We start from the raw sequence: 71582 nt of genomic DNA on the forward strand, positions 1-71582 counted from the left end.
TATTACTAGCAATGATACCTATTGCTCAACTAAATCTTTAAAGTGAATAGACTACAGCAAATATTTTGATGATTTGTGTATCGCTACTCTTTCCTCTTTTAATTCCTTATATATTTCTACAATTTATTTATTTATTTACAAATCTCAATTTAATCATTCTATTAGTTTGAGCCCTATCTATTATTAATTTCTATTAATCCAATATCTATATAACTATATAATATATATGTCGGGTTATCGTTAGGTTCAAGGGCGTGTACGAATCGTCATTCCGACTAGCCATCGTTGTTGTACAACAGAGGTTATATTTGCTGGTAAATATGGTTTTTACAGAGCTTGACAAATAACAGTGGTGATTAGACATCCGATATTTTAATGATAATGGTAACTCCTTGTTAAACGTAGAATATATTTTGAAGCACAAAGTAACGTTTGCTGTGACAGTCGGTATATACCGCACATAAAGACGATGTGAGAACTCTCCAAGATGATAGCAAGAATAAAAGACTGATGGAAATTTTGCTCTCCTTATGATCGATCCTTGATTGAGGTACAGAGTAATTGCATAGCTCTCCTTAAAAGATATAGTTGTAGTGGCACTCGACAATAAACATTCCAACGCTTTCTGTCTCGTGGTTCGCCACACACAGACCCTATCCTTCGAATAAGATGATTGCCAGATGTCGATACTTTTTCACAGTATATTTCCAGATAGCCTAAGCACCCGCTATAAATCTTAGGATTTAATTAGCTGAGGTTCTTCAAACGGACAAATAGTCATTGTTCTATCAGTCCCTAAATTTATCACCTACTACGGGAAGATACGGGAAATCTGCTTTTCTCACGAACGACGCCTCGCGCTAGTAACTTTCTCTCAAGGGCGACTAGCATCCTTCTTCAACCACCAACATGGAAATTGACCAATTAGCAGCAACATCCATTTCACTTTCCGAACGGAGGCTTTCCTCGATGAATCCGATGATCTCGCATTCTTAGACACACCCCATCATGGTTTTCCTCTGCAGTATCATCTTCACAGAAAGTCAGTCGTTACACTTTTTTTCACCCTACACGATCTAAGCCTACATTGCGAAACCAAATTATGTTCTATCAATTTATCTACTATTCTTTAGTTTGTTCATACAGGTAATAATATATTGGGTTGGTAACTAAGTGATTGCGGATTTTGTCATTACCACCTAATGAAAACACCCACAATCACTTAGTTGTCAATTTAATAATTTAAAGAAATATGTAAGAGATTTGTGATTTGAATTTATAATTATAAAATGCTGTGTACAAGTTCTAATACAAAAATAATAATTGCAAATATTGCATTATGATAGCGGTTAATGAAAAATGTGTTAATAAGTTCGGATAGTAAGGGATCTCATAAATATTTGACGACAATAAATGTTAGTCTTAACGCGAAAACGCTATTACGTTCCTTTCATCTTATCGCGTCTCTCGAATTCATAATTCATAAATGTACATATATATATGTCGGAGATGGAAAAACACCGGAACCTCTCCTTGGATTCTCGGGAATACCGTAATATCGGTCGTAATATCACGTCTAGTGTCAATAGGGATTCGTTTACGCCCTTAACCCTAACTCTAATCGTAACGCCAACCCGACATATATATATGCATATGATTTGAATTGCAGCCTGTTTGAATTATAGATGAGTGGAATAATCACAATTGTCTCAGTGTACTAAGATCTTCACGGTTGATGTGTCAACTTGGTCATTGTTGGTAGTTATCATCGACCACTCTGAAAGTTCACACGTAATACCCCAATAGCCGTGATCGTCTAATGGTTAGGACACTACGTTGTGGCCGTAGTAACCCAGGTTCGAATCCTGGTCACGGCAATGTGCCAATGTACATTGTCACGGTGGAGGTTTATTTTTTTTTGTTTATTTAATTTTCTCAAAAGTTTTCTTGGCTAAGTATTAATAAAAATAAAGACCTGCGATTGAATCAGGATTCTCTTTGTTACGTCTCGTGAAAAGGTCCGCGCGACGTCCTTCTTTGTCTGACCGTCAAGGTCCAAATACCGTTAGAGAAACCCTCAGTAAGCCCAAGGACCCACCATAAACTTTAATCTCTAAAGTCATTGTTCGCACATACGGGTTAAGTCAATCTGTTTTCCCAGAAAGACTTTTTAATTCTGCAAGTATTTTCGGTTTATAGCTGGTACATAAAACAGACCTTAGGTCTATTGTACATTCTTACAAATTACGGAGAAAGCAGGTAGTCACCTAATGGGAAAAACCAAATAGTAGTCTAACGGAAAAGCTGGTTTTTCCCATAAACAATGTCGCCCATGAACCACGTTGGTAGGAGGCTTCTTCCTCCTATCTTCAATGCCAACATTGGTCATAACCAATCGGCATCGCGGATCATTGCCCTCAGTTTCCTAACTAAAAATATGAGCAAGGAATCAGCGTTCTTCGTTCAAAGGGCACACCCATACCGAGCTTTCCTCCGTAATCACATCAGAACTACCTTCAGAGTTCATCCGGCTCTCACAGGCCATACAGTTCCGACAATTCCTACGGCTCTTACGGTTCCTACTGTTCCGAATGCTCAGACTGCTCCTACCTCTTCTACTGCTTCTACGCCATCAGGACGGTCAACTCTACTGGTTCTCATAAGCAACGAACAGTCAAAGTCAAAGACTAGTCATTCGGTTGAGTCGAAGTCTGGTCTGTTCAGTTGCTACTTCTATTACAACACAAGGGCCTTCATCTATGACTCTCGTCTACGCCCTTTATATCATACGTAACGGTGTAACTCATTGGGGTAATAAGTGTTGGAAATATACATTTTTATAACCGTGTTAATCGCAGTGTTATACTACAACAAGCATCTACATCATCCTAACCGAAATAAGAGGGTCGAACTATTCGTGGTGTCAATTTTTACAGTCGTAACGGGAATTTACTACTCCCGTTGACGCAGTTCTCTGCAGTGAATCCTCCTGATATTCCGTCACGTTAGTCCGAGCTCCCAATAACTTAACCTTCTTGTCGTCAAAGTTTTTAAAATACATCTCCAGCATTATGTCCTACGTCGAATACCTAAAATGCCCCCTATTACTAGGCATAACCAAGCCTCTAAATTCATGTAGCACGTAACTGTGATCCGAGACGCTATAGTTTCCAAGGACTACAAAGTCTTTATACTTCTGAAAGAGTCTGCCACTAACGCTCGTAATTTTTACGAAACTTCTCCTAATACCCTAATAGGAACAAGGTCGTTCCTATCCAGAACAACTAAAGACATCCTTTTCTTTCTGTCAGTCTTGGTGACACCCAATGCGTTATATTTTGTATTGAAGTCTCCTGAGGTGATAACTTCCTTGCATCTCCTCACGGCTGCCCCAATATATATGTCGAGTCTCTTCGCGTACTCGACAAAGATGTTCAGGCTGAAGTTGGGCGAGCAGTAGTCACTCACGCGGTACGCTTCCCCTTTCTTGATCCCGACATATACCTCCTCTTCAGCCAACGTATCTTCGCTGGAGTAGAAGCATTAAATCTCGTTGCCCGGATGGACGGTATCCCCCTTCGTATCAATATACCAGCAGGGGAACAGTCGATTAGGTTCTGTGATGAATACAACGTCGACACGGCGCGTCCAGGCAAACTGCTGCATCAGGTCCTGCGCAGGCTTACTCTTATTGAGCTTGATTTGCAGAACATTCAGGGTGCCTGTCTTGTGACTGTCCCTTTTCTAATCAGTATATACTATACTTGGGGCAAGCTGACGACCCTATAACGTATATAGACTGTACCTCGGACCCCTAACTACACAACGTACACCTAGGAGCGTTACTACAGTTTACCATCGAATGATCCATTGCGCTGCATTTACGACAACGTTCCTTGCCTGGGCAGATCGTGCACTTCTCAGACATGTGCCCAATCTCATGGCACCTATAGCATCTAACTACCTCACGGAGGACCCGCATTGTGTCTATAATGAGGCCCTTAACGATTTAACCTCGACCTCGCTGGCATCCTTGATCATCAGCCTTCTAACGATGCTCTGTTTCAGGTTCTCCGTACTTTCCAGTGGGTCGATGTCCCTAATCTCTACCAATACCTGTAGGAGGGAAACAAGGACACTGTCCACTATTACTCCCTTATCCTAAGGGCAATGTCACCTCCTTTCATTCCCGCTTTCAGTTCCACGAGGATATCCCCTCATCTCGTCCGTCTGACGCCTATGCTTTCACACAGAGCCTCGCGAACATATGCTCCTTAAATGTCCGGAGCCATTTTCCACCCTCCCGGAATTTGATCAAGAGAGCCTCCGGTCTGTTTCGAGTTCTAGGCAATCTTTCCCTCTGGCCTTCGTTAGCAGGTGGCCTCCTTTCCACGTTCTAACTCCTCTCTCTCTCCCGTCTTCTTTCCTTCCTACTCGTCTGGACAATCCATTTGTGTTCAGAGTCGCATGTTTCTCTATCCTTACGGTCATCTTCGCCTCTTTTCCACTCCTTTCAAACCCCCGCGTACGAGATACCTCCTCTCTTCGCCCTCATCATTCTTTCAACATTCCCATCCTCGAGAGATGACACGGTTTTTCTTTTATTTTCTGTTCAACAGGCCCCTTCAGTCCCTGTACTTTTCGCAAACCTCGACCAGTGGAGGGGAAGTTTGCGTGGAAACATTAACTTCCACGGGCCTTCCCACCTACCCCACCCTACACCGAAAGGGCCTGGGCGTTCCAAACCCCCCTGCGCGGCAATTCTTTCGTCTGTTATAAACTTATCCATATTTGTTTAAATAAAAAGCATAGTTTAGAAAAAATGCTAGTCGTAATCTATAAGTAAAGCCATTCGTCACAACAAGAGCTATCAACCTATGTATAATAACAACCCTCACATACCCCATAAATCATCAATTACTTTATAAGTAAACCGCAACTTTTGCAACTGTGTTGGCAGAAGAAGCGTGGATACATAAAAGTCTCTAAGTTCACATTTGTATATCCCTCTGTCGCATATACTTCCGTTAGAAGTATTTTGTTTACTTTTAATTAATTTTAAATTTACTCTTACTCGGCTCGTCAGGCACATGTTCGCAGATCCATTATATTTAACAAATATAAATATTAAATTTATACGACATAAATCACCCAAAATTGGGAGCTTGCTTCTACCCGAATACACCGTGGTCAGCAGCCAAGGTGGCGACGTCTGGCCAAGAAGACGCGAACTATATTATCATGCACGTCACTCGGGACCATCGCTTGCGCAATAGATTCCATATCTCGCATGATAGATCTAATATCGTACGTAACGTGGCGCCGGGCTGCCAGGCATAATACTTTTCGTTATTATTTTCGCAACTTGAATTGGATAAGGTACCAAAATCGCAAGGCGGTCGAGCAAGATGTGTAAGTGTAAACCATATTACACTCGCGAGTATCGTCCATTGCCATAACATCATGCGTGTTTTATCCAGAAAAACGTGCAATCGTATAATATCTACCTTAGCCTGCAACGTAATTCTAACTGACAACCTCGATTGAATTTACGTGTTAGTGCAAGTGCATTTTATGCTGTTTATCAATAATTAGCCATTAGCTCCACTCGATTACCTCTATCCGTACTATACAACTCTCATGTTGCAATATAGTGATCATCCACTCCCTATAATAATATTAATCAATCCCATTATTTAAATCTACAAATTTAAAGTCATCGCAGTATAATACCCATCCACTAGGTTAACAAAACAAAATAATGCACCTGCCAAGCACGAACGCTCGCTACATTGTTATCATCTGTGCCATTCGTGCTTTATAGATCAAAAACTCATTCGTTAGTTATTTAATCCTTAAATTCAAATTCTCAACTGAATTTCAGCCACAGTCTAGTAAATATTGCTCGCAAGCGAGCTATCATTTCTTAAATCAAATATAAGAATTGTTTGTTTTATAAATTATGTTGTGTGTCTAGACACAGCCTACTCGAACATTATATAGACCGCGTGACATTGATTGTCAACAAGTCCTATAAACTAAGATCTTTCAAATTTCTTTTGTTTTTGATAAACACAACCACCCGCTAGCCGATGAGTCATGCTGTTATATAAGGCTCGTTCTTAGTTATTATGCAATTATTGCCATTTTTTACGACCGACCTCCTTTCTCCTAGTGACTCGACACTATGCTATATTTTATCAAAACTCTATCTATCAGTTTATCTATATTTTATCAAAACTCTATCTATATTTTACTATAACTCTATCTAAACTTTCTATCAGTACAATATATAACCCAAAATTTAAACGTCCTGTTTGAGGGCATCATATCCAGTGAATTAACGGCGCCTGGACAATTACATCTCCTTAAAATTAACTAGTAAATCTATAACATATGCAACAACATTATTATCTAATTTCAATCTAGTACCCAAAAACTGTTCAACTTAAATTCACTATGCTCAAAATGCATCCCTTAACAAATGATATCGATATTTACGATATTTATTTGATATATTAATATTGTACTATTTGTTATACGTTCAGACTATCGACCTTGGCAGGACTATTATGATTCGCCTTCATCATGGCCATAACGAGCATAATATTTGTTGAAGTGATCGCCACTTCTACGAAAACTCTACATCTGGTCTTTTTAGTTTTCTCAAGCACTGAAGCCATCGACAGCATATAGAAAATGACTAGCATGAAGGCAGACCATAAACAATAGACAGGCGACATTGGCGTCGGGGTTTTTCAGTTATAAGGTAACACTGCTAGCGTGCGGATATGGACCAGCACAAATTGTATTCCTACTTATTATTACACTTCTCAATTAAATTAAATATATGTCGGGAGCACGTCAGGATTGAGGGTGGGGGTGTTCGGTGAATCTTCGTTGAAATTAGCCGTAGGTGCGGTGTAACAATAGTTGAGTTTATTGACACAAATTAGGGAGATTACAGCGTCGACAGATAATCGCAAAGTTTCGATATTCGCGGCACTATGACAATGGTCTCGGTCCGGCAACGTTTCTGCGGTCAACAGATGCTGAACTTTATCCCTCGTTATCGTCTAAGTTACACTGTATGTTAGAGCAAGGGGCAATTATTACGTGTACGAAAGACAGGTCGATTACTGATGAGATAGCACTAGAGAGTGATTCTCCGTCGCGGTGACGCTGTCGAAGAAAACTATGATGGGTATGCCTAAGGGCACGAGATCATCGGATTCGCGGAGGAAAGTCTTCGTTCGAAGGGTGAGGGAAATTGACGTTGCTGTTAATTGGTCAATTTCCATGTTGGTGGTTAGAGAATGATATTAGCTATCTTTGGGAAAAGTTGGTAGCGGGGAGCGTCGTTCGTGGAAGGATAGATTTCTCTTATCTTCCCGTAGTTGGGGCACAGGCCATTTGTCTATTTGAGAGACTTTGTGTAATTGAAATTTAATATTCGTAGCGGGTCCTCACCCAGCTAAACATATACTGTGAGGATGCGTTGGCATCTGGCAATCATCTCACCCGAAGGACAAAGTCTGCGTGTGGCGAGCCACGGGACAGAAATCGTTGAAATGTTTACCGTCGTGCCCCGTCCCAAGTATTTCTTTTAACGAAAGCTATAGAGTTACTTCATACCTTTGTTACATAAAACGTTCATCCCTTGACCGCGACTACGTTCGGCGATCGGTTGTCGCCTCGAGCCCGAGCTCATTATCATAAATTTCGAATAAGTACAGTCGGATCGAATTACAACAGTTTCTTAGTGCGGCTATGATGAAATCTGGATTACAGCACTAAGGGGGTCCTCCCACCACTCCAAAGGGGAGGCTCCGGTGTTCTTTCATCTACGACATATATATATTTTATATCATACACTTTATCCACGTGTTTTCTCTCTCTATACATATAATAACATCAACAATATTAACTACGATAAAAAACTAAAATTAATAATTTGACTCTAACTACCGCCACTATAATACGGCTCGCCTGTATGCATAATAAATAGTTTATAATAAATAACTTGTTTATAAATACACCTTGTCATATTTATCTACACTATGCTTTGTCGAACGACATATACCCACCTAGGCCTACAAATCATCGTTATTCCTTTATATGTTTCACAAACCGCAATATTTCCAAACCTTATTATTTTTAGTTATGAAATTTTATAATTGAACTTTCGGGCAGCCGACTATATCAGGTCAACTGTCTCGGAGTTCAAAGTAATTTCCCCTGCTCCCATGTTTTTTTACGCGACGTGGCAAGTAGATAGCTGCCACTATACGATACTATATAAAATAAATTATAACCGCGAGAAAATTTCGGAAATCCCCAAAAAACATCTCCAAAGTATCAGCTCAATTGCGGTGGAACTTGCTTAGAGCAGACGCTGTTTATGTCAACAATTTCAATCACACAACCAAACGAGTGGCCGTGGGAGAGGAACGTCTTTCTTGCTGAGCATCCACGCGACCTCACGCCTACAATAGATGGTCAACTTCCGCAAGGATACATCTTACACATCATACGAGACACTCACGGTGACGAGCAACATTTAAACTCACAAGTACAAGGTAAGCTCGTTCAGTATATTATCTTTACAATCCGCTATACCAATGGAGGACATCCTTTCCTTGCATCGGAAGCGAGGCTTTCAAATCGGCCGATTTACTCTCTTATTGAAATGGCTCGATGAATATGAACAATCCAACCAACCGAATAAGAAGGCCTCTTTAACGTTCCACAAGACACTACTCGATGACACGTGGAAACAGTACAGACGATTCCGAGAAGAACTCTAAGATTTAGGCGAGGAGGACGACGCGCGCGTTTTCGAAATAACAAACACATATTACGACCTGGTAATACGAATACACACCCTCACGAATGATGCACCAGCATCATCGTCTAAATCTCCAAACTGCGATTCAGCTAATGTCGCCGAGCCGACATCAATTGAATTACCAGAAATCGATTTACTTACTTTCGACGGTACTATCGAGAATTGGCATGCATTTTACGACTCCTTTTCGTCCACTATAGATCAAAACGAACGACTTACACCCGTACAAAAATTTCATTATCTCCGATCATTCTTGACCGGAAGGGCCGCGAGAAGCATCCAATCGTTAGACATCACAGAGATAAATTGTTCTATCGCTATTGACATTCTTAAAGAAAAATTTGACTGCCACCGTCAAGTCTGCATGCGCCACTGGCACTTGATCTGCGACTATCCTCAAATAACGACGGAAACACCCGAAGCTGTAGAAGATTTTCTCGAAACGATCAAGGTAAATCTCCGAGCGTTGGAAAAATTAGGCAAACCTGTCACATCAAATGTCGTCCTCATCAAACTGCTCACATCAACGTTACCTTCGTCCACCATTCGCGAATGGCAGCACACCTTACCCAACAAAAGAATGCCCTACCATACAACTTGATAGACTTTCTTACAACACGGGCGAATGGTGATCAAAACAGTTTCACTTCAAAGGAGACAAAAGGGACGTTCTACCAACGTCCCTGTCAACGACCACGAGCGCCATGAGCACACGTATTTATCACATCCCAGGCGCCGTCAACCTGTCCCAGTTGCCAAGGATCACATTCTATCCGGATGTGTGATAGCTTCAAATCAATATCCCTTCGCGAGCGCCTTCGAGAGGTCAAACGAGCGTCCTTATGCATCAACTGCCTCCGGAAGGGTCATACAGTGGGAGATTGCCACACCGGGTCATGTCGTGCGTGCGGAGAACGCCATCATACGATGTTACATACGGTAAACAACACTCAGGGTCTCGTTCCAGCACGTCCAGTCCAAAATCCTCTCCATCAAACAGTCGATCCACAACACCTTCTTTGCCATCCCCTTCATCACCCACTCGCCACAGACGACACAGGACAGACCACAGATCGGAGAAACCGCGAACAGCCTCGCCTCCAAGCCCATCTTCCACTGACAGACGAGCATATAATCAATGACGCCGACAATTGACGAATCCGTTGACGACTGAACTAGACCAGCAGCATCCAAATCATTATCCAATGATATAATCATAACTGCACAAGTCAACGTTTTGAATGATAAACATCAATACGATAAAATTCAACCATCCAGCATGAGTTTCATTACAGAACAATAGGCAAAATCGCTTGAAATAAAGCAAAACAGATGTTCGGTCCCAATTGGAGCTCTAGACGCCTTGACGACGACTTCTACGCGATACATGACGGCCACGATCACTTCCACTGACGGCGCGTACGAACGAACATTTACGTTCCTTGTTATTACGACCATTTTAACCTTAATTCCAAGTGAACCAATCGATCGTTCAACACTTGTGATTCCTAGAAATCTCAAATTGGCCGATCCACGATTTTATTTACCAGTCCCAATTGATGTCCTACTAAGCTCAGGTTCAACAATCGCCTCGATATATGTTGGACAAATCAACCTAACTCAGCTAGACGAGCCTGAACTGCGTCTGCAAAAAACGCGATTCGGTTGGATAATCGGCGGGAGTCCAACTTCCCAAACCGCAACAAACACATTTAACGCACCCACGACGGCTCTATAAGCAGACCTTGCGTGGTTTTGGGAAATAGACGAAAAACTCTCGATCAAACACATCTCAGAGACAGATTGACGATGCGAGGAACACTTCCAAGCCCACATCCGACGCACCAGCGAAGGACGATACAACTGGTATTGTCTTTTGGTAACGGGTGCTTACCTCGGATATAATTCCACACAGTACCCGGGCGCCCTAGGACCATAGGGTTTGAGATAACACCCAACCATCGCACAAGGCACCCAGTACCTTGTTCCCTGGATTAGCTAAGCCTGCAGGTGCTGTTGCTCGTTTCAGGTCGAACGCGGCACATTCTATGCTCTCCCGTCTCACCAAGACGGTTCCGGAGCACGTGGGACGCTGCTCACCCGCCGAAGGTCATTCGGTGGAGCCATCACCTTAAATCGGCCCTCTTGCTAGCGTTTTGGCCATCAACCGCTGCCACCACTAGTCCATACCCATTATTTGAACGAGCAGAGGGGTCGCTACTCCCTCCGGTCTGTAACTCGACCGCCCGTGGTAAGAACCTTAGTCGTTGGTGGGACTATCGTATGGATGTACGGCCACCTCAGTGCCTGCCGGCGACCTGTTAACCGAGCTCGGCAGTATCAGGTACTGAGCTGAGCTCAAGGTACTTTTGTATCCGGGAACTTATCCCGACGGTCCCATCCTTGGCATCAGGATCGTGGGTGCGCTATAACCCAAGGCCACGTAGAGAAAATGTAACCGTAATTAAACGCCTTACACTCCCCCGAACTTCCCTGCGGAGTACGTAATTATTCACGTAAGCGGGACGCTTGTCCCGACGAGCGAAGCCTTCATCGCCGCTCTTCGTAGATTTATCGCTCGACGAGGGTTTTGCTCCACCATCCATTCCGATAATGGCACCAACTTCATTGGCGCAAACAACGAATTACGAGAGCTTCATGATCTATTACAATCGGACGACCACAACGTAAAAGTAAACGGGTTCCTAGCTAATAAGCAAATCGAATGGCGCTTTATCCCCCCCCCCCTCATTCCCCGCATTTCGGTGGGCTATGGGAAGCAGCGGTGAATTCATTCAAACGCCACGTTAAACGCGTTATCGGTAACGAATTACTCACATTTGAACAGTTTAATACACTCATCATAGAAATGGAATGTATTCTCAACTCGCGATCATTAACTCCAATATCCACCGACCCAAACGATCTCTTAGTCCTCACTCCCGGACATTCCCTCATTGGCGATTCACTAATGAGATTGCGTGAACGAAATTTCTGAGACATTTCATCCAACCGACTCTCCAAATGGCAGCATATCCAGCAACTCAAACAGCATTTTTGAACCTCTGGCATAAAAAGTATCTGAACGAGCTGATCACCCGCAACAAATGGACCAAGGGTGGACACAGTATCCAGGAAGGCAGAATCGTCATCCTCAGAGAGGACAACGTGCCATCAATGCAATGGCCTCTGGGCCGAGTTATCAAGGTCCATCCAGGTGCATCCGATGGTGTCATCCGGACAGCTACAGTTCAGACAGCAACGAGCATTTTGGATCGGGGCGTCAAAAAGCTTGTCCTATTGCCAATTCAATTCGATCTCGAGAAACCTGAACAACCAGCGATCGAAACGAAATAGGATAGGAACCTCAAACAATACCACACCTTGATAATTTTGATCGGTACCCTCTCAACGGGGGGAGGATGTTACGGTTTGCTAATCATCTCTCTAATCAAGTGTTCAAGGAAACTTTAATTTGTGACGGAAATTTCCAACGGCTTCGCGGTATAAAGAGCTATGCCGTCAAAGCGCAATACCGACATGCCCAATGTACCATTGATATCTCTACGTTTCTTTCGCCGAATTCTCGGTAGAACGCATACGCGGCGACCTCCGCGGTACACCTAATAAACGCATGCGTAGTAGGGATATCGAAGGAAAACAAAGGAAAGAATCCGTGATTCCGAACGAAAGAATCAATCATTCTATCTCAAGCTGCGAAGCACGATAGGTCTCGTCATAAGCATACCCGTTCACAAAACATTAATTGTTTTATTTTCGTCTTACTGGTTAATCGTTGATCGTTGACTAAAATTGTTGCTTCTTAACTTATTATTGAAGTTTTTGTTAAGAAATCAAGTGTAGTTTCTCGTATACACTCATTCCAACCACCTCTATTCTCATAATAGAAATAGGGGATCAATAAGTTCGTGGCGTCGACTGTTCAATCGTAACGATAATTTACGACTCTCGTTGACGCGTTATCTCGCGATCGCGTCTCTCCGCGAACGGTTGAAACAACATCTCTGCAAACCCGTCTCTATAAAACTACGTAGTTAGTCAATTAAAAAAATTAAAAATTCTTCTTATAAACATTCAACAAAGTCGGAAGATTCATACGATAGTACGTTCTTAGACTGATTTGTGCAAAGCTATAGTGATTGCAAATGTTCCATAGCGGTGTTTAGACATCGTGATATCAGTAAATTTTCTGAAGAAAATATACGAATCAAAATGTTCCCAACGAATCAATTCTGAGAAAAGATTACTTAGAAGATTCGTATAAAACACTTATTTAAAGTATACGAAATGACATTGACGAAAAAAATGTGCATTTCGATTCGTGAAGCGAGAGATAAAATTGGCCGTTATACGGCAAACATGCCACATTATGTGTGAGAACCTTCAATGCTTCAGTTACTTGCCTGTAACGAATAGGGAAAAAATAGATCGCGCTAATATTGCATGACTAGTGAATACATTATCGAAAACAATATTGTAGCGCAATGGCGACTCTGTGTCATTGCTCAGATATATGTTTTAAAATAAATATTTCTCCGTTTCGTAGCATTGAACAAGTGCAGGTGGAAGATGTTCTCCATTTATAACAGCTTGCTTAGTCTAAAAGCACCGTGACTCAATACCAGAGTTGCTTTGAGTCTACGCAGCAAATAGTGATCGAAAATATTGAAACTTAACCGCACGATTAATCTTATTTAATTTTCCGCCATAGGTAGTGACGCTTGCATACAAAATATGTAAATTTTCGTCAATATTGTACCTCAGTCCTTGAATATTGATCACATACGATCAATAGTATTGTCAATACGTGGCGTTTAGTATCATCATCAGTGAGGATGAAAAATGAAATAAGTATATCGGGTACATAATCAAGAATCTGTATCCAAATTATTTGTTTCTCATAGCCCGATGCAACGACGCCTGTCATCTATTGTGCGTGGATAATCTTACAGATGAAAGATATATCAAATAATACACATACATACATATATATTTAAAAGGTACATCAGGTAGGGTAGGACAGCCGAGTAGGGGATGATTCTATAAGTAAATATAACTTAGTTCTATGAAGTATTTTCGTATAACAATAACGAAGAAGTGTAGATGATTCCACTTAGATGTATTCATTACCAGTATGTAAGAATTGACAAGAAATATTGTCTAGGATCAAATTATGCGATAAAATTGTTCAGAAATGAACAAAATATATAAATAATTGTTGAAAATGTCAACGTGATGTTCGTGCTCGCCCTCCACATGCGGATGCGTTAGTTACAAAAGGTAGTAACTAGAAGATTGTTCCAGATGCAATCGATAGACTCGATCGATATTTTTAGATGCTCATTTTTTTCCCGAGTCTATGTAAGCTTGTGCGATAACGGTTTTTTCGTACATATTGCTGATACAATACAATCAGGATATCTCTTAAGCCAAATCTTCCACAAAGTCATCTATTATCGACTATACGTGTTACTAAATATTAAATTGTTCATCACTAAAATATCTTAAATGATAAACATAAATTTATTACACATTTGAATTCGACAAACAAAAATACAACTAAAATCACATAACGAAAAGTACATTACAAAGAATTCTTTTTAGAATTTTTTGTAAATCCTTTTCTCTAATTAACGTATTCCCTAAAAATATTTCAAAGATACGCGTAACGAAATTTCACTTATGATTTTCCATTTATTCTCACTTCTTCACAAACAGCATTTTTGAAAACTTCCATATCCCATACTTTAACATCAAAAACACTAAGTGTTTTAGAATAAATAAATTCCTTATCACTGGCATTATGTCACAACCAATTTCTATCGTTTTGAACTAATACAGAGTTCTAAAATACGTTATAAGTGTTTTCATGAGACGTTACCAGAAAGCATTTATAGATAAAGATTTCAAAGTATATATGTAGTAACTGAGGTGCGTTATATGTTGTTGTAGTTGCTGGGCCTCGTCCAGAGTAATTGCCGCTAAGGGGCTGTATATATGTGGAAGCACACTGAGATACCGATATAGTTTCTACGTACGGGTGTAGATGTCGCTGCTGGGATACTGCTGATTTTTCCTCCGCTTTTGGTGCATGGAAGAAAAATCGGACTCCGGTCGCCGGGATTCGAACCCGAGTTCTGAACGTTCGTAACCTAAGGCGCTAACCACTGCACTGCCGTCGTCCGACCCTAGTTAGTGTCGAGTGGTAGTATTTGGTGTGTTGAGTGCCGCCACATAACTTAATGGGTCTTAGAGGAAGAACAAGTAAAGATGCTTTATTTGTTAAAAAGTTGGTATAGTTTGTGTATTTAATAACGATGAATATAATGATAAAGAGTGACAGATTATTCAATGATAAACAATGTCAACGTGTTCGTTCGGGTTAGCGGCTTTATACATCCGTCCTCTCGACGTGTGCTCTTAGAATCTTCAACAAGGACTACACTTCTTAGATCATTTCTTGGTCTTCTCGGTGAGCCTCGAGTCTTCTCGACCCCCACTACGCACGGATCACGCCACCGTTCGCGCCTATGATCACATATGCCGCATTCCTTTGAAACTAACGGCCGAAATCGACGTTTCTGGAAGTCGCTTCTTGGATGTGCTCGTCGATACATTGTATGTCCCTCGTAGGACGGACAAGACGATCCGCTTGCGACATTGCAGGACAACGAGCGACGACCAGAAACGCGACCTATACTAAAACGTCGCAGCGTAACAAAACGTACACCTCTCTCTTTTATGATATTACATATATATGTCGGGTTCACATTATGATTAGCGTGGGGTCGTGTAACGAACTTTCATTTGGATTAGACATTGTGGTTATGCAATAGAGAAGATATTTACTAGTACAAATATGGTTATTAGTACAAGTGTGGATGTTGCAGAATTGTCAGGTAAGCGCGGTGATTAGACACAAATGACAATGATCTTAGGGTCGATAACGAATCCGTGGTCAACGGGACGACGAATGTATTATTTTCGTCAAGACTTAAGTTGGAATATATATTGAAGCGTGAAATATTCACAGATCGTAGAGACGTTACTTAACTCGCCGATGCTATCGTACGCAAGAGAGTGACTCTTCGTCACGGTGACGCTGCGGAGGAAAGCTACGATGGGGCGTACCTAAGGGCACGAGGTCATCGGATTCGCGGAGAAAAGTCTTCGTTCAGAAGGTGAGGGAAATTGACGTTGATGTTAATTGGTCAATTTCCATGTTGGTGGTTAGAAAAGGATGCTAGCCGCCCTTGAGGGAAAGTTGCCAGCGGGAAGCATCGTTTGTGAGAAAAATAGATTTCTCCTATTTTTCCCTAGTTGGAACCAGAGCTGTTTGTCTGTTCGAAGGATTTCAGTTAACTAAATCTTAAGATTTATAACGGGTCCTCGGGCTAGCTGAACATCTACTGTAGAGATGCCTCGACATCTGGTAATCATCTTACCCGAAGAATAGAGTCTGCGTGTAGCGAGCCACCGGACAGAAACCGTTGGAATGTTTGAAGTCGAGTGCCGCTACAACTATTTCTTTTTTAGGAGAGCTATACTGTTAACCCACACTTTTATTAGACAAAACGTTCATCCCTTGACCGCGGCCACTGGTTGTCGCCTCGAGCCATAGCTCATTATCACAAATCTCGGACAAATACAATCGGATTGAACGACGGCAATTGCTTAATTACGGCTATGATTAGAATCTAGATTATAATGCTAAGGGATTTTCCCAAGATTCCAAAGGGAAGACTTCGGTGTCCTTTCATCTCCGACATATATATTATTTGTGGACTTGAATGCCACACTATGCGTAAAAATTTTATATTTGGTTTCGCCATCTACTTTAGTTATTTAATCTTATTTGGAAAATTCTTCTTCAAGGCTTATCTTTCCTACAAATGGAAAAACAAAGTCAGAGAGAACGTTCACGTCAATGGAAGGAAGGAGTGTTACAAACTAAAGACTAGCTAAAGTATATAAATATATGTCGGATTCTCATTATGATTGGAGTTAGCGGCGTGTAACAAATCTTCATTTGGATTAGACGTTTTTGTTATGCAATAGAGAAGATATTTACTAATACAAATATGATTATTATAGAATTTGACAAGTTACCGTGTTAATTAGATATTTGAGATGCTACTGGCAATGATCTAGGTTCGATAACGAATCCGCGGTCAACGGGATAGCAAATGTACTTTCCTCCAAATTCTAAAAGATATTTTTACTCTCCGTATTTTATCTTTCTTTTATTGATATTTTAAGATCACATAAAAAATTAATCGAAAGAAAGAAACTCAAAGTTCACAAAGTTATGAGCTGTCAAAGTGGGGGGTCCAAAAAAACAGGGTGTCCTGGTGTGCATGATTTGAACCCTTCTGGTCAACTGCAGCAAAAAGCTGAACGGATTCTTAATTAACATAGATGCCGCTGTAACGGCACTCGACAGCAAACTTCCCAACGGTTTCTGTCCCGTGCCTCGCTACAAAAGGACTCTACCCTTCGAACAGATGATTGCCAGATGTCGATACACTCTCACCGAATATTTACAGCGAGCCTAAGGACCCGCTATAAATCTTAGGATTCATGCAGCTAAGATTCTCTAAAGGGACAAATAGTCTTTGTCTCAATAGTCCCTACACGTACCACCCACTACGGGAAATCTGCTTTTTCTCACGTACGACGCTCCTCGCTAGCAACTTTCTCTCAAGGGCAGTCGTCATCCCTTTCCAACCACCAACTCACGATTTAGCCAATTAACAGCGACGTCCATTTCTCTCACTCTCCGAACTAACACTTTTCTTAACGAATCCGATGATCCCGTATCCTTAGGCACACCCAAACACAGTTTTCCTAAGGAGCATCATCGCGACACAAATTCATTCTGTTCTATCGCGTGCCGCGAGGCAAGTCGGAAGACGCCTATCTGAATTGTTCGTCCGCAGTCGTACGTAATAGCGAATCTGAATATCTCGACATCTGTGCAATCGTCTCGACTCGAACCACCGCGTAAAGTATCGCGCCGAGCTTGAACTTGTAATCTTGAACCGATAATTGTACCGTGCTTTCGGCGCGCTAGTGTATACCACGAACACAAGCAAATAAACAGTTATTGTTAAACAATACCGAGTGATTCTTCTATACCTATCACGCACATCGCCTCACCGCTATAGCATGATCCTTGGAGAAGTAAAAAAAATTTTTTTTACAAAATGGCGGCCGTTTAAAAAAAATTTTTTTGGATAGTAAAAATATTTTTTGTCTCGTTTGTACACAGCTTCAAAAACCGCCAGAAATTCATGCCTCTAGACTAGAATAGCCCCTTAATGGAGATAAAGGAGAATAACCTTTAACGGCATAGTGTGGAGAAAATCCATTCGTAATGCTGTAATATTTATAGAAATCAGACGATCGATTCGTGAAAACTCAAGAATCGATTTTCTAAGTCTTCTTCCGTAACTCCTAAAAATTCTCCGCTTCCAATCCCTCTTCTCTTTCTTTTTCTTTGTTCTCCATCTTCGCTTCTCGAAGTCCCGTTTTATTCTCCTCCCCAAATACCCACCCTTCTCTATTTATATCGTTCGACCGACTCGTAGTAAACACAGGAAAAGTCAAACCGTCGGTTGTTGTTCTAACTTCTATAGAATTCGCATGTATAATCTATTCATTTTTTATAGGAAATATCAAAACGAATCAACTAGCGCATTAAAAATTATATGATTCTATTTAATTAAGCGCACATTACCTTCATATGACCCCTATACGTCTATTTACAGAAAGACTAATTACATCCGCGAAACCATTAAATTCCTGCCTCAACGTATTTCCTGCACGCGGACAGTTTACGTGCAATTCGCATTTATAGGTTAAATTTAGATGCTCTGTACATCAGGATCCTAAAATCGGTAGTCAATTGAAGAAGGAATAACGAATAAAATTTGCTTATTACAGAAAACTGCTGGAAGCGTGGGTTTCGGTGATTTTTCACTATATCGTAGAAATTGACGTATTAATCAACCTTTCCCAAGCCTCACTTTGCGAGATCTTTGCAAGGATCTGTCGGTATCACCACCACGATGAACGATACATATAACTGTGTGCCTGTGGCACCGTATATGTTTGTATTGTTTATCAACTACTTTGCGGTGACCGGATTTAGGAAGCTAATGTAAACCTAACTCTCATCTTCCGTTTACATGCAATATATAAACGAAGACTGGGCGAACTTGGGTATTTCACGGATCCTTCGAATTATAGCCGCTTGCAGAACTTCGTAATAAAAGTTGTTATTATTAATAGTATGAGTTAGGTTAGAATAATCTAAATCTTTTAAATTACAGTTTATATCGAGCTTTGTAATTTATTGTTATTATTTGAAGGTAAATACATTTTAGTCAACATCAGCAATGATTCTTAGTCCCGAATACGCAGTTGTAGATAATTAATTATTGTTAGGTTCGGAAAGTAAAGTTCAAAGACAAAAACATCAATTTCTGATGGATGTAAATAAACAAATCGCCAAGCAACACGACGAACAAAGCGGCGAACGTGTCAGCTATGCTTGCGAATCTGTTAGAGATATACATGTAGTGTTACAGTAAGAGTGACAGTTTTCTGCGAATATCTCGGAAACTAAAACCGAGATGCGGTACAGTGCCAACGAAGGAGTTGTTGTATCTTCTTCGATATAGCTATAAGCACTGTAGCGGTTTATGTCATGTATTATATTTACGTATGTGTGTAGTAGTTACACATTTTTCAGTGGCAATTGCAGATATAGCCTTCATTTTTTGCCAAATATCTCTAGCATTACTTATGCTTCACAGGAAAACAATCATTAAATTAAGTATTTCCTGCAAAATATTGTACAATTATTACGTTGTTTGAATATATTTTGCATTTACATATTTTATCCACTTTGATAGATAATATCTATATAAAAATCAGCAGCGTAATAGTGATTTCAAGATGTAAAGTCGTTATTACATCGTAGTAAAATTGAAATATTAGGTGGTCCGAAAAATTTGTTTCGTTATATAAGGAAATAATGCATGCACAACATCTTTCGTTTTATATTATTTTACCGAATTACGTGCGATCCACTTTGTTTTATCACAATAAAAATCACAACATTTGAGACATTAGGTTTTATGTTTGTATAAAGATGTGTTGTTGCAAAAGACGTGTCTGTGAAGGAAAGACACTTTTCGAACAACCCTACATAATCGGCGCAGAGACATTTGCGCAGCGTACAGGATTCGCTTATAGTCTAGGAGCATAGACAATGAACAAGCAGTACGAATCTGCCTTTATGAGGAACAGTATCGTTCAACGGTTTTTCATATTAGAAACACGATAATGTGGACGTGCTACGGAATAGTTACCTATTTAAACGTTACGATTTTCGTGTTTAGCAAGTGTTTGTGCAATTGGTAAGAAGTGCTACTTGCTAGATAAAATATAAAATCTAGTTATTCGAAAGTTGACTTGCAATTTTCTATAAAAAGGATTTATTCAGGACAAATACTTTATACTTGTAAATTTTATGAATTAAAAACTTTCTGTGGATTATTTTAATCTAATAATTTTGTTCTGTCTCTAGGATGGGTTATGCGGCAACCAGATAGACTATTCCACATGTGGAAGTAAGTCGTAGTTTTAATTCGTTTTCTTATTTACTAATAAATAAGTTTTCTTATTTATTTTTTTTTCTTATTTTTATTATATCCTTCGTCTCTAATGTACACTACTTACATTTATACATTTATATTAACGTAAGAGTGACGATATAGATATGTCGGAGATGGAAAAGCACCGGAACCTCTCCTTGGATTCTCGGGAATACCGTAATGTCGTAATTTAGATTAAACAAACGTCGCTCCGATTGTTCGAGGTTTATGATAGTGAGCTTGGGCTCGAGGCGACAACCAGTCGCCGAACGTAGCCGCGGTCAAGGGATGAACGTTTTGTCTAACAAAGGCATGAAGTAACCCCATAGCTATCTTTAAAAGAAATACTTAGGACGGGGCACGACTGTAAGCGTTTCAACGATTTCTGTCCCGTGGCTCGCCACACGCAGACTCTATTCTTTGAGTAAGATGATTACCAGATGTCGACGCGTCTCCACAGTACATGTTCAGCTAGCCCGAGGACCCGCTATAAATCTTAAGATCTGTTTAACTAAAGTCCTTCAAACCGACAAACAGTCCTCGTCCCAACTACGAGAAAATAGGAGAAATCTATTTTTCTCACCAACGACGCTTCCTCTTCTGGAACTTTCTCTTAAGGGCGCCTAGCACCCTTCCCTAACCACCAACATGGAAATTGACCAATTAACAGTAACGCCGATTTCCCTCATTTTCCGAATGAAGGCTTTTCTCCACGAATCCGATGATTTCGTGCCCTTAGGCACACCCGTCATAGTTTTCCTCGACAGCGTTACCGTGATGGAGAACGACTCTCCGGTACGATCTCGACGACGATTCAAGTAACTCTCGGATACGTAGTGATTGCCCCACGCATTAACATTGAGTACAACTTAGACGCTAAAGAAGAGTAGAGTTCGTCATCCCGTTGACCGTGGATTCGTTATTGAGCCTAGGATCATTGTCATTAGCTTCTCGAGTATCAATTTATCGCGATTACTTGTCCAATTCCAACATGGTCATGTTTGCACTAGTAAATATCTCCTCTATTGCATAGTGATCACGTCTAGTGTCAATAGGGATTCGTTTACGCCCTTAACCCTAACTCTAATCGTAACGCCAACCCGACAGATATTTATGTTTTAGTTTTATTTAAACATATCGATTATATTTTTTTATATAAAACTTAGGTCGTTCTTCCTATTTCATTTTTTTTCGCTAAAAAATGTTTTCATGAAAGATAATGCTTATTCAGAACCAAAAATGAAGTCGGTCATCGATGATGGTTACCAATAACAGAACTTAACGCATAATTATTTCTATAATTGAATATTATGTTCTTATAAAATAATTATGTTTTTGTTAATATTAATTATTCTTCGAATCTCGTATTGTATTTATCTGATAGATAGTAATTTTTTTTTAAATTTGTTTAAGAATTCTTCCCTGACGTACATCGTGATACACAAAGAAGTTTATTCCAGTGATACAGTTCTTCGTAAATTCTTTTCCATGCTGTTACGGTAAATTTTTTCCCTACTTCTTTTTGATTTTCTACTATTGCTGTATTATTTGCTATAATATCTGCATTGTAATCGCAAAATGCATTCTTTCATTTAAGAAAAGTGGTACAGTATATTCATTCGTTATCTTTCCTATTTACTAACCAAAAATTAGGAATGAAAAAAAACAAATCTCAGTTCTCAGATTCTGTTGCAAGTTATTACAATTAGATATGGATACGATTTAAATAATGTACCGAGTCTGATATCTATAAAATCGTCTAAAACATTCAATTTTTCTATGTTAATTCACCGGATATCTTAACTTGAATTTGTCGTATGAAAACCAAGTAAGGACGCGAAACGGTACTCTTGTGTTTACGTTGTCATTGTTTTTCGTTTGTTACAACATAAACACAATACCACTTCGTGTCCTATGCTTATCTTTCATACGACAAATTAAACGTAAGATATAATCGAAACAAACAGTTTTTCGACATAAATAGGTTAATACCATTTTATATGATATGAAATGTTAGGATATCGGTTACATCACTGTTGTTTACAAAACACGAGTTTCGGCTGATTAGTTGGTTACAAAAAAAGAACAATAACAACAAAGAACCGATTCGGAAGGACGAACCTTTCGTTTATATCCGAATCTCTCATCAAACAGGTCATATTGTAGGATGTCGGCATACTTTCCGCGGTGAACGTATGTATATATTGTTTATATATATTGTTTTGATATAGTTATTAACTATGTTTATTGTTATGTATATTTATATTGTAGTATAAGAATATAGCCGAAAAATCCGCCTGTTTAAAAGCCCCTGTTTTCATGTATATAATTCGCTTTTGTAGATATGAACGCACAAAAGATATATGGATGCTGACATTATTTCGTTTAACCGAATCATCGAGCAACACAAACAATTCTTTTTCACGTTATTATTATTTCACATTATAAAATATGTTAATTATTTTTCGATATAATTGCCGTTTGCATCAATCCATATTTGGCAACGCGTGACAAGTTCCTTCATTCCGTCAGCGAAGAATTCTGCTGGGTACTTCTAGTAAACCTGTGACACACAACTTCACTGCTCTCTTAACTTCATTTTCACACTTGAAATGAGTTGCCCATCTCGTTATTTTCCATTTATAATTTGTATAAAATGAAACTAAATCGTCACAGCGATCTCTGTATTATCGTCTGCTTATACTCTAACTCGCACCTCTTGCGGCCACATCTGCACGCTGCTTGAACGGAAAAAAATAAAGCGCTACTGAAACCTCTCGAAACGAATTTCTTTGTGTATGCTGTTACTTTTCTAGCGATATTTGTATTTCACATTCCGATTGCCGCTCATGGGTTGGATCACTTAATAACAGGAATACAAGCCCCCTTGATACCATTCAATTTCTATATGAAACTTTCTTCCCTATTTTTTATATGTATAGAAATAATAGCGCGTATATCCTTAAAATGGACATACTATATACTTCATGAGTTATGGCTTGTGACTGTTTAGTGTAATCATAACGGTATCTACGTGTAGACTCTATCTTAGAAAACAGTGACATTTCAAAAAGGATATGAAATTGAAGTTATATTTCGATTGCGACGAACCAAGAATCTAATCCTTCTGACCATATGTTTCACCGAGGGTCAAAAGGTAATGTGAAATAATGTTTAATAGCAATTCGATGTCACTAAAAATGTCGCATAGTCACTAAAGACGGTGATGCGTATGATTTCGATATCCAATTTTGCAGAGATTTCTCGTAGTTAATCTGTTGACCAACTGAACCCGTCTAACCTTTCTTACTATCCACTTCACACCTTAGAAGTTGGGGAAAAAGTACTATTGCCGAATAAGAGGAAATCGAGACGTTCGTGAGACTTTCGTTTAAAGGATTTCTGCTTCGCGTTGGACCCAAGTTCTCCACAGTCTAAATCGAGCGTACTATCCTTTAATAAATATGAATGAAAATACGTTGCGCGAACATAACATCTCCTCTTTTTGATGTGATATCGTTTGTTGGTATGTTTTCACACTCGTAGATCGGACGCGTGGCAAGAAAATATTGATGTGAACTGTTGCCCAGTAGTATGCGCGTTTCTATGTGAATATATAGAATTTATCTATTATATTTATTATATTTATTTATTCACGCGCTTCTTTCGACTTCCTGGTTTTCTTGAGTGTGACATTTGGCATCAGTCACTGATGTTTTCATCGGTAGGATTTGCGCGCAGCAGGCTATTCTCCCATTTTCACGATGGCTCCCTCTTGGTTGAATTGCCTTTTGTGTTCTCGATCTTGAACTAAGATTCAGCACCTTTTGTCCTGAGAACGTGTGTTTGGCTGCCCCTTTTGTTGTTTATGCCTGAATCACGTACGAATTTCCACGTTGACCGTTTTACCAGTTCGCCTCGGCAATCGGTCACCTGTATCTCATACATATTGCCTTTTCTTTTTTTTTCGCGAGGCGGAAAATGCTATTACGCATATCCAGTGACCCGTGTAACTGGGCTGTGGAGGATGATTTGGTGGTGTGTTTTAAATGACGAGATATCTTGGTATTGAAAACCGACAAATATATTTTAAAATATTAGATACAGAGAATGTTCGCTAAGACGCTCGGTACTAACTGATTCGCTAAGACTATGTATTGATCGCTATTAAAATCGGCCCAGACTGAGACTGAAAAACTGGTGACTTCACGATCGCGTTCGTTTATTTATACTGGTCGGAAGTATACCGGAAAATTTAAATTCGCCTTTGTTTGACAGTTGCACTTAACGGCGATATTCTTTTGCTCAGAGGTTATTTATTATTATATTATATATGTCCTATTATATTTATATTATATTACATATGTCGTAACGATGTTGATACTCCGCGGAAAAACAACAACGTGATTCAAATTGTTCTCTAGCTCATGTGCTGCTACATATTTATATACAATTGCGTATACGAACTTGAAGATTTGTGGAAATATAACTTTTCTTAATTTCGAAATGTATGCGAAAATCAAGCCTCAAACGTTTATCTGTTCTCGTAAAAGTTATGTAGTTGTATTTCTACAATTTTCACATCTTGCACAGCAACTGATACCAACTCAGTTCTATTTGTTCTATTGGTTCTCTACACAAGAGTTGCATTATTACTTGTAAGTCCAATAGATTTTCGATTTCAAACTATTAAAAAATAGCTCCATAAGCTAATAATAGAGTAGGAACATCCGCTATATTACTACCTCTGAAGTGTCGCGTGGATCACATTGAAGTTTGTATTCTTCAACAAATTTCACGCTTCTATATCTTTATCATTTTATGAAATCCGGAATGAAGCTACATCGTATCACTAAATCAAGGCTCCATGAATTAAGAAATAATTTTTTGTGAACTATTCTGAACACTCATAAAGAGATGCACGAAGACGAAAAGAAAATGAACTTCCCCACTATTGGCCATTACAGAAGTCTTCAAACGCGTAAGATACCGTCTGGTGTCACCCAGACATCGAGTCTGCTTCCCATAAATATCGTAAGTAGATACCGCATAGAAGATACCGTAGTTTAGGAACAGTGGAGCATCCATCACGGAAATTTTAAAACGTCGTCTGCCGTCCGTCTGTATCTGAACTATACTTCTTTTTCTCGAAGCTATTTTTTTTTTTTTTTGCTTTGAGTGGAACATTTGACTGAAATTATTCAAACTAAGGGTCGGTGGTCGGTATTGAGTGCTTTCTCTTGGGAGATAAAATTGATAACAACGCAGGATATGCCGAAGGTATGCTGGCTTAGTTCCTGAATAGCTGCGGCATGGTTTAAACTGCGAATAGTAAATGCCGTACGAAGATACCGCATAAGAGATACCGTAGTTTAGGAACAGTGTAGCATCCATTACGGAGATTTTCAAATCTCCTCTGCTGTCCGTCTGTATCTGAACTATACTTCTTTTTCTCGAAGCTGTCTTTTTTTTGCTTTGAGTGGAACATTTGACTGAAATTATTCAAACTAAGGGTCGGTGGTCGGTATTGAGTGCTTTCTCTTGGGAGGTAAAATTGATAACAACGCAGGATATTCCGAAGATATGCTGGCTTAGTTCCCGAATAGCTGCGGCATGGTTTAAACTGCGAGTAGTAGATACCATACGAAGATACCGCATAAAGGTACCGTAGTTTCTGATCTGTGGATCATCCATCACGGAAATTTTCAAATTTCCACTGCTGTTCGTCTGTATCTGATGTGACTTTCTTTTCCGCGCGGCTGCGTGTGTTTTGCTTTGAGTGGAAACTGTGACTGAAATTAATGAAACTAAGGCTCGGTGGTCGGTCATGCGTGAGAAGGTTGTTAAAAACGGGGCATATGCCGCAGATATGCTTGCTCCATTCCTGATTAGTTTCGTCTTCGGCTATCAGTCATCAGATGTAGTTAATGATATCTAAATTAATAAATAATAGTCAATAAATTAATAGCAATAATAATTTAATATTGAAAAGAAATAATTATATATATATAAGTAATATTTTTCTCATACATCTAAAATTACAGCGATCACCTCTATAGAGCTACTTAAAGTATTCATAACAATTGTCTTCATTTTCCATTTCCTTGGTATTATGTTCCATTAAAATTTCAATGGTTTTTAGTGCAATAGCCCCTCTACTACCCAAGACCGCGGGAAAAATCTCTTTACTATCCACACTGTATTTTGCTATTAGCTGGTTCAGGCATGGAATGTACTTGTCGACCTTCTCCTTCTCCGCTTTAAGGTGAGGTGGTGGTAGGCGATAGTGGATTCAGAAACACTTGAGTATATTTAACGATATTATTTTTGAACATATACCCTAAGTGTGCACTAGTCGTATAACACAACTTGCTGGATTGATTCGAGATTACGAATACATCGGCGCGGGGGAAGTATCGACTTAACTGTTACTGCTCGTATGACTCCATGACAAAAGGTTGCCTCGATTCCCTATTCGCTATATTTATAACCGTCGGGGTTAACAAAAGGCGTCGGGGTCTTTCTTTCGAAGGTGTTTTCGAATGATCCCAACGGTCGCTGAGCTCTCGACCTTCTTTACCATTTTGATTTTCCTGTAGTCGAAGCGGAGGCATATGATCACGACAAAAACGACGGATTTTAATTGACCTATGATAACCGCCTAAGGTTGTCGGATCTATGATAAACTTATCTATAGGTAAACACGGTTTTTGTGTAGCGGCATCACTGGACGGAAACCGTAAAGAATTTTACCGTTGAGTGCCGCTACAAAGGAAGTAATCTCTGTTCTCGTAGCGGTCGGTGACGTCGACAATGAGAATCGGTTTGTCGTTTTTCACTCCTTTCACGAACTTCTGCTTATACCGATTATCTAACGCCGTTATACACTATGTCCGTTATTACATAACGCTAGAACATGTTCTAGGCTTTCCGGTTGGACATGGCATCTTCTGCACGTCACATCTATAGTCTTATTTGCCCATGATAATGTTCGACCCCTAGGCTCTGAATTCCTTATTCGCCCCATTCCTTGACTCTCGCTTTAATCTTTTGCTGGTCTTCTCGGTGTCCTCCAAAGTGGCCGGCTAATTAATCCTCAGTTGTTCGATATGTTTTTATGCTTCAGCTTTTTATTTTTAATGCACTCCTCAGGGTACCGAGCTTCACTATGTGTTCGAATCTCGGTAACCCTAATCTCGGTAACCCTGAGCTGGTGCATCTGGTTCGCTATGACATTGAACTAAATCTGACAGGCATAAGTCGGGATAGAATTATTGCCAGCAATTTTTACAACGGAAGACTACACTTCACCCAGAGATACTTTGAGAAGAACGAACCATTATTCGCTATAAAGTCTTTTCTGATTTATTTTACGTTTTCCTTTCAATATGCTGTGTAATCTGTAATTTGCAATATAAATATATACCGAGATATTTGACCATTTTCTTATGCGGAACGGATAGGTGCAATTGCCGGTGATAAGACACCAGCGAGAATGTCGAGTGACATCACGGTTGAAATTAAAATGTCTGGACATGCACACGCCGAAAGGGATAGACTCGCTATTTCTAATATTTATACGGAACTTTCAATTACCACAGTAAACCCTAATTCGATCGAAAACATTTGTACTTCGAAGTAAGTTTTGACAAATACATTGCCGCCGCGTAGATCAGGAAATCATCAGCAAATACCAACGCACATGTGTTAAGATCGCCATTGAGATGGAGGAGGCTCAAAGCATTACTAAAATACAAATTTAACAGGATGGAAGTGCCTAACGTACCCTGATGCAGTCTGTTATCCACCCCGAAGACGACATTATAGCTTGCGATTTCCAATAAGACAGCTTCCGAAGGTTATGGACCAAATCACCTGAACTAAATGTTTAAGGAATCCGTATCGTAGCAGCTTTTACACCAAATCGCACGATCGACACATGTCAAAAGGCCGTTCTAGGTCTATGAGGAGAGTCTTTCTAGCAGCAGACGTCAAACACAAATTTTATTGTTGCGTGGACCCCTTACTGTATTTGACCCGAAAGCCAAAATGCTAAACGGAAAGAATGGGAAGATATGAGTCCCTGTATCACCCTGTCAGAGACCTTACTAATGCATACTCTGCAAACAGCAAACCTATTGACCTGTGCCTCCTGATTTGAGTTGTTCTTATCCTTTCCCAGCAAGGAAACCACTTTCCTCATCTTCCATACTTAGGAAAACATGCAGGTTCAAGAGATCATTGAATATCAAGGAGAAGAAGAATGTGTATCTTTGCGGGAACTATATTGGTGCTGCGTTGGAAATACCGAGACCTGATATCCTTTTCCCATTCAGAAACATAAATTGAATCGTTAATGAAACTACCGACATGAAATAATTCCCTGAGACATCGGAGACGGAGCGGTTGCTAGCCGTTTCCACGTGTGAAGGTACAGGCTTTGTTCCAGCGATCCGAATTCAACGAAGATTTGAATTTTCAAGGTTATGAAATTTGGGGATCTGAGAAGATAATCACACACATTTCGACACACACTTTCAAAATTTGTCCCCAGTCGTATTGTGAGATTCACGAAGCTTATCGCGCGGTAGAAAAGAGACCGGGCAAAGTATGCTTCGCCTCATACAAATAACAAGTGCTTTTGTAACGAGTGATAAAAGTTTAACAAATTTAAAGTGATGAAATAGCACGCGAGCACAATAGTAATTAAGGACCTATTCAAAGAACAGTTTATAATTTGAAACGATGTCACGGCACACAATCGTGAATAACAGAAGCACGTGTTGCGAACACGTTTATTCCTGGCGTCTCATCGCGTTACTAGTAAATTCTGGGGAACCGGCGTCAGCAGAGACGTCATGATCTCTACTTGTTTGTCGGTTTATAATTTAGGAGTGCGGCGATGTAGGAGCGGAAGACGAACTATCTGACGGTCTACCGGAACGGCTGCCGTGAGGAAATGGAGTAATAAAGTTATTCAAGGAACTATTCCTTCATGTTGTTGACGACCGGACAGTTAATGGATATGCATTTGTTTACGGATTGGACCGTCGAATAGATTACAAATCATTGTACAAAATTCGATAATTTTGAAGATGATGCCTCGGACGTAACGCCTCTCGGTCCCGGAGGCGCTGTGGCGGATTTATCCGCGTTGGAGGGGACCACTGGTGACGACCAGGCTATGTCCCCGGTTATGAGCTTTGAAGTTATGGTGCCGCTCGTCGGCAATCAAGTTGCCTGTCCGGTTTGCGAGAAAAGGGAAATTCACCTTTTCTTCATGACTCTGTCGGACCTGGACAGGCACCTCGTTCAACATCACATGTAAGCCCCCATAGAATGAAAATGCTTAAGTTGTCGGAAAAGTTTCCCGAAGCCTCATGGGGCTGGGTGCCACATATCAAAGTGTAGTGGTGTAACGATGCAGCTTTTGCTCTGTCACACTAGGCGAGGAGGATGTTCAACTGTGGAAGACGGTAAGAATCTGAAGAAAAAGTGAGGGCGAAGATCACGTGGTTAGCCCTGTTGCCTATCACTCGTCTAACTTGCGGGAGCATACTTTTGGAATCTTTAATTCTTTGGATCTAGAGAACTCGTGAATCTATCAGGGGCCTTCCTGATACGCCTTTTTATGGCTTTGTAGCACTTTCCGTGTTCTATGAAAGACGGAATAGGGTAACATAGTGAGCCGAAGCGCTTCTTCGGCCGATTTAAAATGCGGAAGATTCTGTGTTTGTCTTGAAACAAACCTCCGAAGGGGGATTTCAGATATCTCTCAACGCAATTAAAATTCCATTTGAGAGCTAGAATGGAGGCTTCTAGGGCCGAAAAAATATTATTATTTATGGACTGGAGAACAATCTCTACTTCCGTTGACTGTGTGCTATTGACAGTTATCTCAGTATTCTTATCCTCGTGAACAAAGATATCAAATTCTGATAGCTGGGTGCAGAAAAATATCCAGCTTTTCCGCGAGTACCAAATCCAAGAACGACTGCGCCTTAACAAATCAAATGCCATCAAAATCAGTGTCATTGAACTGAAGGACCTGTTACTCGTTAAACCAGTGTCACAAGTTCTCGTCTCTGTTACTATTTAACGTGCTGCATCAAGGAACGTGTCTCGCGTTATAACCACCACCGGGGATAAAGAATTTACATAGCAGGGGACATAGCGTTTTTCGATGAGCGCGTCTCATTCTTCGGCAAAGACGTTGTGACAAGACACAAGCTTAAGAGCTTGCAACGAAAATAGAATATATAAAAAGCCGCGTTGTTTGCTAGGTTTATTGCAACAACTGAAAGCTCCATTTTCCCCTTGTCTGTACGTATTTAGTGACTATCGCCTCAAAGTTAAATGACATGCTAATCGAAATGAATTGAATGATAAAACCGTTCCGCTCCCGAACTTCGAGTTCAAGTCGTCACACCCTTTCGAAACTAAGATCACTGAACAAAACCTTATGCCTCTCCGTGAGCTTCGTCTTTGCCAGCTGGACCACTTCAAACGAGTGAGCTTGCAGGGACTGCAGCAGCAGTAACCTGCGATTATTAGAGACAAGCGGATTGGTATTGGATTTCGCAATTTCGAAGTTTGTTAGACGTCCAAAGTTACTTGTGATAAATCTGCCAGAGTTTATCCGTGCCATCTTAGCAATAATGCGTTCATCTCCGCCAAATGAACATGGAACAATTCCGTGAAGGTATCTATGCTGTCCATCAGGATCACCATGTTGTTCATACTCCACGTGCGCTTTACTCAGATAAGGGACATCGACCAGGAGGATTGTTCGTAAAGGAGTGAAAACGTGTGAAGCTCTTTGGCGGGCCTACGAAGTTGACGAAGGATTTTATTTTACTCTTCTTCCGCTGCTGTCTCATTTCAGCACGCTTCTTGACTTCTAAATAAATCGAGTAACTTCTGTATATGGTCTGACTTCCTGTTCTTTGTTTGCTGGCTCGCAACTGTACATCTGTTTATCGGGCATTAGTTCGAAGCGTGATTGCCCAACACACTTTACGCACCGTATTCTACTCTTTTACTGTTGCAGTTCACTTCAACGTGTAATCGATTCTTCGAGTTCTTGTATTGTAGTCTGTAGGATTTCCTGTATATCTATGCCGAGCATATAGTGCCTCTGGAACAGACTTATTATCACACTTCCAAGCTATAGTTTCATGATAAACGTGTCGAGTTTTTTATTGTTTTGTTGAAGATGGTTAATTTCGAATCTGTCCTTTTTAACAACTTTGTCCTGAATGATTTTAAAACTAGTTCTTTAAAGAAGTTTTGCGGGAAGTTCTTCTCTTACGTACCTTTTACAATCTCATTTATATGGTTCTCCTGTGGTATGAATGTAAGGAACTGCACTCTTTCAATTTTCAACGTGTTGTACGTGATTTTGAATTAATTAATAGGCCTACCCTTTCATTATTCCTCTTATTCGTTGGTATAGCAACAGCGGAACCTGAAACTATATCTCCCTTGTTTCGTGTCTGGGGAACTTAAATGTGTTATTTTATCCCGTATCCGAAATCTGTTTGATAATTCAAGCTCTTGGAAGTCTGATATATAGGCTAGAATTGAGCAATAAAAATAAATTTGAAATGCACTTATTGTCAGAAGTTGAGATACATTGTGATCGCTTGCAGATTACTGTGTATTTTCTATTTTCTGAGATACATTGGACGAAATTCAAAATAGTGTAAGAAGATAACAGTGTATACATGAAATTGCAGTCATATACGCAAACATATATTGTTCGCATCAAATAATTACTTGTAACAAAAACATTCAACAAAAAAGTAACCTAATAAGAATTTGGATATCCTCATATCCCTAGGATTCGTACACACAACGCAGTCGATATTTCACACCATACTTTGTAATTTTGGCGTTAAGATTGAATTCCCAATTCACATCTAACGTTAATCACAGAAGTGTACGATTGTGTTCAATTACCTACAGATCACTTAATTAATAATTACAGTAATTACAGTATTAAATCTTCCCGTGAAAAAAGAAACCAATTTTCCATATCGTGTATTTGCTTTTACAAATTATCTGCTTCGTTGGAGCAAACTCTCTTGAGAATGGGATCACGAATACCTCTATTATTTAAATTATCCAACAAATTATGCAACGTTTCATGGAAGGTAGCAGTGTGTTGAATCATAGTTGTCTGTATGCAACGTGTCCATGATGCGATAAAATAATATGACCGTCCCTTACTAAGGACATCGACAACAAGTTTACATTTCATTTTAACGAAAGAATCTGACCGTATGTGTTTTTTTGGTAATTTATAAATTGCTAGCGTACATTTATTTTTTCGAAATTCTACAGTCAGACTATATCGGATCAAGAAACTAAGGACCCATTAGTTGGAAAATCATTTTTAAATAAATTATTCCGAATACTCTTGAATAGATGTAAAAAATTGAGGAGAAAATAAACTTTCTGACTATACGTTATAAAAGAAGGTTTTTGAATAGAAAAAATTAGATAGTAATATTTTAGCTATCTTTTAGATTTTTAAGATATGCGGTCTACAGATACCCTGATTATAATTATATTAATCGTTGACTTACTTATAATGCCTATCGTTGCATTATGGCTGATACTTCAGTTCATATGTCATAAGTTCAGTCTTTCTTTCTTAATTCATTAAAAAATTGTTCGACTATGAATACATATTTATAATATATGTAAATAATATGATGTCCAAAATATTATTCATGACTGAAATATTTAAATGTTACTGTTTTGTCGACCATTGCCGGAGAGACGCGATCTCAAGGAAGTGCGTCAACGGGAGTCGTAAATTCCCGTTACGATAATATAGTCAACGCCACGAAATTGATCGATTCCCTATTTCGTTTAAGATAATAGAGGTAATTGAATGGATCATAACGCCGAGGTAACAGGTTATAATGTACTTTTTATTCCAACAATAATTGTAGACAAGATGTTTACGCTCGTTGTATATACATATATATTTGTCGGGTTCACATTAAGAATAGGGTTAGGGGCGTTTAACGAACTTTCACTAGGATTAGCCATTGTTATTATACAATAGAGGTAATGTTTATTAGCACAATCGTAAGTATTACAAAGTTATCAAGTAACCGTGGTGATTAGACACTAATGACGGTGGCCTCAGGTTCGATAACGAATTCGCGGTCAACGGGATGGCGAATTTACTTTTCGTCAGAGTCTAAATTCGACTCTATGTTAAAACGTGGAGTAATCATTGCTCGTAAAAACATTACTCAAATCGTTGATGAGATCGTACGAGAGAGTGTGTCTCCGTCACGATGACGCTGTAGCGGAAAACTATGACGGGGTGTGTCTAAGGGCACGAAATCATCGGATTTATGGAGAAAAGCCTTTGTTCGGAAAGTGAGGGAAATGGACGTTCCTGTTAATTGGTTAATTTCTATGTTTGTGGTTGGAAAAGGATGCTAGCCGCCCTTGAGGGAAAGTTGCTAGCGGGAAGCGTCGTTCGTTAAAAAATAGATTTCCGCTATCTTCTCGTAGTTGGGACAAATACATTTTGTCTGTTCGAAGGACTTTAGTTAACTAAATCTAATTTAAGATTTATAACGGGCCTTCGGGCTAGCTGAACTTGTACCGTGGAGATGCATCGACATCTGGTAATACTCTTGCCCGAAGAATAGGGTCTCTGTGTGGCGAACCACGGGACAAAAAATGTTTACTGTCGCGTGCCGCCACAACTATTTCTTTTAAGCAGAGCTATAAAATTACTTCATCCCTATATTACGTAAAACGTTGTCACCTCGAGCCCAAGCTCACTATCGCAAATGTCGGTCAATTATAATGGAGTTAAATTATAGAGACTAAAAAATTGAGTGTTTTCCGAAGAATTCCAAAAGGAAGGCCCTGGTGTCCTTTCATCTCCGACATATGTATATGTTAATTAGATGAGTTATCAAAAGTAGATATAGTTAATGAATATATGTTGACTGAGTTATAATAGCGCAGAGATGTAGACTGATCTGTAGATCCAGTCACTCTATCTCACGACGATGCAGCGGAGGAAAATTCTTGCTGTCTGTAGTTCGCCCCACCCTGTAAATACCGGGAAAAAATGGGAATATCCACGCTTCCCTACTTTTTACCTAAGCAATAACCATAAGGAACATAATATGAGAATAGGAATATAACTAATAGGAATAAAATATGAGCTCTTGATTCGAAGATTTCATACCATTGAACGGTCTTAACGGCCTTGACGGTAAATCGTCATACCTATTTTTACGACGGTTTCTTCTGATTATTATGGTTCAACTAATTATATTGACGTAGCGAATGGCCACCTCGTCCTAGTTATGATTCTGATGGATGTGAAAAGTCACCGGACGGAACAGCTATTATTTTTTATTGCAGAAGAATAAATCACAGTACAATTTCCAGGTTTACGGGGGTTTCTGATAAGGAAAACAATTTTTATGTTACGTAACATTCGTTAGACGTTCGTTAAGTACAAAAAAATAACAATATCATAATTAATATGTAATATGTAAAACTTCCTAACCAGCATAATCACGCACAACGTACTAACGTAACGTCAGACCATAAAAAATTGTTAAAGTTGAAAACTAGTCGTTATATTCAGTAAAAGGGCTTAAACTTAAAAATCTTAGCCTAAATATTATTTTACCAATTATATTTAAGTGTATTACATTTTACATCTGCTGAGGTTATTCGGTATATAAAGAGAGAAAAACGCGTGGATAAAGTGTAAGGTACAAAATATATATTTGATTTAATAGTGAAATACAGGAATACAATTTGAGCTGATCCAGATTCGCACGCTAGCAGTGTTACCTTATAACTGAAAATCCCGAAGCCAACGTCGCCTGTCTACTGTTTAGGGTCTGCCTTCCTGCTATTCTTTTGTCTATATGCTGTCGATGGCTTCAGCGCTTGAGAAAGCTAAAAAGACCAGATGTGGAGTTTTCCCAGAAGTGGTAACCACTTCAACAGTTCTTCATGACAGTGTTAATTATTTTGAAAGCTTGAAATAATAAAAGACTGATTTCTATTAAATGCACAATTTTAACGATAGTACTCATTTCAAGAGTGAAGAGTTTACGTTTCACAAATTTTCAGTCAGATTTTTTTTCTTTTATTACTACTAATGGTAATTACCGTAAAATGCAAAGAATAAGATTAAATGGATAGGATACTAAATATGTAGTTACTTACGTTCTTGGCTTTTAAAGCGTCGTCCTCCTTCTCCTTTAGAGATTTCAGGAATCATCCATAATATAGCTTTCACGCTGTACGGTTCGTGTATTTCGCGGGGAGACACAATCGCGAGGAGAGACGTCAACGGGAGTCGTAAATTCCCGTTATGATTATAGCAATCGACTCCACGAATTGATCGATCCCCTGATTTCGGTTAAGACAATAGGGGTGATTCAGTTAGTATAATACTGTGATTCACAGAATTATAAATTATATATTTCCAACACTTAACTTACACTGTTGAGTAGGTATAAATAGATAACAACTTGTCGCACGAAGATAAGATACATATGCACACTAGAGCAAGGCTCTTATAATTGAATTTAGTATCTTAGTGGACGTAGCACTGTAGGGGACTTAATAGAGGAGGTGAATGTTCGACAATGCCGAGAACCGACTTGGATATTTGACGTGAATTACGTTCCTCTGGCGTTGTGCTTAGACTTAGACGTTAGGCGTTAGATTTTGTGCTGTGCTGGTCACTCGTATGTTCATACGGAAGAAAGTTCGGTGTGGGTGTGCCCCTTTGCATGAAGAACGCGGATTCGTTGTTCACACGTTTCGTTAGGAAAAGTGAGGGTAATGATCCGTGATGTCGATTGGTTACGATCTACGCTGATGCTTGAAGGGATGAGTAGGAAGCTTCCTACCATCGGGGTTGGTAGGTGATCTTGTTCATAGGAAAAACCAGCTTGTTTTGTTACATAGCTATTCGGTTTTTCCTAATAGGTGCGCACCCGCTTTCTCCGTGTTTTTAAGTGCGTCTAATAAACCCAGGGGCCTCTCTAAAAACCAGATGTGATTCGAAAATATTTTTAGGCTTAAGAAATTCTTCAGGACAAACGGATTGACTGAAGACACATGTTGATACAATACAGTGAAAGTGAAAGACTATGGTGGGTCCTTAGGTTTTTTGAGGGTCGGAATGACGTTACACAGGCCGTTGGCTGTCCGGTCGCGAAGGCTGGAATGTAGATGTTTTATGCGACGTAACAGTTTGTTCCATCGCGGATTATTGCCCTCACTCTACTAACTAAAAATGTAAGCAACGAATCCGCGTTCTTCGTTCAAAGGGCACACCCATACCAAGCTTTCCTCCTTATTCACATTAGAATAAGCTTCAGAGTTTTCCATCGTCTCTCACGGTGACTAGAGTTCCTGCATTCCCTACAACTCTCACCGTTCCTATATCTCTCACATTTTCCTACCACAGTCAAAGATCTAACGCCTAACTTCTAACATTAAGTCTCATACCGTGCTAAGTTATTAAGTGATTCTATCTATTCAATCGTGTATACTAAGTGTTGGAAATATAAATTTTAACTCTGTGAGCCACAGTGTTATCATACCTGAATCACCCCTATTATCTTAATCGAAATACGGGGATCGAACTATTCGTGGTGTCGATCATTCTAATCGTAACGGGAATTTACGACTCCCGTTGGCGCGTATTCTAACGACCGCGTCTCCCCGCGATAGCTCGAAAATACACAGTTATTTACAAAAAACCAAGAATTATGCAATCATTGACTTATCTTCCAACGATGGAAATTGTTCTTTCTACATTTTTGACTTTACAAGCATGAGAATTTTTTTTGGCCAAAACAAATGAGGTATATAGTATCGTTCAATACTGATTACATTGATATAAACTATCTTACACTTTTATTTACGATATTTTATACATAAAGATATTTCTCGCATCGTATCGTACAATTTTAAATTACTCTTAGTGTTATAAATAATTCTGTATGATAGCTATGTAATTATTTCATTCTAACCGGTTATAATTAATTGAAAATGATTCTCATATATAAAAGCACTGATACGACAGATGATGTATAGAGGTTGTGTTGCTTTAAACAAGAGGCATCCCACTTTTTTACATCGTTTACTTGTATTTTCCTTTCTTTCCAGTAATATTATCATTCGTTATAGTGCAATCTAACATTACATTTGATACAGACAACATCATGATGCATGTTAAAGACTCCAAGGGGAAATGTTAACATGCTCTACAAGGGGAAATGTTACATACATTTTATAAATTATATGTATTATGATAAACGTACTGGGAAAATTGCTGTCATATGTTGTAGAATATTATATGATTAATATTATATGAAATTTATGGAGGGAAACCTAATAGAATCTTGTTATATCTCTTATTAATTGCTATTGACATGTTTTGATATCAGAGTAATAAAGTATAAGTCTACTCAATATTTTATTGTTTTATTCCTTAGTGAATTTTGGAAATAAGTCTTCCTTCATTTGTTAGTAAAAATGGAAAGATAACAGTATAATTGCTTAGAAGTTCTATAAAACATAACACAAGCAAGAGCAGAAAGCAATCGCATTGCCAAAAATTTATTCGCCAAAATGGTAGATCTTGCGATAAACCGTTCAACGTATTTTGCAGCGATATAAACATTTGCGACACTGCAACGTTACATATCATTCACGTCTCAACGTAAAGAATAATGTGTAGAATTCATAAAGATACGCGCACAGTATACAATGCAAGAAAAATTAAAAGAAAATTGTACGTAGCGATGAAAAAGCAATCCGTCTAGATGGGCGAAATTGTAGAATATACAAGAAGTTTCTAACCGACAATGTACTATATAATATGTTTTAATTTGTCATATATCAACATATGTTGAAAAATCTATAACAAATCTAAAGATATTGATATTGGTCAAGAACTTTATGCAGATTGGCCAATGACACTGCAACCATTTTGAACTTGTAATATCTACGTATACGATGAGGAATTTGAATAGTTTGGAGAACTCGTACTCAGAGTAATAAATGGTCCAGTACAAAGCGATCATTAGTAAAAGAAAATGAAGAAAACATAAAAGTGAAAGGATAGAAATCATAAACTTGCGTTTTAAAGTTTGAGACGGAAACGGGAAGAAGATGCATGTGGTATTATATGTGAAATCAGATGACCACGCGAACAGTTTCTGAAGGAAATGGATCCAATTATTGCTATCAAATATACAGTGTAGTATGCATCAGTTTTCCAATAATGAAGAGGATATTTTCATTATTTCACAAACGAATACATTTATATACTTTGAATGTGGAATCACGCCTTACCTGTAAAGAAACTATATCCAGAGTTTATCATATTTCTCTTGATACAATAATTGTGCAATATAATATAGCAACAATAATATGAAATAATATCAAGTTTCAATTTGGATAAACGAACAAATGAAACATTTGTTTGTGTAATACTCACAAATAAAGCTGTACGCAGTCAGTTTGCAATCAATGGAAAAGTTTGTAAGATGCAAAAGCTTCTGGAATAAAGTTGATGAACATCTGAAAAACATTCGAATATTGGATATCTTAAACACGTCCGCACATTTATCGAGAAGTAGGTTGTTCATGACACATTTATCAGAGGCATAGTTGCATTTTGTTCCATAGAAAAATGCAATTCGCATAATTTGATCTCCAGTTGCTGAACACGAGTACAAAATTTCACCGCTGTGGTTACAAACAACAAACTCACAACACACAAAAGATCATTTAAGTGAAAAAATATATAGCGTTTTCACTCAAGGATGAAATCCTTATATAAAAACGACAACTCTGCTTATAAGTGCAATTTCAGCTTGGATTTAAGGATCTTGTAAAATATCCTTTCTAACATCTGAGTCTATTGAAACAATCGCCTCATAAAAACTTCCTTATAATAAATGGAGCCTATTATTTTGAATATCGAAAAGCTTTTTGTGAAGTGTTCTACCAGTTTGTTAAACTCAACTCACTTTGTGAAACTACTTAAGCAAATGTTGCATTGCATTACGCTAGTAAATTTAGATGCCCAAAATTTTATCTATATGAACGTTTGCCGAACTCGATGTATTTATTACCATTATGAAATATTTGCACGCTGTAATAGGAATACTCTTGAGATGACGATACTTAAAGGAAAATGTACCAGAATTTCTTAAATCTCTTCAATAACCGAGTGGCGAATACGTATTGAAGTCGTGTACAAGTTTTCTCAAAAGTGACGACACGTTCGGACAAGATTGCTCGATGGGAATCAATGTAAAAAAATGAGGCTCTAAGTAGATGGAAAAAGAAGAGGGAATTGATAGAACACAAATGTCACAGTCATCTGTGTTGGTTGACGATTAACTATACCGTCCTTGAAGAATATTGTAACAGATTCTATTGTATTTGACCAAATTGTATTTTATTGCATACTATTTCATCTATCACTTATTTCCATTAGAACAGACAGAAGAACAGATACTTATCGCGATCTTAACTTCAGAAAGGAGAAACATCCTGTGATATAAATTCGGAGCTGGAACATATATGAACCCGAGTCATGACCTCTCCATTGTTAGATTAAACATTGTTTAATCTAAACGAAATTTATATTTGAAAACGGGGCAAGTAATAGAAAAATGAAACAAAACGCAATTCTCAGAACAAAATGTTAATTTAAGCAGTGAATAGAATTAGTAATGATATAGTTCTATAAACAGTCATAAATGTGTCAGTTTAATATATGGAAGATAAGAAAACATGTTAGTCGCATTGAACGGAGAGATTCTTTCAACGTGGTAATATTCGATACAGTTAAATTTACTGAAACTGTTATCTTTCTGCAAATATTCAAACCCTGAATTGTTTCGCACATTTATCAGATCTGAGTATTACGGAAAGTGTTCGGATTGATTTAGTCAGGAGTGTTTTTACAAAAGGAAGTCAATCATTTTAAGCAGTAAGATTAAATTCAATTATGAAGTTCTGGGAAAATAATATAATTTACCAGCAAAATATTCGGAAACTGAGTATATAATCGAAATATAATAAATATCTTACAGGGGAAATAAACATGAAATATTATAAATAACGAATAATATATTCGTTGTACAACATATATTGAATAATGTTTTATATAATTTTGTTACCTCCGGCTTACATTCTATTTACATTTTCCACTATAATTTTCACAATGTATTTATGAATTAAATATATTATTATTATCATCTATGTTCTACTGGCGATTTTCTATATGTTCAATGAGACGTGCAATATAGAAGATGTATAGAAAATACATATGTTTTATTTAGCTATAGCTACAAACTGGAATATCGAGCATGTTATCTCTTTCCTACGGATTACGACGTGATACACTGTAATTCATTCACCAGTCTAGCACTTGTTTAAGATTTGTCAACCTTCGAACGAGCAAACGGAAACGAATTGTTACGGTAGCGAACACGCGATAATGGAATGTCCGAGCGAGAAACACCCGAGTTTTATATTTAGTTTTATTCTGAATCCAATCGTCATCGGTCCTATTTATAAAGATTACCTGGAACGTAGTGTAACGTCCATACAGGTTGTTGTGTCTGTTATTGATAACGTTGGTCCCCAAAGGCTGGACATGTGTTCAAGAGTACTATGTGCGAACGTGTTCTTGAGCATTTCGGCAAACTTTCATAACCGTTGCTCGCGAATACTGGTAGTTCAGTATCACGAATTTTATCGTATGAATTTAAATAATCCGACTAAAGTCGTGTCATAATGATATAATAAGAAATATGAAAAAAATGATACTTTTTTAACTTGGTAATTCACTATCAGTTGAACGATGTCAAATGGTGATAATTCGGGCTTTCTATTTATTACGGAACGTCATTAAGGGATGGGAAAGAAGAGAGGCATGTATGAAAATTATAACTAAACGGCCACCATTATGTGTTTTATCTTCGGAAGAATCAGTTTTTATTACTTTAGAAATAAACGTCTTAGTTTTTAATATATACATGAAATGTCTTTTCAATACATATATCCAATTTATTTCATTTAATTTATATCTTGGGAAATAATGATGTAAAAAGAATTCGGCTTCGTCAAAAATGTACTCCGCTTGCACCATTCAATTCTTCGTATCCATCACGCAATAAATTTAACAAATTAAAGTTGAAATATCTCTTAAACCCCTTTTATATAGGGATTTTTATGCATTAACTAAGGCATAAAAATTATTATATTAATATATTATATGTTATATATTACTATATAATGTGTAATATTTAATATATATCTTAATGTATACATACTTTTAGTTTTATTACTGTTACTGAAGTTACAGTTATTGAAGTGTGCTGTTCGTCAAATATGTTCAGGTAAAGTTCGGTCATCCAGCTCACGCTGCTGAGCAGTTTGCAAACAATCATTGGATATATGGAAGGAATTATGGTTTATGACCTGCAGGACCAAATTCGTATATCCTCTGTTTGGAACAAACTAGATTCTAGTCGCGAACAAAGATTCATAATGAAAGTATCCGTCAGAGAGATCGTTCTCTGCAACTTTATATTCTGAACAGTCCTTGAAGCTGTTTGCGAAGTACTAGCATGCAAAAGAGTTCTATTCGGAAACCAATTGGGGGGCAGTTTACGAATTCCAGTGCCCGGCCAGTAATCAACACTCTCAACTCTCTTTTAACAACTCTAACAACACTATCTCAACAACGCAATCCGTACTCTCTGACTTCTCAACTTATACTGTTGTTAATTCGTTTATCGTGAGGTGTATGGTAGCGATTTATGTTAAAAAACACAAGAGTATATCTAACTATGTAGTTTATTAAAATATACCCTACGTGTACACTAGTCGTATAACACAACTGCTGCCTTGATTCGCGATTACGAATAGATCGGTGCAAAGAAGTATCGAATTAGCTGCTACTGCTCGTTTCATTCGATAACAAAGAATGCCTCGCTACCCTGTTCGCTATATTTATATGCGTCGGAGTTGACAAAAGGCGTTGGGATTTGAATTTTGAAGATGTTCTCAAAACATCCCAACGGACGCTAAACTCTCGACCTTGTTTACAATTGTTGGCCTTTCGGGTAGCTGACTCGAGGGCATATGATCACGACGGATTTTGATTAACCTTCGGTAACCGCCTAAGGTTGTCGGATCTATAATAAACTCATCTATCTGTAAACACGATTTTTTGTGTATCGGGTTCACTGGACGGAAACCGTAATGAATTTTACCGACGAGTGCCGCTACAGGTACATCAGTGTAATACACAAAAGTCTCAGTATGGCGCGATACGGCAATTATTGAATATTCTACTTTATCGTATATCAAAAGAGGCTTGGGATTCTTCCTAATTAAATCAGTATGCTTAAAAGTGAGACTTTGCGCTTCGTTAACTGTTAATACCTCAGAAGATTTTGCAGCTCCAAAACCCTGCCGTATCAAATACTCCTTATCAGCTTGCAAGCGAACCAAATACAAAGTGTTTTCAAGTTCCTTAGGTATCAGAGTAACGTTTTCAGTAAAGGGTTTATAAGTCAGAGACTTCACCGTCGGGTTTCTACTGCAAAGATCATCATAAAATTTATAGGGCATAAACCCATCAAGGCATAAACCATATCAATCGGACATCAATACGAACATTTCTAAGACTGCGTCACCCTAGCGATCGACGACGGCTTCGAATATCTAATTGGACATATTTGGTCTCTATCGATATACGAAATCTGATTCACATCACCAATCATATACACTTCCGATGCGGATGTTGAAGCATTCAAAAACCCAATCGTCCCGGCGTGAATACTCATCCTTCACACCATTTACCAATACCGACGCAACCGTTCTGACGTCACGCGTTCATATTTTTTCTGACACCGTCGGGTACCTTCTTATCAACTTGTCACGTATTTCCTTCGGCTCTTCCTTCGTCATAGTTAGAATTATATCATCGTCTCTGAGGTAAACAGGTACAACAAACTGATGTTTTAAATGCGATGTCTTTCCGCAACCAAGCGGTCCGTTAACCCAAACAATATTAGGCAACGGAACAGTGGATACGTCAATATTTCTAATGTTATCTGAAATCCGTTGATTCAGCATAACTTCCGTTCTACGTGAAACCAAAATATATCTAAATTCTGTATCCAAACGTTGGTTCTTTTCATCAAATTTAACATAATCATCCTTCACATAACCAAACATATACTTCCTCAGATCACCATCCTTAACTAACCACATCTTGATAACATTATCATACAAATTAAAAGATTGCTCTCCCAACTGACAAACAACGTCAGAACTGAGTTTCATGGAATTATCACCAATGGAAGTTATATAATAATCATATTCCTTCGCATTAAACGAATCGGCCAATAAAGTGGAATATCTAAATTCTATCATCGCGATTATAAAATTCGTATGAAAATCCTGACCAATTAAGTACCCTGATGAACGTGCCATCCCCAAATCCACATTCGTCACCTTTGGGAAAACAAGCGGCAGAGGTTCCTCTACTATCGCAGTCCCCGAAGGTACTAAGGTCATCAACGGATATAAATGAAATCCACGAGCACCAAACAAATGAAAATGTTTAGTTGCCCGTTTAAGTATTCCCGTCAAAACAAGGATATTAATATCATCCCCTATCTCCAAAGCAACCGTTTTCAATGTTGAACCAACGCGTGCCTCTTGATTGCATTCTCCCGTATCTTTTTAATCATCTACAGTCCCACCCTCATCGTCATTTCTTTCTTCTGTGATGTATCGTTATTTTCCATGGCCACTTGTAACGGCACTCGTAGTTCGGCATTTTCTCCGTCGTTTGTAGCCCCAAATTAGCGAGACGCACTCTCAACTCTTTCGTTTCGGCCTCTTTACGCCTCTTGTTAAACGTTCGTCTATTTTTAGCTTGAATTTCCTCGATCCGTTTCTCTGCCTATACGCGTAGCTGATCTCACTCCTCCTAGAACATCACGGCCCACTTGTCTTCGATCAGCTGCCTGATCTACGGATCGTCACGCATTCTCATCTACGTTCCAAATATTAATTGAAATGGTGTAACATTCGTACTTCTGCGAGGGATACGTTCAAATACCTCTATGCTGTCTCTAAGTGTTTGAACCACTTGTCTGGTGTTGGTGCAAACAACTTCGTCAGTAGAGGAATAAGCGTCCAGTTCACTCTTTCCACTTGACCATTTGCCGTCGGAATTTCAGTTCTAATCCAGACGTGCTGTATACCTTTTTCATTGCAATATTCCTCACAGGCGACGGCTGTGAATGCCGTCCCGCGATCAGAGATAATTCTTCTCGGATTTCAGAAACTCGCAGACTGCTTTCTCAAGTGGCACATAGTCGCTGCTAAACTTGTTGACTTTGTGGAATATAACCAAGCGAACTTTATAAAGGGAGTATTCTAATCTAGAGGCATGAATTTCGGGCGGATTTTGATGCTCTGTCCAAACGAAACGGAAAATATTTTTTTATCATTTTGTTATTGATATTTTAAGATTACATAAAAAATTAACCGAAAAAAGCTCAAAATTCACAAAGTTATAAGCTGGCAAAATGAGCTGGTGTCCTGGTGTGCATGATTTCAACCGTTTTAGTCATTTGCAACAAAAAAGCCGTATGGATTCTTAATTAATATAGATGCGGCTATAGCCTGAATCTTTTTTTTTTCGCGTGAGGAGGGGAAAATGCTATTACGCATGCCCAATGACCCGCATCACTGGGTTATGTGGGAGTCGGTCGGATGTCGTTGCCAAACCCACTAAAAACCCCTCCTCCTTCTTCCTCCGCTTTGAGGACAGACAACCCCGGCAAAACCTGTCGGCAGTCATCGGGGTTGTCCTTTCATAACCCGTTGTATCTACTTCTTCGGGCGGTTACTGCTCATGTCATCTTCTCAGCCAGTTCAGAATACTGGGCTGATCTCCTTCTGCAGTTTTTCGTTGTTTTGTATTCTTGGCTTCATTGCTCCGCGTAGTTGTTGTTTCTCTCGTTCTCCTCCTTGTCTCTTCCTAGGCCCTCGCTGTCACCCTCCTGTGACACACAACGGTCTTGCAGAATTGCCTGAATTTATTCCAGCTCTCGTTCTTGGCGGTCACCGTGGCGATCAGATTGTCCACGTCTATCTTCTCGCCAAGAGCGTTCTCCAACTCGATCCTTCTGTCCGTCCACTTCGGGCACGCGAAGAGGGCGTGCTCTGCATCGTCGTTAGGGTCTCCACAGTCGAGACAGTTGCTGTCGCTGTTCTTGCCAATCCTCTTCCTATAGACACCGAAGCTCCCATGCCCCGTTAGCAGCTGCATGGTGTGATGATCGATGTCCATCTCCTTTTTGGTAAATAGCAGTGCACTCGGTATTAATTTCCTTGTGACATTCTCTTTTCTGTAGTTGTTCCACTCCTTCTGCCACTCCTCTTGGGCCTTCTTGCGAATCGCCTCCAGTTCCTCCATCAGCTTGCAGCCGTCATCCGCGCCAATCCTGGACTTATGGATCTTGTTCCTCTCGTAAGTCTCTCCGAGCATCTTTATCTTTATGTAAATCGGGAGATTCCCGGTCAACACGCAAAGTGCCGCGTGGGAGACGGTACGGTATGCCGTCGTTGTTATGCACAGGGCCGTTCGTTGTGCTCGTTTCAGCTTTTTCCTGTTCTTATCGGTATTCGCTGCTCTAGCCCACAACGGTGCTCCATAAGTTACGATGGACTACCAGACATTGTAGTAGAGCCTACAAGCCAACGGGGCGGCCCGTTGATGTTAGGTAGTATTCCCCTGAGGGCTCCTATTTACTTGTCGGCTCTATTACACACCATCTCGATATGCGCACCGAACCTCCGATTGGTGTCGATGATGACTCCGAGATACTTGATGCGGTCGACCGTTTCGATGTCCGAAGGGCCCAACCTGAGTTTCACAACTCTCGGCACTCGCAACCTTGTGATGAGCATGACTTCCCTCTTTTCTCTCGCCAGTGTGAGCCCGAAACTCGTGCACCAATCGTTGGCGCTCCTTAGCATCGTGTTGACCTTGGCGGAGGCCTCTTCGTTCCTCCCGACGGAACACGTGATGGCCAGATCGTCTGCGAAGGCGGTTGCTCTGACCATTGGCATGTTGTCGAGTCTCTCGAGCAACCGGTCGTATACCAAGTTCCACAGGAATGGTCCGAGGATGGATCCCTGCGGAACTCCCGCCACCACCTCGTGCTCCACCGTGCCGTGCTAGTTGCTCACGATGGCCTTCCTTCCAAATAGGTAACTGCCGATTAGCCTTTTGACCTTCCATGGCAGCTTCCTCCTGTTAAATTCCTCGTATATGCTCTTCCAGCTGAGCGAATTGAAGGCATTGCTAATGTCCAAGGCGATCATTACGCATATTACCCTCTTCTGTTTGCAGATTTCAAACTTTTGCAAATTTGCAAACTTCATCACCTGCGTGATGGCATCTACCGTACTCCTCTTCTTTCTGAGGCCATACTGCCTCCGATGGAACGGGTCCGTTCCGATGCATCTCTCGATGATCTTCTTAAAGCATTTTCCCCAGATCTTGCTCATGGCTGGGAGTATGCTTATCGGCCGGTACGCGTTAGGGAGACTGGGATTCTTTCCCGGTTTCCTTAGCAGTATTACTCTGGCCGTCTTCCAGCAGTCTGGGATCCTTCCTGATTCGGTGATGCCGTTGAACGCCCTTGTCACGAGCTCGCTCCTGCGACTCGCTATCAGCTTCGTAATCTCGCCCGGCACGCCATCGACTCCTGCAGCCTTCTTGGTGTTCATTCTTCCGGCGGCATCGACGACATCGCCTTCGCCGATGGCGACGCTGAGGCTGATGTCTCCTTCTTCTTCGGGCTCTGCCTCTTCGCGGCCCTCGTAATGGGAGGGTCCGTGTCCCATGGTGAATAGCCTCTGTAGGACTGCCTTCACCATGTCGATCGGCATGTCGTTGGTTGGTCCCTTGCTTGTACATCTCTTCATGACCGTGCGATAGGGTTTGCCCCAAGGGTCGCTCTCCAGTATCTTGCAGTATTCTGCCCAAGCTGTTTTTTGCTGCGGGTGATCTCCTTTTTTAACTGCCTTCGGATCTCCTTGTAGGCGTTGACGAGGGGCTCGGTATTGCCGGCATTCTTCTTCCTCTCTCTCGTCACCTTCCTGAGCGCTTTGTGCGTCTGCGCTCTAAGTTCCGCGATCTTCGGGTTCCACCAGTATTTCGCATACTTTCCGTTCGCCGCACAGCCCGCCTTCCTTGCGTTTGCTATCTGAGTACTGCGTTTTGTTCGCTTATCATTCTGATTAGCATTTCAGTGTTCTTGATGGGTTGTTTGAGAAGTTCTTTGATTTCTGTAGTGTCGTTGCTACTGTTGTTGTGGTATTGGTTGTCTGAGCGTGTCGATTGGCTGGTTACTTGCGCGTAGCTTCGACTACCAAAGGTGTTGGTGCTGATGTGTTTAGTGTTTATTGCGTGCTCTGTATTTGGTATTGTTTCGGGTTTTGCGCTGTCCTGTTGGACTTGTATGTCAGTGTATGTCCTGTTTCGTTGAGGCGGGAACAGTTTGCGTTGTAATTGTTTCCTAGCTTCACAACCTTTATAGCTGGCTGGGGCCGGTGGAAATAACCGTTGAACATGGGAAAAATTCGACTTTCCCATATTTTACCTGATTGGACAATAACCATAAGGAACCTCTTGACTTGAACGCGTTTTATATCAATTAACGTCCTTAACGGTAAAATCGAAAAGCTTAAGTTTGCGACAGTTCCCTATGATTATTACGGTCCGACTAATTATATTTGCGCAGCGATGAATTCTGATTGATGTGAAGAGTCAGCGGACGGAACAGTTACTAAATCAATGAATATCTGATACCAGTAAAGTTGAAATGCCTGCAGTAAAATTCGGTCGTTGATAATTTCATAAATGAAAATTATTTATTGAACAATGGCTCTGCGGAAGCATAGGACGAGAAAGTGGATGTTTATTTGTAATACCAGTAAAACACATATTATCAGCTATATGGATATTATTAATCCGCTGTTAAATTGCACTTGGAAATACAATATACACTATATTGATTCATAGTGTACTTGTGATACTTCGATGAAAACAATTATTTATGTATTCTTTTTTTATTATTTAATTTGTACTTTACAATTTGTTCAGCTGGTCATTGGTAAATTTTTCTAGCTTAATTGCTAAATAACATGTGGATGGCTACCCTCAGCGGGATGCCATCTTCGAGTTGCACTATTTTATTTATTTAGCGAGGTCAGTGGGGTTTTTTCTTTTGAATCTTCTTTCTATGAGTTTTGCTCGCTTCAACAGGTAGCTGGTTTGGATGAGTTGCCGTTCTTTCCTTGTATTTTTCGGCGTACCTGCCGATTTCTCCTTTGACCGTTGGTACTTTTATGTCTTTGCGTATATCCTCGTTTCTGACATACCATGGGCGTTGACTACTGTTCTCAGTATCTTCGATCGTGGCGACTCTAGTTTATTCATGTGGTTTGTAAATCCTAATGGGGTTCACGCTCAAAACATTGAGCGATTATGACATCAAATACCTCATTTTGGTACTCTTGATATTAATTACCTATACTATTTAGCCGAGTTTACTTCTAACGACAATATAATTATCCAGGTTGTATTGATAAGTTTTATGGCTCATCTTTATTTATCGTAACGAAATAGTAGCTACAAATGACAGCTACAAAAAATACGTAAATTTATTATGAACACTAATTTGTGAAATTGTTAACAGGTCAAAGAACACTTCATAGTCGCCAATGAGGTATCGGCGTGCACCAACTGCCTGAGCAGAGGAAACGTTCTTCTGTATTGCACCGCCGGATCCTGTCATATGGGCGGGCAACGACACCACACGCTGTTGCATGGATCCGAAACTTGAATCACGACTCGGGACATCACTAGCACCCAACATCCATTCGATCTCCAACATCTTTCTCGACATCTTCACGTATCCATCAAAACCCATCTGAGACACCACAAACACGATTATCTCCAAGCCCATCATCCAGGCAGAGGAGACAATGACGGCGGCGGCCAACCACTTCAAAAAGGACTGAATCAATCGACATTTGGTTGTCGAGCATTGCTAGACACTGGTACCAGCATGATGTACATTTAATTCCATTGATCATTGGCAGACGACGTGGAACACCGGTCCCCGCGAGTGGGTCGAACACTTAATGAAAGAAATAAAACGTGTTTAGTACAGTGTGGCAACGTACTGAATGTAAAAAGAATGTTATAATTACTGTTATAATTATAATTACCTTACTGTTATGTTATTGTGGCGGCACTCGACCTCGGAAATTTCCAACGGCTTCGCGACACAAAGCGCTTTATCTTTAAAGCGCTAGGCCGAGTAGCGTAATGTACCAACGATATTCCTACGGCTCTTTCGCCGAATATTCGGGAGAACGCATACGCGGCAACCGTTGCGGACTTCTAACAATCGCGCGCGTAGTGCGATATCGAGCGCTCACAAAAAAAAGAATCGACGTGGTTTTGAACCAGAGAGATTCAGTGTGTCCCGAGCGGTGAAGTGCGAAGGATTACGCGTAGCAAATATCACGATCGGCATACTTCAAATCCGATGGGCTGGCGATGGAGATAAAGATGTGGGGGCACTTGACAACACTGTATATCGCCTAAGTGCCTAATGAACCATCGATATCCCGACGGTTCTTCCACCGAATGTTCTAGAAGCGTCTCAACGGTCACGTACGCCTACAGGGTAGTGGGGATATTGAGGGGTGACAAACAAAAAAGAAACAGATCCCACCGAAAGTCAAATTGTAAGAGCTCTTCAGTCTTAGAAAGTCACGGCTGGAGTTCAGAATCAAATCGCAGTCAGTGTAAACTCAGGGTACAAGAAATGAATTCTCTTGTTTTTTTTGTTACATTTTATTTTTGTTTTCGTTTGAGCTACCCCCCTTTTTTTATTTTACGTGGCACAAACATAGAGAAACGAGTAGTCGACTCCTGATAAGCGTTGTCCAGTGTTAAGCGTTGTTAATCGTTAACCGTTGTCAATCGTTAACTGTTATTAATCGTTATTTATTGCTAGTTGCCAAAAGTTTAATAAACGTTATTTTTAAAAATCAGGAGTATTTCTTGTGTGCGCAATCATGACATATACCACCTCATTATAATTACTCTTGCTATAATTAATGTTATAATTTGTAGTAAAAATTAGATTGATTGTAATAAAACATGTATTCACTAGAAATGCATATTAATTGCACTAATTATCTAAATTACGCTAGTTGTAAAAATTTAAAGTAACATCAGAATGAAGAAGACTGATATCAAGAAAAGTTATAGTAAAGCACAAAACGTTATTCCCTTTTTGTCTTTCCTGTGTTTCTTTCAGTTCAATACAACATTTACGAAATTATGTGTATAATATATATAACTTATCAGTGAACATATGTATATTTCAAAATTAGCCTGTTGCATATTCCACGATGTATATACATTTTCCACTCGTTGTTGCTATTCAATTACACTATTTGTTACGAATGAGTTAATTAAATTCATTAAGCATTCACACAAGGAGGCGTATATGAAATTATATTTTATATCAAATATATAATAATTAAATATTTGTTTATTCCCTTTAGTGAAGACTATGAGACCATAAATCTTAAATTCTTTCTTTGTAATGTCTTCGTGTTTCATAATAAATAGGTAATATCTAGGGACGGATTCAGCATCCAAAAACTATTGGATTTTCGATGCAAGTGCAATGCTTCGATTACAAAAGAATACAAACTCAAATTGAAATAACACAAAGTGATTATACAGATTAACTATGTACAAAAGAAATTAATAATATTTCTAATGTTTACTTTTAATCGTGAATTAGTTGTTTTAATAATCTTTGGATTTTACTTTTACGTTTTACGCCTTCCCTCCATACACGTTCCCCCTCTCTTTCTCCCTCTCCCGATTTTTCCATACAATTTGATCTGTTCTCATATCTCACACAGTCACATTTTTCGCACTCGCTCGCATCAAACTACACACTTATCTTTCATACCAATCACACGGGGAATGTCGTCTCACTGATTTGAAAGATAATTGGGAATTATTTCCTACGAAAACATTGATTATCCCATCCTTTCCTATCTGATCTTTTTCGCAAGATATAGCGAGTTTTATATTGTATTATTTCGTGCCGGATTACCTCTATAGGAGGTGCTCAAAATGATCATCTTGCATTTCAACGCATGCATGGGGACGACTCTTTCGACAGATAACCTTTTGATATTCCTGGAGTTTGTTGAAAAACTTGTTCAATTTTATGGTGAAGTATTTCAACACTTTCAGTAAGTACGCAATACTCGGTAGATTTCAAGTAACCCTTCGAATAAAAATCTAACGAATGCATGTAAAACTATATAATATATCTCGTAAGCAAAGTCATGTGAAACATGTGTTGATAGGAATATCTTTTATTGTCTTTGCGTACTGAATCCGTCCATTAGATATTGTCCACTTATTTTGAAACATCCTGCATAATGCCTTAAAACCATGATTTTTAAAGTAAAGTAATTTAGTTATATATGTAGTTATATAGTCACGAACAATGAATTCCCTATAACGCGAAAAGTACGTTATATAAAATCACGTTATGTATATTATAATCTACAGGGGATATATATACTAGTTTAGATAACTATATATAACTATATAGTTACAAATAATCTAGTTATATATGTATTTATATAGTTACAAACAATGAATTCCCTATAACGCGAAAAGCGCGTTATATAAAATCACGTTATGTATATTATCATCTACAGGGTATATACATACTAGTTCAGATATAACAGGTAAGTGAGGTGGTATTGGTGAGATTGGTTGGTTTTATAAAGAAACTAGTGATAAAATCGTAATAGTCAGTTATATGAAAATCAATGTAAGTACAAGTATGATAGCGTATGCTAGTCGTAATCGTCGCTTGTTCAAAATTCGTATATCGATCGCAGAAAGAATAACAATTTAACTCATTAACTCGCTAACTATTCTAGAGAGCACGTTCGTATATTTATATCGACAAGTGTTGTTACAAAAAGTTCAAAGTTAAAGTTCTTATGGAACTCTGGTTGAAGATTACCAGTAACGGCAATAATATATTCTGTCGGGAGTTCGTTTGTCTTTAGATCTTGCAAACCAAAACAACGTTGGTATTCCAAGGCATAATAATATGAGTCTGTCCCTATTCAAATTTTCCGTTGACTCGTGTGCCGCTTACATAAGCTTTTGTGTCTTGTACAGTTGTCAGCTTCCCTATATATGCGTAAACAAGAGATAAATATCTTTCATCTATAAAAAAACCAAAGCCTATTAAAATATGAAATTCCAACGCGTTATTCGAGAATGTTTATCGCGTATTATCAATATTATTGTAAGTTTCTCGTTGCTCTTTACGAGAGTCTGCTATAATTTCTTTAGCTCTTTTATTGGTGACAATTTTGGGTCTCAATTGCCGAAATAATGGTATAGGAACACTAAATTTACGCCTTGAACTTATATTAGATTAGTTATATATTTATTCGATAAACGATTCCAAAGATATTCATCGATACACACTTGCACGCGTCTCCGCACTTTCTTCCATACCAGACTGTCAACTGAACAATGGACAGAAGGCTAAAAAGGAAGCACCCAACAGACCTCACAAAGGATATAACCTAGCAAACGCCAGAATGGTACCCCGCTGGGGGTAGCCAACAACATGTTAATATAACTGTTAAAAAATTCTACCAAATGTCCAAATTGGACAAATTGTGAATTTCAATAAATAAAAAAAAAAAATTGAACAGTTTACATTCCTTTGTTTTCGAGGCGGTCAAGAGGTCAATCTCGTCAAGCACATAAAATTATACATATCTCAATATTTATAATTTTTAATTCATTTAAATTTGGGAGGAACGTTTATCGTGAATTTAATATTATTTCATACGTTTAATATCAGTGTTACATTAAGGGATATTCTCTTAAGCTCTAAAGTATGATATTAAAGTAATTTAATTTACATTTACGTTTATATTATTTATATAATAATAATTTAACGTAAATTCCATAGATTTATTTGGATTTAGAAGACATTTTTCAAATGTAGCCACTAAATAACTTAAAAATAAAAGATTAACTAAAATAATTTCTGTATGTGTTCTTTAGTTACATGGAAGTGATACGGATGTGATGAGCAATGACATATTATTTAGCGTGTCAATGTAGTAACAGTGAGATAAGGAAGAAAAATGTGTAATAAGAGATCCAAAGAAAAATTATATCGTGTTTTTTAACATGTATTTATACCAAAATGTTATCATCTTTTATTGCAACAAAAAATGGCAAGTCTGCAAAAAAAAGCGTGTTCTCCAATAGTAAAAACACGTGCTGCACAATGTATCTGCTGACGATGCAACATGAAATGATCTCAAGCTTTGATTACGCGCGTGAATTATAAAACGTGACTCTGTCTACATGCTAAAATACATGGAACACGTTCCTACACAGGCTGTTCAGCTTGTCCTTTATAAGACGATCGAATTGCTCTCTTAGACCACTGTAATTAGATCGCCCAATGCTACTTTCTAAGCTGTTTTGCCTCTAAATTTTCTGGTGAACGAAGTCATGATTTCAAATAATATTTAATCAGCGTTACGATATCTAGTGCCCCTTCATTTGGATTAGACATTGTTGTTATGTAATAGAGAAGATATTTACTGGTACAAATATGATTATTAGTATAAGTGTGGATATTGCAGAAATGACAGATAACCGCGGTGATTAGACACTAATGACAATGGTCTTAGGTTCGACAACGAAGCCGCGGTCAACGGGATAACAAATGTACTTTCTTCCAAAGTCTAAGTCGAACTCGATCTACTTGTCTACGGTACAAGTATTATTATATTAATCTAGCTCTTTGTTAAAACGTAAAATATTCACCGAGCGCAAAAACGCTATGTAACTTGTTAATGAGACTTCACGAGAGAATGACTTTCCGTCCCGATGATGCCACCGAGGAAAAACCATATGGGGTGTGTCTAAGGACACGAGATCGTCGGATTCGTCGAGAAAAGCCTTCGTTCGGTAGGTGGGGGAAATTGGCGTTGCTGCAAATTGGTCAATCTCTACATCGGTGGTTAGAAGAAAATGCTAGTATCCCTTGGGGGAAAATTGCTAGCGGGAAGCATTGTTCGAGGAAGGATAGATTTCTCTTATCTTCCCGTAACTATTTGTCTATTTGAAGGACTTTGTATAACTGAAACTTACGATTTGTAACGGGTTCTCGGTCAGCTAAACATATACTGTGAAGATGCGTTGAAATCTGGCAATCATCTTACCCGAAGGACAAAGTCTGCGTGTGACGAGCCACGGGACAGAAATCGTTCAAATGTTTACTGTCGTGCACCGTCCCAACTATTTCTTTTAAGATATAGATATAGAGCTAGCAAGCGAGAGAGCTGGAGCGAGATAAGCTATAGAGTTACTTCATGCCTTTGTTAGACAAAACGTTCATCCCTTGACCGCGGCTACGTTCGGCGACTGGTTGTCGCCTCGAGCCCGAGCTCACTATCATAAAACTCTAATAAATACAGTCAGATCGAATGACAACAATTAGTCTAGATTACAGTATCTAGATTACAGTACTTCCAAAGGGAAGGTTCCGGTGTTCTTTCATCTCCGACATATATATTATATCAGATATTATACATTCATATGTTCTATACATTATATATGTCGGATTTCGTTAGAAATTTTGGGCGTGAAATAATTAATAAGTATAACAAAAGCTATTGACAATGTTGCTGGGCTCAATAACGAATCCACGGTCAACGGGTAAACTCTTTCTACAATGGAATACATTTTGTAGCACGCAGACACGTTAACTCAGACGCTGGGTTACTTTCAGACTCCCTCCAAGTCAATGACAGAAAACTCTCCAAGGAGATTGCAAATAAAAGACAGATACAGTCACACATGTCAAATACATATCGATCGGGGATATCAACAAATTCCCAAGCGCCGTAGCTAGGCAGTCCCGCGTAAACCAACATTGCTCAGTAAACCAACATTACCGCGTAAACCAACAGTGGCTACGTTCGGCGACCAATTATGTCACCTCGAGCCCAAGTATTGGGGAACTTCCTAAAGAAAAGCCCGATGTCTACATCTCCGACATATATATTAATTGAGATTTTTATTTACATGGAACTTGACAATCAGTAAACAAACTATCATAAAAAATCATGATGAGCAATTAAGATCGTATTCACAACGTAAAATATTGTACAATTATTACATAGTTTGAATATATTCTGCATTTGCATATTTTATGCATTTTAATATATAATATCTATGTCGGGGTGGCGTTAAGATTAGAGTTAGGGTTAAGGGCGTGAAACGAATCCCTATTGGCGCTAGACGTGATCATTATGCAATAGAGGAGATATTTACTAGTGCAAATATGACTATGATGGAATTGGACAAGTAATCGCGATAATTAGATACTCGGGAAGTTAATGACAATGATCCTAGGCTCAATAACGATTCCGCGGTCAACGGGATGACGAACTCTACTTTTCTTCAGCGTCTAAGTTGTACTCAATGTTAATGCATGGGGCAATCACTACGTATCTGAGGGTTACTTGAATCGTCGTTGAGATTGTACGGGAGAGTGGTAACCACTCCATCACGGTAACGCTGTCGAGGAAAACTATGATGGGTGTGCCTTATGGTAATCATCTTACCCGAAGGACAAAGTCTGCGTGTAGCCAGCCACGAGACAGAACCGTTGAAATGTTTACTGTCATGCACCGTCTCAACTATTTCTTTTAAGGATACCTATAGAATTACTCAATGCCTTTGTTAGGCAAAACGTTCATCCCTTGACCGCAACTACGTTCGGCGACTGGTTGTCGCCTCGAGCCCGAGCTCACTATCATAAAACTCAAATAAGTACAGCCGAATCGAATGACAACAGTTTCTTTATACAGCTATGGTGAAATCTAAATTACAGTACTAGGGGTCTTCCCAAAGTTCCGAAGGGAAGGTTCCGGTGTTCTTTCATCTCCGACATCTATATACAAATCAGCAGCGTAATAATGCCAGTTTTCAAGATGTAAAGTCGTTATTTTATTGTAGAAAAATTGAAGTATAATCGGCGCAGAGACATTTGCGCAGCATACAGGATTCGCTTGCCACGTAACTTGAGGGTTGGATAAATAAGCTGAGTCGTAACACAACTATTAATTTTAGTTAAACTTTATTGCGAGTTCAGCAGTCACAACGGAACACACACTAAGTTACAATGATATGTTAAGTACGCGACTGCTATATTGGTACAGACCGGTAAGGATAAGTTGACTATTCCAAGAGCACGGAATAAGTGCCTCTTACTGACGATACTGTGTCTGAGGAAAGCTAGGGTTGGGTGTGTCTAAGGACACGGGTCTATCGAATTTGTTGATGGTAATTTTGTTGTAGGAACTATGGGCAGTAGACACCGTCTCCGATTGGATAATAAGACGGTTGGTGGACCAGGAAGGGTTTCGGCTGCCCTCGGGAGAAAATTGCTAACGGAATATACCAGATGTGAGGAAGGCCAACTTTCTGTGTTACCCATAGTAAACAATAATCATAAAAGTAATTTAAAAGATACTCGCTTGGTCTGAAGGACCTTAACCATAAAAATTCCAAGACCCATGGTGAGTACTTAAGATTATTGAGGGTACGCGCCAAGGATTTGCAGACATCCGGGTGCCATCCTGCCGGCGGTATGTGGCCTGGTCTCTGATGTAAATTGACGTTACACGCTCATAGTCCAGAAGCGTAGCCAATGAACAAGCAGTACGAATCTACCTTTATTAGGGACGATATTTTTCAACAGTCCGTAATTTGTAAAAACGTACAATAGATCTAAGGACTTTTTAAGTACCAGTGATAAACCGAAAATACTTGCAGAAGTAATGATTCCTGCAAGTTTATAAGACTTGGTTTATGGTGGGACCTTAGGTTTATTGAGGGCTTTCTATGGGTGCTTGGACCTTGCCGGTCAGACAATGAAGGACGTCGCGCGGACGTTTTCACGCAACGTAACATCCTCCCCCCGTTGAGAGGACACCGATCAAAATTCCATGGATGGTATCAGGTGCATCATTCGTCCGCCTTCTCCGATGTTCGTGGTTGTCCGCGTTTTTCAGGTTCGGAATGACAGGTTAGTGGAGTCAGTCGTTTGTCGCCACGATCCAGGATATTCGTCGATGTCTTCACCGTCTGGGAAACCCCGATTTATCTGATGTTCTCCTATAGCCGGGCGGTGGCGGATCAGCGCCTTGGGCACCCGCCAATGGCCGATTCGGTGCGGAGACCACTCACCTCACCTTCTTATGGGGCTCCCTGTCACCCTGCCTTGATCGGAGTAGGGTGCGAAAGAGTGAGTGGCCCCTGGATGGGTACACTATTTGACGACCTCGGCGATATTGAAGAAATATGAACAACAGGACAAAAGACAAAATCGATTACGGTGCAGGGGATGGATACCCCAGTACCGGCGCAGCCTCGGGTTGTAAAGAGCTCGGTTGTAAAGACCTGCTAACCGAGCTCGGCAATTCCAGGTAGGTCTCACGTAAGCGGGTTCCTCAAGGTACACTGTACCCGGGAAATTATCCCGACGGTCCCATCCTTGGCGTCAGGATCGTGGGTGCGCTACTACCCAAGACCACGTAGAGATAATGTAACCGTAATTAAACGCCTTACACTCCCAGCGACGTTCCCTGCGGAGTACATAAGGGACTCGGGTAAGCGGGACGCTTGTTCCGACGATCCCCCGTGGCTTCAGGAACGTGGGTTTGCCAGCCCCCATAGACTCACATAAGCGAGTCCTCCCTGCGGAAAATAAGGTATGGACACAATCATAAGTGAGCTATTTGCAACGAGAGACGACCGACGATGAGCAACACGATTTACTAATAGAAAAGGGCAATGTGAAGAAAAATCGCAGAGGAAATTAACTCTAAGAAGGCGGTAGGAATTGACGGTGTAACATCATCAAGTTAATTGTAGGTCACAGGAGCGACGTAATAACAGAAATAATAAACGGGATCACTGAAACAGAACAAATACCAAATGAGATGGAAAGAACCCAGGTTAATTTTACTACCAAACCCGGGTAAAGATCCGAAATTACCCAATGCATATAAACCCATCAAGATACTACCGGTACTAAACAAGGTATGGGAAAAAGTGCTTAAAATTGCTGATGGAGAGATCCATGAGTATGGACCCGATTCATAGGAAACAGTATGGCTTTCGACGGAAACGCAGCAACGTGAACGCAATAACTCAAGTTATGAAAATTGCTGACAGTCGTAGGAGGAAAGATTTACGTGCTAATAACACTCGATATAACGAACATTTTCAAATTTTCATCTGGGAGTGTATATGAAAAGAAATGATAAACAGATCGTTATCAGCTATAAAAGGGCTAGTGAACAACTACTTGACCGATAGAAATGTAACAATGTGGTCGACAATGTGGTCTACTTTCCACTTACGCATGGGATGTTTGCGGGAATACTGCTGGGATCAGTGCTAGAACCATTCCTGCGGAACCTAGTATTCGACGAATTATTAAAAACATTGGACAATAACGTGGCTATAAAAGCCATTGCGTATGACTCGGAGCTTATGTGCGCCATACAGAAGAATGAATGTGCGAATCTGGGTATAAATGAAGTAATGATAAAGGAGAGCAAATGGAGTGTGTCCGTAGGACCCAGCCTAGCGAAAGACAAAACTGAAATCATAATGAAAACCGGCAGGAGAGTACGGAGGTTAATCAAACTCATGCTGGTAGAGATGGAAACCCAAACGAAAAGGGCAATTTAATACTTAGTGGTTATTATTGATGGGAGGAGGAGGTTTGATAATCACATTGATAGTGTACGCGGGAAACCGGATGTTAAGTTCGGTGCGTTGAGAAGTATATTGCCGAAAATGAACGGACCTCCCAACTTAGCGCGTAGATTGTATTACAACGTATGGGATGCAGTTGTGATGTACGGAGTACCGGTGTGAGTTGGAGCCTTGAATATTGCAAAAAATAAGATATTAATGAGAGGGGCGCAAAGAATGGCCCTCAGTATAACAACTACGCCGTGCGGTACAATATCTCATGCGTCATTATTCGTATTGTCCGGCAACATGCCGATCTACATCAAAACAAGACTGAGGAAGGAAATGTATGATAAAACAAAAAATCCTAAGAAATTGACTGGAATAGAACATGGGGTGGATAATCCCAACACTTTGATGTTAAAAATTAGTAATATAATAAATAATAAAAAAAGTCCTCGCGAAGAGTGTTAAATCGAGTGGAATAATTATAAGAAATATAATTTCACAAAGAAATTGTAGAAAATGCAACAATGTTCAATTCATGTTCATGTTCAAAATAAGAAAGAAATATGTCACTACATGATGCAAATGCTAACTGGGCACAGCATATTCCATAAATACAGGAGAATGGTAAGGACGGACGTGGAATTAAATAGCTGGGATTGTTGGGATACAGAGGACGAGGCGAAGCACGTGCTGTACGTATATTCAAAATGGATAAGCTAGCGCACGGAGCAGTAAAATTTAGTGAGACAGGGGCTAAACGCAGACAACCTAGTGGAGAATTAATTAACCCATTTGCATCATAGCCCTATTTCAAAGGAATGGTCCCTATCACCGCGCGCGGTCAGTCATATCTACGGTAAATGTTATCCAAATTCTTCATGGGGTTATGGCGGCACTCGACAAGCCAAATACCACCACTCGACACTAACTAGTGTCGGACGACGGCAGCGCAGTGATTAGCGCCTTAGGTTACGAACGTCCGGAACCCGGGTTCGAATCCCGGCGACCGGAGTCCGATCTTACTTCCACGCACCAAAAAGTAGGAAAAATCAGCAGTACCCCGGCAGCGACATTTACAGCCCCTAGTGTGACAATTACTCCGGACGAGGCCCAGCAATTACAACTATAACGCACGGCCACCTCAGGGTTTATCGAAAATTTACTGTTCAAAACGATTGGTAGACAATGTTTCTTGGAAAACATCGCATTTTAAATTCTTTATAACAGAGGGAAAAAGAAAAAATTATTTATTTTAATAAAAAATTATTTCGATTAAAATGGTAATAAAAAAGGCAGCCGCAGCGCGCGTAATAATCCGCGCTTGTTACTAGAAGAAAATTGTCCGATCTAGTTAAGTTAATCTGCAGGTCCTTTATCTTATTTTCTTATCTTCTTCTTCGCCTACCCTCCGCCCTGACCATCGGACAGGCCAGCGAGACCGTAACGTGCTTAGCGTTCACTCCATCCTGTTTTGAGCACATCGCACATTTAGGCTCCTTCGTGCATTCTTTCATAACGTGCTCGCTACTTCTGCATCTCCTGCGTAGCTCCCTACCCGGACACATCACTGTACACCTCGCAGCCGTATGCCCCGACATATGGGATTTATAGCATCTTTGTAAATCCGGTAGAGACCTAGCCGACGTTATGGTCAGGCCGGTTCTGAACCTTCTCGCCACGTCTTCCCTAGGGACCGCGCTCGCGGGTAGCACCACCAGCGCCACCTGCGTTCCCCATGGCGCCATCCTCAGTGTCTTCAACTCGACGCTTTCTTCACTTATTATCCCCGACTCCCTTTTCAGTTCCTCCACCAGCTCCTCCTTGGTGGTAAGGGGATCTATATCCTTAATCTGCACCGTAGTCCTGTTTACGAGTGCAGATACCTCCGTCGCGTCGCTTAAGGCGGCCCTGAGCTTCTCAGCCATCTCGCTCACTACGATCTTCCTGTCGAACTCTATGAGTATATGAGCCCTAGTCGTCCTCATCTCGGTCGCACCGTCGATCGTATTTCTAGCCGCCACTATCCTCTTGTACGTCTCAATCCAAGCCCGATGTTCCTCCACTTTAATCAGGATCGCCCCTTTCCACTTCGGCGCGATTGATGACCCTATACCGCCTACTCTCTCCCCCTTTCGGTAACACGAACACCGGAGGATGACGGCCCCTGGGGCCCCCTCTTTCCCCTCCTTCTTCTGTCGACTGTACTCCAACATTTCGAACCTTCACTCCTCTCTCTGTCCGAGTCTTCATTGGCATTTGACCGACCGCACATCTCCTCGTAAGTCGGTTCCCCCTTCCTAGGCCTCTTGGCTATCGCTGCGACCTTCTTTCCTTCCCCGGGGGACACCACCTTTCTTTTGGAAGGTTATGTCTGAACTATGCTGAACTATTTAATTACTCGAATGAATTCATATTCAACTAGTTCCAGCCTTACCCATATCACTGTTATTACAATAATTCAATTAAAACATGTTACGTTTCGTAATCTCAATTAGTTCATTTAGTTACATCGAGTCATATACCATATACAAATTTTCTATTGTTCAATTACAATGTCTATTGAACACTATGCTTATTGGATTTATAATCAATATACAGTGTCACCTTCATAACGCATACCATTATAACTTGCCATTCTTACATTCGATGCCCATTATTATATCCATATTCTACTTATCGCTATCTTTGTTAATATTTCCTACTAATATACCTTTAGCAGCTAGATATTTACTCTTATTTATCTTGTGTTAATAGAACGATTTAACCTTTGGTGCTGTATTAAAGTATCTGTGGTGTGTATACTACCACATTTTGTATTTTCCTCTTTTAATATATTACATTATATGTTTATATGTGGAATAGATGGCTGATGTTATTGACTATAATTTATGTTTAACATGACTCCAAGCTTTAAGTTGCATGTAGTACCTTACTATTATTTGCTTTATCCAATCCTCAAAATCCTTGTAACATCTTTTTAATATACCGTTACGTAGAGGTTTATACGTAGAGGATGGTTGGTACGTGAGGCATAATGACGAGATTGCTCGTTGTTGAAACCGTCGAATATATTTAAAATAATACATTAATATACAGCCTGTATACGTTGAGTCGTTAGTACAAAGTATAAATCGCAAAATAAAACCGCGGATAAATACTCGTTAAATGTTCGTCGCGTAACTCGGTAGATACTCGTGATATTCCGAAATACTGTAGATACTCTTAGATACTGTCCTCTTTTCGGTTGCGTCAATTTATTTATACTGGTCAAAGGAGAATCGAAAAATTCAAATTCATCTTCATTCGACGGGTGCATGTAGCGACGACATTGTTTTGTCCGGAGTTTATTTGTCATTACTTTTCATGTTTCAAGGTTGTGTCAATGCCCCGAGGCAAAACAACAACATGAGCCGCTCTCGATTCGCGTCGTCCTTTATCTTCTGCGCCGCTATAGGTATTTGATCGCTCCATTTATGAGTCTCACCATCGTCATAGTATTTACCGGATTATTACAAATATAGACAATAGCCATCTTGAAACCTTCACCTTGTTAAAGTAAATTTTAATTCTTGTTTTAATATTACTAGCAATGATACCTATTGCTCAACTAAATCTTTAATGTGAATAGACTACAGCAAATATTTTGATGATTTGTGTATCGCTACTCTTTCCTCTTTTAATTCCTTATATATTTCTACAATTTATTTATTTATTTACAAATCTCAATTTAATCATTCTATTAGTCTGAGCCCTATCTATTATTAATTTCTATTAATCCAATATCTATATAACTATATAATATATATGTCGGGTTATCGTTGGGTTCAAGGGCGTGTACGAATCTTCATTCCGACTAGCCATCGTTGTTGTACGACAGAGGTTATATTTGCTGGTAAATATGGTTTTTACAGAGCTTGGCAAATAACAGTGGTGATTGGATATTATACCCGATATATTAATGACAATGGTAACTCTTTGTTAAACGTAGAATATATTTTGAAGCACAAAGTAACGTTTGCTGTGACAATCGGTATATACCGCATATAAAGACGATGTGACTACTCTCCAAGATGATCGCAAGAATAAAAGACAGATGGAAATTTTCCTCTCCTTATGATTGATCCTTGATTGAGGTATGGAGTAATTGCTCAGCTCTCCTTAGATGATATAGTTGTAGTGGTACTCGACAGTAAACATTCCAACGGTTTCTGTCTCGTGGTTCGCCACACACAAACCCTACCCTTCGAATAAGATGATTACCAGACGTCGATACTTTTTCACAGTATAATTCCAGATAGCCTAAGCACCCACTATAAATCTTAGGATTTAATTAGCTAAGGTTCTTCAAACGGACAAATAGTCATTGTCCTATCAGTCCCTAAATTTATCACATACTACGGGAAGATACGGGAAATCTGCTTTTCTCACGAACGACCCTTCGCGCTAGTAACTTTCTCTCAAGCGCGGCTAGCATCCTTCTTCAACCACCAACATGGAAATTGACCAATTAGCAGCAACACTCATTTCACTTTCCGAACGAAGGCTTTCCTCGAAGAATCCGATGATCTCGCATTCTTGGACGCACCCCATCATGGTTTTCCTCTGCAGTATCATCTTCACAGAAAGTCATTCGTTACACTTTTTTTTCACCCTTCACGATCTAAGCTTACATTGCGAAACCAAATTATGTTGTATCAATTTATCTACTATTCTTTAGTTTGTTCATACAGGTAATAATATATTGGGTTGGCAACTAAGTGATTGCGCATTTTGTCATTACCACCTAATGAAAACACCCGCAATCACTTAGTTGACAATTTAATAATTTAAAGAAATATGTAAGAGATTTGTGATTTGAATTTATAATTATAAAATGCTGTATACAAGTTCTAATACAAGAATAATAATTGCAAATATTGCATTATGATACCGGTTAATGAAAAATATGTTAATAAGTTCGGATAGTAAGGGATCGCATAAATATTTGACGACAATAAATGTTAGTCTTAACGCGAAAACGATATTACGTTCCTTTCATAATAATCTTATCGCGTCTCTAGAATTCATAAATCATAAATGTACATATATATATGCTTATGATTTGAATTACAGCCAGTTTGAATTATAGATGTGTGGAATAATCACAATTGTCTCAGTATACTAAGATCTTCACGGTTGATGTGTCAACTTGGTCATTGTTGGTAGTTATCATCGACCACTCAGAAAGTTTACACGTAATACTCCAATAGCCGTGATCGTCTAATGGTTAGGACGCTACGTTGTGGCCGCAGTAACCCAGGTTCGAATCCTGGTCACGGCAATGTGCCAATGTACATTGTCACGGTGGAGGTTTATTTTTTTCTGGTTATTTAATTTTCTCAAAAGTTTTCTTGGCTAAGTATTAATAAGAATAAAAATTTGCGATTGAATCAGGATTCTCTTTGTTACGTCTCGTGAAAAGGTCCGCGCGACGTCCTACATTGTCTGACCGTCAAGGTCTAAATACCGTTAGAGAAACCCTCAATAAGCCCAAGGACCCACCATAAACTTTAATCTCTGAAGTCATTGTTCGCACATACGGGTTAAGTCAATCTGTTTTCCCAGAAAGACTTTTTAATTCTGCAAGTATTTTCGGTTTATAGCTGGTACATAAAACAGACCTTAGGTCTATTGTACATTCTTACAAATTACGGAGAAAGCAGGTAGTCACCTAATGGGAAAAAACAAATAGTAATCTAACGGAAAAGCTGGTTTTTCCCATAAACAATGTCGCCCATGAACCACGTTGGTAGGAGGCTTCTTCCTCCTATCTTCAATCCCAACATTGGTCATAACCAATCGGCATCGCGGATCATTGCCCTCAGTTTCCTAACTAAAAATATGAGCAAGGAATCAGCTTTCTTCGTTCAAAGGGCACACCCATACCGAGCTTTCCTCCGTAATCACATCAGAACTAACTTCAGAGTTCATCCGGCTCTCGCAGGTCGTACAGTTCCGACAATTCCTACGGCTCTTACGGTTCCTACTGTTCCGACTGCTCAGACTGCTCCTACCTCTTCTACTGCATCTACGCCATCAGGACGGTCAAGTCTACTGGTTCTCATAAGCAACGAACAGTCAAAGTCAAAGACTAGTCATTCGGTTGAGTCGAAGTCTGGTCTGTTCAGTTGCTACTTCTATTACAACACAGGGGCCTTCATCTATGACTCTCGTCTACGCCCTTTATATCATACGTAACGGTGTAACTCATTGGTGTAACAAGTGTTGAAAATATACATTTTTATAACCCTGTCAGTCGCAGTGTTATACTACAACAAGCACCTACATTATCCTAACCGAAATAAGGGGATCGAACTATTCGTGGTGTCGATTATTACAGTCGTAACGGGAATTTACTACTCCCGTTGACGCAGTTCTCTACAGGGAATCCTCCTGATATTCCGTCACGTTTGCCCGAGCTCCTAATAACTTAACCTTCTTGTCGTCAAAGTTTTTAAAATACATCTCCAGCATTATGTATTACGTCGAATACCTAAAATGCCCCCTATTACTAGGCATAACCAAGCCTCTAAATTCATGTAGCACGTAACTGTGATTCGAGACGCTATAGTTTCCAAGGACTACAAAGTCTTTATACTTCTTAAAGAGTCTACCACTAACGCTCGTAATTTTTACGAAACTTCTCCTAATACCCTAATAGGAACAAGGTGGTTCCTATCCAGAACAACTAAAGACATCGATTTCTTTCTGTTAGTCTTGGTGACACCCAATGCGTTAGATTTTATATTGAAGTCTCCTGGGATGATAACTTCCTTGCATCTCCTCACGGCTGCCCCAATAGATATGTCGAGTCTCTTCGCGTACTCGACAAAGATGTTCAGGCTGACGTTGGGCGAGCAGTAGCCACTCACGCGGTACGCTTCCCCTTTCTTGATCCCGACGTATACCTCCTCTTCAGTCAACGTATCTTCGCTAGAGTAGAAGCATTAAATCTCGTTGCCCGGATGGACGGTATCGCCCTTCGTATCAATATACCAGAAGGGGAATTGTCGAGTAGGTTCTGAGATGCTCCTATGCTTTCACACAGAGCCTCGCTAACATATGCTCCTTATATGTCTGGAGCCATTTCCCACTCTCCCGGAATTTGATCAAGAGGGCCTCCGGTCTGTTTCGAGTTCTAGGCAACCTTTCCCTCTGGCCTTCCTTAGCAGGTGGCCTCCTTTCCTCGTTCTAACTCCTCTCTACCTCTCCCATCTTCTTTCCTTCCTACTCGTCTGGACAATCCATTTGTCTTCAGAGTCGCATGTTTCTCTATCCTTACTGTCATCTTCGCCTCTTTTCCACTCCTTTCAAACCCCCGCGTACGAGGTACCTCCTCTCTTCGCCCTCATCATTCTTTCAACATTCCCATCCTCGAGAGATGACACGGTTTATCTTTTATTTTCTGTTCAACAGGCACCTTGAGTCCCTGTACTTTTCGCAAACCTCGACCAGTGATGGGGAAGTTTGCGTGGAAACATTAACTTCCACGGGCCTTCCCACCTACCCCACTCTACACCGAAAGGGCCTGGGCGTTCCAAACCCCCCTGCGCGGCAATTTTTTCGTCTGTTATAAACTTATCCATATTGGTTTAAATAAAGAGCATGGTTTAGAAAAAATGCTAGTCGTAATCTACAAGCAAAGCCAATCGTCACAACAAAAACTATCAACCTATGTATAATAACAACCCTCACATACCCCAAAAATCATCAATTACTTTATAAGTAAACCGCAACTTTTGTAACTGTATTGGCAGAAGGAGCGTGGATACATAAAAGTCTCTAAGTTCGCATTTGTATGTCCCTCTGTCGCATATATTTTCGTTAGAAATAAGTAATTTCTAAAATTTTTGTTTACTTTTAAATTAATTTTAATTTTACTCTTACTCGGCTCGTCAGGCACATGTTCGCAGATCCATTATATTTAACAAATATAAATATTAAATTTATACGACATAAATCACCCAAAATTGGGAGCTTGCTTCTACCCGACTACACCATGGTCAGCAGCCAAGGTGGCGACGTCTGGCCAAGAAGACGCGAACTATATTATCATGCACGTCACTCGGGACCACCGCTTGCGCAATAGATTCCATATCTCGCATGATAGATCTAATATCGTACGTAACGTGGCGCCGGGCTGCCAGGCATGATACTTTTCGTTATTATTTTCGCAACTCGAATGTGATAAAGTACCAAAATCGCAAGGTAGTCGAGTAAGATGTGCAAGTGTAAACCATATCACGCTCGTGAGTATCGTCCATTGTCCTAACATCATGCGTGTTTTATCCGGAAAAACGTGCAGTCCTATAATATGTACCTTAGCCTGCAACGTAATTCTAACTAACAACCTCGATTGAATTTACGTGTTAGTGCAAGTGCATTTTATGCTGTTTATCAATAATTAGCCATTATCTCCACTCTATTACCTCTATCCGTATTATACAACTCTCATGTTGCAATATAGTGATCATCCACTCCCTATAATAATATCAATCAATCCCATTATTTAAATCTACAAATTTAAAGTCATCGCCGTATAATACCTATCCACTAGATTAGCAAAACAAAATAATACACCTGCCAAGCACGAACGCTCGCTACATTGTTATCATCTGTGCCATTCGTGCTTTATAGATCAAAAACTCATTCGTTAGTTATTTAATTCTTAAATTCAAATTCTCAACTAAATTTCAGCCACAGTCTAATAAATATTGCTCGCAAGCGAGCTATCATTTCTTAAATCAAATATAAGAATTATTTGTTTTATAAATTATGTTGTGTGTCTAAACACAGCCTACTCGAACATTGTATCGACCGCGTGACATTGATTGTCAACAAGTCCTATAAACTAAGATCTTTCAAATTTCTTTTGTTTTTGATGGACACAACCACCCGCTAGCCGATGAGTCATGCTGTTATATTTGGCTCGTCCTTAGTTATTATGCAATTATTGCCATTTTTTACGACCGACCTCCTTTCTCCTAGTGACTCGACACTATGCTACATTTTATCAAAACTCATGATTGTACCGATAAAATACTTTCTATCAGTACAATATATAATCCAAAATTTAAACATCCTGTTTGAGGGCAACATATCCAGTGAATTAACGGCGCCTGGACAATTACATCTCCTTAAAATTAACGAGTAAATCTATAACATATGCAACAACATTATTGTCTAATTTCAATCTAGTACCCAAAAACTGTTCAACATAAATTCACTGTACTCAAAATGCATCCCTTAACAAATGATATCGATATTTACGATATTTATTTGATATATTAACATTGTACTATTTGTTCTACGTCCAGACTATCGACCTCGGCAGGTCTATTATGATTCGCCTTCATCATGGCCATAACGAGCATAATATTTGTTGAAGTGATCGCCACTTCTACGAAAACTCTACATCTGGTCTTTTTAGTTTTCTCAAGCGCTGAAGCCATCGACAGCATATAGAAAATGACTAGCATGATGGCAGACCATAAACAATAGACAGACGACGTTGGCTTCGGGGTTTTTCAGTTATAAGGTAACACTGCTAGCGTGCGGATCTGGACGAGCTCAAATTGTATTCCTACTTATTATTACACTTCACTATTAAATTGAATATATGTTTTGTACCTTACACTTTATCCTTACACTTTTTACACCGAATAACCTCAACATTGAAAAACATCGAATTATTTCGGAGTTGAGTTGAAGTTCGGAGTTGAGTTCGGAGTTGAAACGCCTATCACAAGTCACAACTAAGACTCCAACTTTGTTAGTGAACCCTAAGGTTGTCAGAGCAAGCATCCTACTTGTTATGCGAAGAAAACACCGAATGTGCCTGCTCTACTTTCCTCTGATATACCTTCGGGACACGTTTTCCAGTCACGTGTACTCTGCGTGTAGCTGTACTTCATATTTACCGTGCATCTGCTACTCATGCTTTTAAATCCCATTATTCTTCGTTCGCCATTTATTTTCGCGAAATACAATACATTTTTTTCATCGTACATTTCCCGCGCCGCGTTACTATATCACATACCGTGTTTCGGCAGATGGTATTTCTATTTGCACCTCGCGTGTCTGTTTCCGCTCGCGGCGCAGTATCAACCAAATTTTTCCGCCTTGAGACGTCTGTACCATTGGAGCCATTCTCGGCTCCCTTTCGCAATAGCAAACGAAAAAAGGGATAAAAAATTGATTCGGAAGAGGGTTGGACTAAAAGCTCGTACGATTAATAATAAAATGATATTGGTTAATGGAGATTGACAATAATGTTTTCAATATCTTACACGATTACACGTGATACAATATTAGTTACGATTTACCGTACGATGATTATACTCGTAGAGACACGATATATATATTTCTGTTCATTTTCAGATTCTAAATGTCATGCATAGCAAAGTTTCTATAAGCGTTTAAATATTTTCATAGGTTACCGTATATATACAGTGACCAATAGATTTCGAATTACATATCTTGCGCTATGCAGTTAGTCAAATTGGTTATCCATTTATAGTAGAGTATGAAGGATTCTTCATCTGATCGTATTTACTTTTGTGTATTCTTAACTTAATTTCCAGGAAACGGTAAGAATATGGATAGATTTTCATTTTGACCCTAAATCTAATTCTTCAACGCTAGAGCTCGCGTGCAATTTACGAATTATAAATTGTTTACGAACAAATCCAATGTAGATGCAACATTACGCAGATTGTTTCATAAAATATTACACTTCGACATTACACAGCCAATAAATACTATTATCAATACTCTGGTATTATATATAATTAATATTTCAAAATATGTATCTGAAGGTTCGTCAATTTCCAACCACAATACCAATTATCGTTTCAATGTTGATCGTACACGATCAGTAATGTTGTTAATATTTGTATGGTACGAACAATATCATTGATGAACAAGACATCAGTCGGTTAGCAACATTATCGATCGTGTTTGATCTTACGAATCAGTAGACCTATGTGTAAAATGGAGTCACATAATTTCGTCAGTTTGCTGGTGAGTGCTGAAACGTGCAGACATGTGTCCAGTGCTCTGCAAAGTGCACAAAACTACACTGATGATGCCCATCTGTCGAAAGCGAATCTAACAAACCTAGCCAAGTGTTCGCAAACGTGCTAGTGAAAAATCCAACGCTACTAAGCTCTGACCCGAATCACAGCATCTCGACTAGTTATTTTATATTGAATTAACTAGATTGATGATGGCTCAATCATCTCAAACGGGCTCTCCGGAGCTAAGTTGCAACAGCGCCGCTCTTCCTCCCACGTGGCAAAGGGGCAAAACATCCCTCTTTGCAAACGACCTGCACACACAGAAACGCAAGCTGGAAGCATTCAAGACGAATGCGAACAAGAGTCAAACCAACCCACCAGCTAGCCAAGTGACCACCCACAACAGGTTCGCGATACTGGAGGCAACAGTAGACGCTATGGACATAACCGAAGCGGTAAATAGACAACATACCCAAAAAAACTCCCCCCCCCCCGCAAATCTTCATTGACGATGTCATTGACATTCAAACAATGACAAAGACTATCGAAAAAGATATCAGCAAAGAGGAATATGAATTGAAAATCAGTAACAACCGTTTAAAAATTCTGCCAACCAACCCAGACGCCTATAGAAAATTAACAAAATTGCTAAAAACCTTGAATGCAAACTTCCACACATAACAGCTCAAACAAGAAAGACCATTTCGTGTGGTGCTACGCAACATCCACCACTCAGTCAATCTAGACGAACTAAAGTTCGAACTGTTAATGCACGGCCACGAAGTAACTAACATCAGCAACATTAGGCATAGAATTACAAAAAACCCACTATCCTTATTTTTCATCGATATAAAACAAAAAGAAAATAACAAAGAAATCTACAACGTCAATCGGCTTATGAACTCTATAGTTAAGACCGAACCACCTCTTATAAAAAAAGAGATAGTACAATGCAAAAG

General features: G+C 39.5%; 1 long non-coding RNA gene and 2 other non-coding genes across 3 annotated transcripts; all 3 read left to right on the forward strand.

The window, feature by feature from the left end:
• Positions 1 to 1805: 1805 nt before the first annotated feature.
• TRNAH-GUG lies at positions 1806 to 1877 on the forward strand. Its single transcript has one exon. It is a non-coding gene; the product is annotated as a tRNA-His (tRNA).
• Positions 1878 to 20143: 18266 nt separating this feature from the next.
• LOC110120081 lies at positions 20144 to 50363 on the forward strand. The gene is made up of 3 exons (XR_007227575.1): positions 20144 to 20295; positions 20466 to 20508; positions 49377 to 50363. It is a non-coding gene; the product is annotated as an uncharacterized LOC110120081 (long non-coding RNA).
• A 14451-nt stretch (positions 50364 to 64814) lies between these two features.
• TRNAH-GUG lies at positions 64815 to 64886 on the forward strand. Its single transcript has one exon. It is a non-coding gene; the product is annotated as a tRNA-His (tRNA).
• Positions 64887 to 71582: the final 6696 nt, after the last annotated feature.

Source organism: Bombus terrestris, unplaced genomic scaffold, assembly GCF_910591885.1.
Source record: "Bombus terrestris unplaced genomic scaffold, iyBomTerr1.2, whole genome shotgun sequence".
In the NCBI taxonomy this organism is placed as follows: domain Eukaryota; kingdom Metazoa; phylum Arthropoda; class Insecta; order Hymenoptera; family Apidae; genus Bombus; species Bombus terrestris.